Raw genomic sequence first — 72,089 nt, 5'->3', positions numbered from 1 at the left:
CAAACTCTAAAGATAGAGAGGTGCTTTGGAATGGAAGAAATAATCCAACACTCACAAGTATCAACCGTAAGCTTTCAATGCCTTAGGAAAGTACAAGTCAAAGAATGCTATAAATTGATATTTCTCTTCCCAATGTGTGTTGCTAATAGTCTTGGGAAATTGCAAACTCTAAAGATAGAGAGGTGCTTTGGAATGGAAGAAATAATCCAACACTCACAAGTATCAACCACAAACTTCCAATGCCTTACGGAAGTACAAGTCATTGAATGCAATAATTTGAAATTTCTCTTCCCAATGTGTGTTGCTAATAGTCTTGGGAAATTGCAAACTCTGAAGATAGAGTGGTGCTTTAGAATTGAAGAAATAATCCAACACTCACAAGTATCAACCATAAAATTCCAATGCCTAAGGGAAGTACAAGTCACGGAATGCAATAATTTGAAATATCTCTTCCCAATGTGTGTTGCTAATAGTCTTGAGCAATTGCAAATTCTGAAGATAGAGAGCTGTTCCCAATTGCAAGAAATTATCCAAGGACCAGAAGTGTTAATCTCAATGGCTCAAGGTCTTATACGACTGAAAGAAGTTGAGTTGACTAATTTGCCTCAATTGAAAGGAAGGGATAGAAACCACATTGTGCTGACATCGCCATCTTTGCACGTGTTAAAAGTGAGAGATTGTCCTCAACTGACGCCTTTTATCGTTTCACCTAATATACAAGTAAGACCTTATATATATTATTTATTAAAATTTTCACCTTTTGGTTTTTTTATAAAATAAGTAAATGCTTGTATAACTCTTTAAAAATAATTTTCATTTTAGAATTTTGGTCTAAAACTAATTTAAATAAACCTTTAAGTAGTTTAGTTAATTACAATACCAATTAGTAACATAAATAACATTTCAATTGAATACTTTTATTTATATATTATTTATAAAGAATAAATTGTTAAGACATTTTAGTTTCTTATATATATAATTGGAGATTTTTTTTGTAATTTATGATTATTTGAGTTGAAGACTAAACTTTTAAAAATTTGAATTCTTTGAACATAAAAGATTGAAAAAGAAATCTTGTGCTTATTCTTAAAGGAGAGAATCTAGTTTTGAACATTAGTGTTCAAAACTTAAAGAATCTATTAACTAAAATAAATTAAACCTTAATTTTAATAAAAGAAATTCTTAAAATAAAAAGTTCCATAGGAAAATGAATTAATAAAATGATAGGTGTGAAGTCAATGACTTCCAACACTTTGAAATTCATGATTGATGATATGTTTACAGGTATTGGAGTTCTCGGAGATGACAGAAATGAAGCAAATAAGCAACGTGACAGTCCCTGAAAGGGGAGGAGGAACACCAACATGTACGGAATATTTAACAATTTCCAATTTTGAAGAGTTATTTGAATATTCTGGATATAATCTTTCAAGTCTGGAGATCCTACGCTTGTACAAACTAACTGAATTGCGGGTGATATGGAGTGGTCCCATCCAAGTTAAATACTTTCAAGATCTCACTCAATTGGTAGTCCACAGTTGCAGAAGGTTAAGATACATCTTCTCACCTACCATCGCTCGAAATTTGCCACAATTGTGGATTTTGGATATATCTGACTGTGAGGAATTGGAGCAAATAATTGAGAAGGATCAAACTCCATCACAACATCATCTCCAACCTATTTGCTTCCCTAATTTGAGTTGGATTATAATAAGGAATTGTGAAAACTTGAAATGTTTGTTCCCAATTACTCTTGCTCATGGCGGCCTTCCAGACCTAGAACAATTATACCTTGAAAGGGTCACCAAATTAGAGCAGGTGTTTGAAGGAGATGAGGGAAATGTGAGTAAGGACGAAGAGACAGTGATACACCTACCTCGATTAACCGACTTAGTGCTTGGTAGGCTGCCAAACCTCGTGAGCTTCAGCCCTGTGGGTTATCATTTTGTTTTCCCATCTTTAACGAATTTACAAGTAAAAGGTTGTCCCAACATAACCACAAGATTTAGTGTTGATTCAGAGAAATCAGTGCATGCCAAAACACAGGTACACTACTTAAAACAGAAATTCATCCATTCAATTATTTTCTCATGTATTCTCCCAAACTCTTTATTTACTAAGCTTTAATTTCTATGCATTAACACAATATTTTTATTTTGGCTGTCTGAGAGATTCTTTTTTTATGCTTTAAATGACTAAATGAAATTGCATCAACTGTGATTGGTTTCTGCTGGCTGTCAATATTTCTTTCTATATATCCTTGTTACATTGTTATTTTCAATTCACAGTTCCTGTTCTTAATATGTCATCCTTTGTCCAATTTTGGGATACTGGCTTTGCTTTCTTCATCATCAATCATCAAAGGTTTAATTTGCTTTGCAGGCAAGCCAATCAGTTGATGAAATTATAGTGGAAGAATCTGCTACAGCTCAAGAAACTGCATTGCCAATTGGTTATATATGCTGGACCAAAGAGGAAGATGAAAGTGATTTTGAATATGAAGATGAAAGTGATGAAGTGACTTTGAATATGAAGATGAAAGTGATTTTGAATATGAAGGTGAAAGCACAGGTACACTACTCTTCCAAACTCAATAATAAGCTTTAAAACAAAAGTTCATCCATTGAATTTCTTTCTCTATGTATTCTCCCAATACTAAGCTTTAATTTCTATGCATTAATGCAATATTTTTATTTTGGCTGCCTGAGAGAAATTCTTTTTTTTTTATGCTTTAAATGACTAAATGAAATTGCATCAACTGTAATCGGTTTCTGTTGGCTGTCAATACTTCTTTCTAGATATCATTGTCGCATTATTAATTTCAATTCACAGTTCTTATTCTTAATATGTCATCCTTTGTCCAATTTTGGAGAATTGGCTTTGCTTTCTTCATCATCAATCATCAAAAGCAAACAGTAATAAGTTAAGTTTTAATTTGCTTTGCAGGCAAGCCAATCAGTTGATGAAATTAGAGTGGAAGAATCTGCTACAGCTCAAGAAACTGCATTGCCAATTGGTTATATATGCTGGACCAAAGAGGAAGATGAAAGTGATTTTGAATATGAAGATGAAAGTGATTTTGAATATGAAGATGAACAGGTACACTACTCTTCCAAACTCAATAATAAGCTTTAAAACAAAAGTTCATACATTGAATTATTTTCTCTATGTATTCTCCCAATACTAAGCTTTAATTTCTATGCATTAACACAATATTTTTATTTTGGCTGTCTGAGAGATTCTTTTTTTATGCTTTAAATGACTAAACTGTAATTGGTTTCTGCTGGCTGTCAATATTTGTTTCTAGATATCATTGTTGCATTATTAATATCAATTCACAGTTCTTGTTCTTAATATGTCATCCTTTGTCCAATTTTGGAAAACTGGCTTTGCTTTCTTCATCATCAATCATCAAAAGCAAACACTAATAAGTGAAGATTTAATTTGCTTTCCAGGCAAGCCAATCAGTTGATGAAATTATAGTGGATGAATCTGCTACAGCTTAAGAAACTGCATGGCCAATTGGTAGTGATATAGAAGGGTGGACTAAAGAGGAAGACGAAAGACATTTTGAATTTTAAAATGAATGGAGCAGTAAATGAAGTAATTTATATTTAAGGAGTTGATTTGAAAATTACGCATTGTGAATGTTTAAATTGAATGCCATTTATTCGTTAAATTGAAGACAGATTTATTGAGCTATAAGCGAGGAATGAGCTGGTGTTTGAAAGAAAATGGCCTAAAATGTCTAGTTTGGTATTTCTTTCAAATATTCGGGCATTGATGTGGGTTAGATCAGTATATGATGAATTGAAAGTGGATGAGAGAATTTGGTGGGTCTGCCCTATTAGAAGTTGGAGTGATGTCAAGAAATCTGGGTTGAGTGGTAGGTTTTGGTGTCCTCCATGTTTTGGTTGTGTTGAAGTTGGCCAGCATGTGGCACAAGAACCAGCAAGCAGCAGGCCATACAGCCCAAGCCAAGCAGATGCAGTTGAGGAAACTGTTTCTTTTAGTTCATTTTGTTACACTAAGTTGTGTAATTTAGTTTATTTTCAACTTGTTGCTTATGCATTTGATGTAATTAGGTAGTATTGAGCTGATAAATCAGCTTGTCAAAGTGTACAAGAAATGTTTTAACAAGTTTCAATGTTGTTTAGTGGTGTTAGGTGGATGTTTAGGTGAAATTTGTCTATTTTGACCAGCTTATGTCTGGTATATGTAATGGCTTTTATGCCAAAGTTCTTTTTTAATGAAAATTTATCAGATTTTTCATTCATATATACTCAATTATTTTTCTTGTTTTTCGATTCTGTTCTTGTTTCTAAGAAAATTTTTGCTTGTTTCTTCCACAAGCCACGAGCCTTGTTGCTCAAGACTCAGGTTTGGCTAAGTTGCTTTGTTTCTTAAACCCCAACAATTGGTATCTAGAGCCTTTGTCTTAGTGGACCTGTTGTAACTGAATCTCAAAGTTATGGCTTCATCAAGCTTTTCTCCTACAGCACCACCAGAATTCAATAGAGAAGGCTTTCATATATGGGTGGTTAAGATGAAGACTTATCTGCAGGCCTTTGATCTGCGGGAAGTTGTAAACACGGATATTGAGCCAGCTCCACTCAGAGCCAACCCCACAGTGGCTCAGATCAGGCAGCACGCAGATAAGAGGACCAAGAGGCACAAAGCCATGTCCTGCATTCAGAACTATGTATCAGATGTCATGTCCACAAGGATTATAGCCTGTGAAACACCAAAGTAGGCTTGAGACAAGCTTAAGGAGGAGTTTCAAGGCACTGAAAGGACAAGGCAGTAGCAGCTGTTAAACCTGAGGAGAGATTTTGAGAATTTGAAGATGAATGAGGAAGAAACAGTAAAACAGTACTCAGACAGAATTATAGCTGTGGTAAACAGCATAAGGCTCCTTGGAGAGCAACTTAGTGAAGCAAGGATAGTGGAGAAAGTGATCTCAACCTTACGTAAAAGGTATGAGGCAAAAATATCATCCCTCGAAGACTCAAGGGACCTAACTAGCATCTCATTGACAGAGCTGGTCAATGCTCTCTATACACAAAAGCAAAAAAGAGCTAGTAGACTGGAGGAGCACCAAAAGGGTGCCTTCCAATCCAAAACCAAGCCTGCCTCGAGCACCATTACCTACAAAGGCAAGAAGACTTGAAGAGACAAGCCTAAGTCAGTTGCCCTAAAAAGATGGGATAGACCCTACAGGCATTGCAAAAGGCCTAGTCATCTAGAAGCAAATTGCTGGTTTAGACCAGATATGCAGTGCCAATACTGTAGGAAAATGGGCCATCTTGAAAAGGTCTGCAAAAACAAAGGCAAACCAAGACAAGGTCAGCCACAATAGCCAAAGGCTGAGGCTCGAGTAGCTGAAGAAGGCAGTGACCATGAGGAGCAGGTCTTTGCAGTCTCCTGTTCAGCTGCTCAAGAGAAAATCTCAAATAGATGGCTCCTAGACAGTGGCTGTACTAACCATATGTCACCAGATGCTGCCATTTTTAAGTCATTAGACAGAAGCTGCAAAACCAAAGTAAAGGTTGGCAATGGGCACTTTATCAAGGGAGAAGTTAAAGGGGATGTGTTGATATGCACTCCCACAGGTAACAAGCTAATTCCAAATGTGTTGTTTGTGCTTGAAATTGACAGAAACTTACTTAGCATAGCTCAGTTGCTTAAGAAGGGTTATACTATTGTGTTTAAAGGCAAGCGGTGCCAAATTAGTGATCCAAGTGGATTTATGCTCATGTCAGTCACTATGGCTGATAAAAGTTTTGTTGTTGACTGGAATCAAGCTTCAATCTCAGCTTATACAGCTTCTCTTGATGAATCCAAGCTTTGGCATCAAAGACTTGGTCATGCCAACTATAGATCGATGGGCTAGCTAACTAAACAGGATCTAGTTGAAAACTTTATCAACTTAGTTGAGAAGGAGGATGTTTGTGAGGTGTGTCAGCTAGGAAAATAAGCCAGGCTTCCATTTCTATCAAACAAGCCCTGGAGGGCCTCAGAAAATCTACAACTTGTGCACATAGATGTGTGTGGCCCCATGAAGACTCAGTCACTAAATGGCAAGAGGTATTTCATCTTTTTTATTGATGATCATTCAAGATTTTGCTGGATTTACTTCTTGAAGCACAAATCAGAAGTGGCCTCAGTGTTCTGGAAGTTCAAAGCTGCTATTGAGACTGAGACAGGCTGCAAGTTTAAGACTATAAGGCCTAATAATGGAACTGAGTATACCTCAGCTCAGTTTCAAGCCTTCTGTGATGAAGCAGGTATCAAACACCAACTCACCAACACTTATACACCTCAACAGAATGATGTAAGTGAAAGAAAGAACAGGAGCTTGATGGATATGGCTAGGTGCTTACTGTTTGAGAAGAATTTAGCCAAAACCTTGTGGGTTGAGGCAGTCAACACTACTGTACATTTACAGAATAGGCTTCCAACTAAGGCTTTGGCTCACAAAACACCATTTGAGGCCTGGTTCGGGTTCAAGCCATCATTGGCTCGTTTGAAGGTCTTTGGTTGCATTGCTATGCACTAGTACCAGCTGTAAAAAGAGGCAAGCTGGATAAGAAATCTCAAACAGACATTTTAGTAGACTATAACACAGCCAAGAAGGGCTATAGGATCTTGGATCCTTCAACAAACAAAGTGCTAGTGAGCAGAGATGTTGTGTTCAATGAAAAGGAAAGCTGGAATTAGGAGAAGAATGAGCCAAAGGCAGTTTCTAAAGACCTTGTGGCTGATTAGACCGAGCCTGATGAAAATGGTCCTAAAGAGGACATTGATGATGAACCAGTCAGGGGCACTAGACCGTTGACTGATATTTATGAAAGGGCTCAAGTAGCCATAGTTGAACCAAGCTACTTTGAAGAGGCTGAGAGTCATGAAGCCTGGAAACAGGCAATGGCTGATGAAATCAGCATGATTGAAAAGAACCAGACTTAGGAATTGGTTGAAAAACCAGCCAACAAGAAGATTATTGGTGTAAAATGGGTCTATCGAGCTAAACAGAATACTGATGGTAGCTTGAACAAACTAAAAGCTAGGCTTGTAGTGAAGGAGTTTAGCCAAAAGTATGGCTTGGACTATCTGGAGACCTTTACACCAATGGTCAGGCTTGACACCATCAGGCTACTAGTTGCCTTAAAAGCACAAATACAGTGGAAAATCCACCAACTTAATGTGAAGTCAGCATTTTTAAATGGACTCCTTGAAGAAGAGATTTATGTTGAGCAACCTCAAGGCTTCAAAGTGGCAGATAAAGAAGATATGGTGTACAGACTGAAGAAAGCCTTATATGGCTTAAAACAGGTACCAAGGGCCTGGTATAGCAGGATCGGCAGATACTTGGTCAGTTTGAGATTTGAAAGGAGTACTAGTGAGCCAACATTGTATGCTAAAAAGCAAGGAGTTGAGACTCAGCTCATTGTATCCCTATATGTTGATGATCTATTGGTGACAGGAGGAGACCAAGCAGTGTTGGCTGATTTTAAAGCCAAAATGGAGCTACAGTTTGAGATGTCTGATCTTGGAAGAATGACCTATTTTCTTGGTATAGAGGTGTTGTAGCACCCCAAACCCGGCCCAGAAGTTATGGCCGGATCCGGCATGCCACATCAAAAACGTTAAAAAAAAAATTTCCATTCTAAGTCCAGAAAATTGTACTTGATGTTCAAAAGATTAATTCATTAAGGATTAAAGTGAATGGAAGTCATGCACCGGTAGGAAACCGAAAAGAGGTGGTGAGTCCATCGGATTGCTAAGTACCAAGCTCCTTCGGATCCAATCCTAGACATGCATACCGCCATTGCCACACCTTAACGTCATGGATATTTCTAGGAAACCGATTTGATTAAGTCATTTTTAGGAAAAGTGATTAATTTTGGAAAATACTTTCATTCGGAAGCTTTGCTTGTTGTCGTGTTATTTTGAAATCAAGCTGTTGTTTTTGAAAAGCGCGCCTAAAGCCATCCAATTTCAACAGTTAAAATAAGTATTACCTATCTTAGTAATACATATTAAAAACCATCAAAAATAAATAAGCGGCCTTATTACATTTAAAAGCCCAAAACCTCAAACGTAATTAAAAGGATGTCCAGTTCACGGAAGAAAATCAAACTTTCGAGCGGGTGGCCACTCCGAATTCCCTCACGACTCCAAGCCCACTATGGTTGGGGATTTCTGCGTGGATGAAAATAAAAGGGTGAGTTTGGGAAACTCCGTGTGTAAGGAAAACCCATTCAAAGCCCAAGTCACTCAAGCCTATTGGGCCTAAGCCCATTCAAGTAAAAGTGATCTTGGGCGAGCCATTTCAGATTACAATAAACGGGCCTTAGCCCTTATTCAGATAATGATATGGCCCATAGGCCCATTTCAAAATACATGTAACATCAGTAAACATATGCAAGCCCATTTGGGTAGCAGTGGTCTTGGGCGAGCCCTTTTGATTACAATAAACCGGGTCCTAGCCCCTTATTCAGATAACAGTATGGCCCATAGGCCCATTTCAAAATACATGCAACATCAGTAAACATATGCAAGCCCATTTGGGGAGACTACTCAATCCACCAACCACTACACTCCACCCGTACCAGCCATACACTCCATGTGGGGAATAGCTCAACCCACCCATTAACACTCACGATTTTGACCTTGTCGCTCAGTTATCAAAGAATTGAGGCAAAGCCTCCAAGACGTGGACAAACCACTTTCAGTACTTCCTCCGTCAATATCCCAGTCCCATGCATCAGATAATAACAAGATGGCATGCAGTAAATAACAACAGTCAAACATGCATTTAGGTCAATTTAACCCTAGGGGTATTTCGGTAATTTATCTCCTAAGGGTAAAACTGTAAATTTTCTATTTTTAAAGATATTTCAGTAATTTATCTATTTTAGGGTTTTTCATGCATATTCCTACCTTTCACGTACTAACAGAATCACTACCGAGGGTTCTTACTGAATTGGGCCCATTGGCCCATCATTCCAATTTTGACCCATTAAGCCCAAAAATATCAAGGGCACAGAAATCATGCACTTTGCAATCCAAATTTTGCAGTTTACCAAAAACATTAATCGATTTACCTCACGAGCATTCGCACACTCACAAATCTACAAAATACCGGTTTTCGGTATTTTGGCTTTTCGACTTTTGCCGATCCAGACTAAGAAAGAGGGTGTTAGTTACACACCTGTTTGCGACGATATGCTGACGAAATCCACACACGAACCGCCTACAATTGGATTACTAACACGTTAATCTAACTATTCAAATACAAACTACGTATTAACCCCTAACAATATTCAGCCAACCACACCTACAGATCATAGTAAGCTTATAAGAAATCAATAAGCAACTCATTAACAAATTCTTGTCAATGTTTACCACATAATCATAATTTCACTGCAAGCTGTCTTCCTGAGCAACAGTCACTAAATCATTTATAACTGGAGCTACGGAACTCCAAATCAAGTGCTGTTAATTTTCCCTGAAAATAGACTCATATATCTTCTATCCATAAAATTTTCAGAATTTTTGGTTTAGCCAATCAATACCAGATTTTTCTCAAAGTTTCCCATGTTTCACTGTTTGACTAATCTGACCACTCTTCATTACTAATCAAATTTCTCATTGTACAGAATTCAAAATATGTTCTTGTTTATTTCATTAGAAGCTAGACTCAATAAGCTTTAATGACATAATTTATTCAGCTTCTAATTCATCTCCCACAATTTATGGTGATTTTCCAAAGTCACGTTACTGCTGCTGTCCCAAGCAGATTTATTACCAAATCACTCTTTCACACCTAACTTGCATGCTTGTTATTTAAACATGCATATCACCAATCAATCATCACATATCTATGATTTTACTTAAGTATAATCTCTATTTCATCATTTTAAAGCACAACATGATAGCTGATTTTTCCCTTTAACATCTAAGGCACATGCATGTTCATTTGTTTGGCTCAACTTCACCTATCTTCCATTTTTCATCAAAAGAACACCAAACAACAACCATTTCCTTCATTTTAATTCATGACCAAATGCTCACAACACAACCAAAAACCAAAATATGCTTCAAGAGTTAAGATAGAATCAAGAAGAACTCATGAACATCAAGATAGAAGCAAACTACCATGAACTTACCTTCAATTTTCTTCCCCAAGTTACCGAACATTTAAGAGCTTTCTCCTCTCCTTTCTCTTCTCTAACTTTAGGCTAGGATGAACAAAGATGGACAAAACTTTGTTCTTTTCACCCCTTTTTCTTTTAATAAAACTTCATATTTCATCCATTTAATTCTTTAATACAAAAGACATGAAATTCTTATCATGAAACATTTACCTAACCCATTATCATGAAACATTTACCTAACCCATTATCATGGAACATTTACCTAACCTATTATCATGGAACATTTACCTAACCTATTATCATGAAACATTTACCTAACTTATTATCAATTTGTATCAATTTGTACTATAAATTATGAATATCAAGTGTACATTTTGTCTACAACAACATGATGGCTGGCCACTTCATGTAAAATGGGAGGTTTGTCATGCAAATCCTCCTATTTTGCACTCATATTTATTTGGCCATTTCAATTTAGCCTATAGCATTTTCAAACATTTTCACATAGGTCCTATTTCATAATTTCACCCCCTTTTTCTTATGGAACAAAAATTAACTAAAATTGTCGGGTTCTATCTTAAGCTTAGGCTTTATAGAGGCCCACTAACATAATTAAACCTATGCCAACATTCACAGGATTCCCAAAAATTGGGGCGTTACAGGTGTCACAAACTAAAAATGGAATATTCCTAATCTAGAAAACCTTTGCCTCCAAAATTCTAACCAAGTTCACCATGAAAAACAGTAAAGCAACAAGCACTCCTATTGCTATGGGAGAAAAGCTATCAAGCCAAGTCATTTCTAAACAAGTTAGTGAATCAGTATATAGGAGCCTAGTTGGTTGTTTGCTATACCTGACTGCCACTAGGCTAGACATCATTTTTGTGTAAGCTTACTCTCGAAGTTTATGCATTGTTGCACTAAAAAGCATTTTCAAGTAGCAAAAAGGGTGCTCAGGTACATCAAAGGTACCCTGAGTTATGGAATGCTGTATAGCAAGGCTGAAAGCCTTAGATTGGTTGGCTATACTGACAGTAACTAGGCTGGTTCGATGGATGACATGAAGAGCACTTCAGGATATGTTTTTACCCTTGGCTCAGCCATCTTTTGTTGGAGTTCGAAGAAACAAAATGTAGTTTCTTAGTCAACTGCTAAGGCAGAGTATGTTGTAGTTGCTGAAGCTGTTAACCAAGCTGTATGGCTAAGAAAAATCTTGGCTGATCTGAATCTACATCAAGAGGAAGCAACAGAGATAAAATGTGACAACAAATCTGCTGTTGCAATTTCAAAGAATCCGATTTTTCATGGAAGAACTAAGCACTTCAGTATTAAGCTTCATGTTGTTAGAGAAATGGAGCAAGCTCAAGAGATAGAACTAGTTCATTGCAATTCAGAAGATCAAATTGCTGACATCTTGACAAAACCCCCCAGTTTGGCAAGGTTCATCAAGTTAAGAAGGCAAATGGGAGTATGCAACATGCTAGCCAAGGAGGAGTGCTGAAGTTGGCCAGCATGTGGCACAAGAACCAGCAAGCAGCAGGCCATACAGTTCGAGCCAAGCAGATACAGTTGAGGAAACTGTTTCTTTTAGTTCATTTTGTTACACTTAACTTGTTGCTAATGCATTTGATGTAGTTAGGTAGTATTGAGCTGATAAATCAGCTTGTCAAAGTGTACAAGAAATGTTTTAACAAGTTTCAATGTTGTTTAGTGGTGTTAGGTGGATGTTTAGGTGAAATTTGTCTATTTTGACCAGCTTATGTCTGGTATATGTAATGACTTTTATGCCAAAGTTCTTTTTTAATGAAAATTTATCAGATTTTTCATTCACATACGCTCCATTATTTTTCTTGTTTTTCTATTCTGTTCTTGTTTCTAAACAAGTTTCTGCTTCTTTCTTTCACAAGCCACAAGCCTTGTTGCTCAAGACTCAGGTTCATCTAAGTTGCTTTGTTTCTTAAACCCCAATAGGTTGGGTTAAATTTAAGGTGTGTTGTGTGAAGATTGAGGGTGAAGCAGGGTGTGGAGGGGTGTTAAGAAATTTAGAAGGGGTGGCAAGGACAGTGTTTTCAGGTCCATGTGTAGTGAAAGATTCATATGCCGCAGAGGTGGGGGCGATTAACTTAGCTTTGGATGTGTTTCTAGAGATGAGATGGAAGGGTAGGTGTTCTTTAATTATCGAGGTTGGTTCCACGGAGGTGTTTAGCTGGGTTGTGAACAAAGGTTCGAGACCGTGGTCGCTATTCTCTTTCTTTAAGGAAGTTGATTTCAGGTTGTCTAGTATTGGGAATGTATCCTTTTCAAGAGTGGACAAACACGGTAATGCGATGGCCTTTGCACTGGCGGTTATTGGTTTGAAAAGGTAGGGTATGTTTAATGCATGGTGGTGATCTTAGTGTGTTGCTCTAGGGTGTTTGCAGGTGTAATTGCTGGCTGTTTTGTGGTTGTATGGGGTGTTTTGTGCAGGTTTTTTTCTGTTTTGTGGTCCGTTTATCAGAGATGGTTTTTTTTGTTTGGTTGTGGGGGGTTTGTTTGCTGTGCTGTGACTGTGTTTCGGATTATGTTCTTTGGCGGGGTTTGTTTTGTTCTTGCTGTATGTTTTGCTTTACTTCAGCTTTGATTGCTGTTGGTTTTGATCAAGCAAAAAGAAAATTGTTTTAGTTATACCCTTAACCACTTGTCTAGAAATTAATATCAACTTTATTAAAAGCATTCTTCATTTGTTTACATGAGTTTTTAAATTATTTTTGGGTAACACGGTTTGTATTTATGCCAAACAGTTATTCGATACAATATATTAATCTTCTTACTATATGTATCTATGAGTTAAAACATAAGTGTCATTTATTAATTTATCATCTTACCCTTAACATATTTTTTATATAGTCTAAAATAAAATATAAAATATTAGTATTTATAAAATATTTACATTAAAATATAATAAAATAACAAAATAAAAATATTATAACAATTAATTTTATAAAATATTAAAACAATAAAATAAAATTATTATTGTTTAAAAATAATATAATAATATTATTACTTTTTAAAAATAATAAAATAAAAATATTAAAAATTAGTTTTTATATTAATATTAATATATTAATGTAAATAATAAAAATTATCGATTTTAAAACTTTTTTATTTTAGAAAATAAACTTAGTCTATTTTCAAAAAGACATATGAGTTAATAAAATTGATTTATTTTAACATATTTCATGTAAGGGTGTCCATCTTAATAAAAATTGATTTATTTTTAACATATTTCATGTAAGGGTGTCCATCTTAGTTAATTTATTATCTTTCCAAAACTTATTTTCAACTTTAACCGTGAAAAGTTATATTAATGTAATTTAATAAAAACCATGCTTCATACATAATTAAATAAAATCCATATTCTAATAGCCTAAATGATTTAAATGTCGGGCATGCCTAAGTAAAATCGTAAGCTAAGTCTACTAACACAATTCAAAATAAAATATTACAGTCTTTAAAAAATAATAATATATCAAATAGTAACTTAAGAATATTTAATAAAATCGAGCCAAACACCTCCAAATGCCAAGTCTGTGTCCTAACCTTGCAGGTTATCTAAAAAGATGCGAATAAAAAGGGAGTGAGCTATGAAGCTCAGTGTGAGTTCTATCACAAGACAAATCGGTGCAAACTGTAGACACATCATACAGAAAATCAATTCATAAATTAAATCACATTTACTTAGTCAAATTGAATATTGGTAATTCATATTGGGTGAGCGTTCGATCGAATCGAATCGAATCGAATAAAAAATTTTGAGTTAATCGAGTTGACGAATAATATTTTATCATCCTAATTTGATTTGAAATTTTCTCGAATCGAGTCGAGTGAGATGAAATTCGAATCGAATCGAATCGAATATATTTATTCTTGTTAAATTTTAAAAATAATTTTTGGTCCTTGTAACCACTATAACCCACCGTAATAAAATTTGTTCATCGTAATCAATTTTTTTATTAACTTTCATCAACTCATAATTTATTTATTATTCTTTTATATACAAGTTAGCTTCTTTGCTTACTTAGCTATTTCAATTATCTTCAGAGTCTTGTCCTATGTATTTTGGAATTAAAAATATATTAAAAGTAAAAATGTGATTTTTTAATAAAAGTTACTTTAAAGATAAAATGTGAAATTAATACCAATATAAAATTTTAACACGAATGTTTTATGACATCATTAATAATTCAATTTTAATATAAATATTCAATATGACTAAACAATTCAATAATATAAATAATATAAATGTAAATTTAATTTAAAATATAAATAGTAGATATAAATAAAATTATTACTATTTATATTTAGGGATTTTGTTTGGATAATTTTTATTTTTATTTTGGGAATAAAGGGTGAGAGGTAAAAGTTTAAAAGGAAAATAAAAAGTTTTGGGGAGTAAAAATTTGAGGGAAAGTAAATAGGAGAGAGTAAAATTTTGGAGGGAAAATATTAATAAAAAAATTAGGGAAGGGGGATGAATTTGGGGTAGATGAGGATCAGAGGGAAGTAAAAGTTTTAGGGTAAAATGGAAGGGAGTAAAAAATATGGGGAAAAATAAAAAGTTTTGAGGGTTTTTGGGAGTAAAATTTTGAAGAAAAGTAAATGGGAGAGTAAAATTTTGGTGGGAAATGGATTTTGGGTAGATGGCGGGTTAGGATGGGAAGGGAGTAAAAGTTTTGGGGGGAAAGTGGGAAGGAGTAAAAGTTTTGGAGGGAAAGTGGGAAGAAGTAAAAGTTTTGAGGGAAAAGTAAAAAGGTTTGGAAGTTTGGGGTAAAAATGTAAAATATTATAGTTTGATATTTGATTTATTCGAATTATTCGAGTTATTCGAATTCGAAAATTCAACTCAATTCGAACTCAAAATTCAAAAAAAAAATAATTCGAGTTGACTCGAACAACTCGATTCGTTTAACTCAAAATTCAAATTTTTTTCAATTTTTTCGAGTTGAATCGAGTTTTGCTCACCCCTAATTCATAATACTAATCAACAGAACAATTCAATGTTCATAGCCATGTAATTGCTTATGAATGCAATGCAAGTTCGGTTTAATAGGCGATTGCCAACTAGAATACGTTGTGGAACTCCTCTACCTTCACACCACGTTGTGGATAAACCACTTATCATTGCGGGTAATTGCTAACGATAAGATGTTAGTGGATGAACCATCCGTCGATGCAGATAAAAGTTGCTAGTACATTATGGATGAACCACTGGTCGAGTAGGCAATTACCGACTAGAATACGTTGTAGATAAATCAATGGTCGAACAGATAAACTGTCGACTACTTCCTCTATTCAAATCGTCCCACCCATGCAATGCATCAAGACATGTTATACAGTTCAATATGGTAGCGAATAGTTTGCTTTTAACAAATCAATTCAATGGCAAAAGTCATGCTTACTAAGCGTTCAATTTAACGGTAGCATAAGGCATGCTTATAACATATTGAAATAGAAACGGTTAACATACTTATAATAGCTCCAATATAGCAACAATATTTATGTTCTCAACTAATCGATGCAGTAGCCAAACATATACTTTTCATAAAGAATCCAATCTAGCTGTATCTTAAAACATATTATATGAACATTAACAAATACAGATTCAATCAACACAATTATACACAATTTATGCAAGTATAAATTAATAAAAAAATAATTCAATCAATTCGGGCGTGTATTCTAGCATTATTTATATTATCAAGGGCTTAATTGAATAAATTAAACACTAAAAACAATTTGGGAACCAATTAAGGACTAATTTGTACAGTTTCTAAAATTTTCGGTTAAAACTGTAAAATTAGGTTCCAGGGGACACACGACTGTGTGGGTCACATGGTCATGTGGTCATGCCATGTGGTTTAGGTTGGGTTCAATTTTGCCCTGATTTTCTCATAAAAAAACACAATTTGATTTCTGGGGAAACGATTTATTAAGGTGGTGTTGAAGGTGGAGTTGTGTGCATGGGAAACAATTCATTCAGTAAGGTAATCAATATTGGTATTGTTAAAATTATGATACGCGATAGGATGATTAGGACATTCTCAGATGTCAGGTATGTACCTGATTTACGAAAGAATCTCATCTCCTTGAGTATTTTAGACTCAAAAGGTTGTAGAATAAACATTGAGTCAAGTGACATTACGATGTCTCGTGGGGCTCTCGTTTTATTAAAAGGTAAAAGGACCAACAGTCTTTATATTCTACAAGGTTCTACAGTGAGCAATGAAACCAGGCATCCTTCGATCATTATGGAGTCAAAGTCAACTCATTTGGAGTGGAGAAAAGTTGGTCAAATAAGGTAAAAATGTATGATCGTTTCATTGAAGAGAGATTCTGTTTTGGGTGCAAGTTTTGAAAAGTTAGGTCACTGTTTTCGTGAAAATCAAATATGTGTTAGTTTTGATTTGGTAGTGAACAAGTCGAAGGCTAGAAGTCTTTCAGCTTCTAAGCACATATTCGACTCAGTTAATTCCCTGCATAGTTTAAAATAAGCCCGCGGTAGGTTTTGGAAAAGATAACGTTATGGAAATACGAGTTAAGGTGGAGATTTATTGCCAAAGTTGGTTGTAATATCATTGGATATTTCTTCTGGACATCTTCTAGACAGCTTTTTTTTTCATAAAGTATGGAGTTTTGATGTTTGCTTTGGCATGCGAATTGGAAAATTTGTAACTTGGCGAATCCCAAGATCTTTGAGAATCAAGAAGTCTGTAGATGCATGGGAGCAACTATTTGAAGATGTAGAATCTGTTGTACTGAATGATGTGGTGGGTCACCCAAACCTTGTTCCAAGCTTAGACTTGGGATTTAGAAAGTTGACTTCTCTAGATCTTTACTTGTGCGACTCTATGCAATGCCTAAGTGATGCATCAAAGCAATAGGTGCCAATGATTGCATTCTCTAATTTGAGAAAGTTATCATTAAGTCTTATGTTTGATTTGAAAGAGATGTGCAATGTTCCCCAGCTGCAAGGTTTTTTACAAAAGCTTGAAGAGGTTTAAGTTGAAAGTTGTTATAATATGCAAGTTTTATTTCCGATTGTTGAATTGAGGAGCATAGAACAAGAAGGGCACAGTCGTCATTTAAGCCTCAAAAGTCTGAAGATTGTTGAAATAGAGAGATGAAATAATTTGAAATATATGTTCCCAATGTTTGTTGCTAACAGCCTTGGGCAATTGCATACTTTGAAAATAAAGAGTTGCTCGCAATTAAAAGAAATAATCCAAGACTCACAAGTGCCAAAAATAAGACTCCAAAGTCTAAAAGAAGTAAAAGTTGAAAAATGCGATAAGTTAAAGTATCTCTTTCGTCTTTCTGTTGATAATGGTCTTGGACAATTGCATACTTTGGAGATAAAGAGTTGCTCGCAATTGGAAGACATAATCCAAGGCCCACAACTGCCATATGTAAGCCTCCAAAGTTTATGGGAAGTAAAAGTTGAAAAATGTGATAACTTAAAGTATCTCTTTCCACTATCTGTTGCTAATAGTCTTAGACAATTGCATACTTAGAAGATAAAAAGTTGCTCTCAATTGGAAAACATAATCCAAGACTTGCAAGTGTCATACATAAGCCTCCAAAGTTTAAGGGAAATAAAGGTTGAAAAATGTGATAATTTAAAATATCTCTTCCCACTATCTACTACTAATACCCTTGGGCAATTGCATACTTTGAAAATAAAGAGTTGCTCGCAATTGGAAGATGTAATCCAAGACCCACAAGTGCCATACATATGTCTACTCCAAAGTCTAGGGGAAGTATGTGTATCTCATTGCAATAACTTGACATCTCTTTTCCTTATTGACCTATGGTGAAAGATTGAGAAATTTGATTGTGCTTTTCATTTCAGGTTTCATTGATTGATTTGCCTCAATTGAAAGGAAGGGATGTGAATGATATCATGCTCACACAATTGTCTTTGCGGAAGTTAGAAGTGAACAATTGTCTTCAATTGACACTTTTTATTATTTAGACTCAGATACAAGTAAGATTTATTTTTGTTATATATTATTTATTTATTAATTTATTTCTTTTTTCTTTAATAATTCGTTGTCTGAAATCAGAAAACCATTGTATAGTTGTTTAAATGAAAAATTTTATTTTATAATTTTGTTCTGAAACTATCTACATAATCTTTTAAACAACTTAGTTTACTATAATACCATTTAATAAGATAAATAAAATTTCAATGAAAAAATATTAAACAAACTTTATGTTTTAGATATGTTGCAAATTCTTTATCAAATATTAAATAAACTATATAAAATTGTATTTAAGTTTTTCTTATTTAAGAGTGAAAAATAATTATGGGTAGTTTTATTTAATTTAATTTTTTAAAAAGGTAACTTTTACGTAGGTGGTTTTTTAAATATATATATATATATATATTAAAAATAAAAGACACAAATAAGGTGATAATATTATTAATTAATTTATAAAAATGAGTTTAAATAAATTCCCAATTGAGTTGCTAGAGCTGTCAAATAATTTATATATGTTTAGATTATGTGATATTATTTATGTCTTATTTTTACCATATTTTTGTAGTATATCTCCATTTAAGGCAAAATTTTGTTAAAATAAAATTTATATAAGGAAATTAATTAATAAAATGATAAGTTTGAACATTTGAAATTGGAAATTGATGATATGTTTATAGAAATTGGTGCTCGGGAGGATGACATATAAGCAGTTGAGCAATATATGTAAATATGAGGAATTGGAGCAGAATCAAACGTCATCACATCATCCCTTACCTATTTGCTCCCCAAATTTGGCTGTAATGGTTATCTTGGAATGTGAAAGTTTGAAATTTCTCTTTCCAATTACTATTGCTCATGCCGACCCTAAAATGCTAAATGTGCCCAATTTACAAACGCTAAAGATAGAGAAGTGCTTTGGATTTGAAGAAATAATCCAAGACCCTCAAATATCAATTATAAGCTTTCAGTGCTTAAGGAAGTACAAGTTACAGAATGTAATAATTTGAAATATCTCTTTCCAATGTCTGCTTCTAATAACCTTAGGCAATTACAAACCCTGAAGATAGAGTGGTGCTTTGGATTGAAAGAAATAATCTAAGACTCACAAATATCAAACATAAGCTTTCAATGCTTAAGAGAAGTACAAGTTACTGTAATAATTTGAAATATCTCTTCTCAATGTGTGTTGTTAATAGTCTTGGACAATTGCAGACTCCAAAAAGAGAGGTGCTCCCTATTGCAAGAAATAATCCAAGGACCAGAAGTGTCAATCTCAATGGCTCAAGGCCTACCACTATTGAATGAAGTTGCGTTGGATAATTTGCCTCAATTGAAAGGAGGGAATAGAAACGACATTGTGCTCGCATCACCATCTTTGCACAAGTTAAAAGTGATGGGTTGTCCTCAATTGACACATTTTATCATTTCAACTAATATACATGTAAGACATTCTTATATATATATATATATATATATATATATATATATATATTATTTATTTAATTCTTCATCTTTTTGATAATTTGTTGTTTAAAATAAGTAAATGCTTGTAAAACTCTTTAAAAGATAGTTTTCATTTTAGAATTTTGGTTTAGAATTATGGATATAATCTTTCAAGTCTGAAGATCTTAAACTTGTCCAGACTAATTGAATTGCAAGTGATATGGAGTGGTCCCATCCAAGTTGGAAACTATCAAAATCTCACTGAATTGGATGTCAAAGATTGCAAAAGGTTAAGATACATCTTCCCACTTACCATGGCTCGAAATTTGCCACAATTATGGAGGTTGGATATATCTGACTGCGAGGAATTGGAGCAAATAATCGAGTAGGATCGAACTTCATCACAACCTCATCTCCAAGCTGTTTGCTTTCCAAATCTGATTTGGATTACAATTAGGAACTGTGAAAATTTGAAATGTCTCTTCCCAATTACTCTTGGTCATAGCGGCCTTCAAAAACTGGAAAATATAATCTTTGGGAGGGTTTCCAAATTAGAACCGGTGTTTGAAGGAGATGAGCCAAATGTGAGTAAGGAGGAAGAGAAAGTGATACACCTACTTCGATTAACCGACTTACAGCTTGATGGGCTACCAAACCTCGTGAGCTTCGGCCCTGTGGGTTATCATTTTGTTTTCCAATCTTTGTTGATTTTGCGAGTAGTAGATTGTCCCAACATAACCACAAGATTTAGTTTTGATTCGGAGAAATCAGTGCATGCCAAAACACAGGTACACTACTCTTCCAAACTCAATAATAAGCTTTAAAACAAAATTGATTTATGTTGGCTGACAATATTTTCAGTTTTGGAAAAGTGTCTTTGCTTTCTTCATCATCAATCATCAGAAGCAAACAGTAATAAATCAAGGTTTAATTTGTTTTGCAGGCATGCCACTTAGTTGATGAAATTATAGTGGAGGAATCTGCTACAGCCCAAGAAACTAGATGGCCAATTGGTAGTGATATACATTGGTTGAAACATATTTAAAGATGGTGGAATGAAAAAGTCACTGCTCTAGTAGAGCTTTCTGAATAGGAAAATGAATGGAGAAGTAAATGAAGTCAGTTCTATTTAAGGAGTTAATTTCAAAACTCATCATTGTGAATGTTTAAATTGAATGCCATTTATTGGTTAAGTCATACATACCTCCTACTTTTTCTTTTTCTTGTGAGAGAAGACAAAATTATTGAGCTGTAAGAAAAGAACAAAGTGATGCATATGTGAATTCTGCTAATTAATCTGAAATTTATTGACCTGTAAGAAAAGAACAAAGTGACGCATATGTCTTACCCTTCAGCATATGAATAATATATACTTATCTAGAAATAAATATCAACTTTAATAAAAGCAGTACAAAAATGGTAGCCATATAAACTCTTATCATATAATTTTAATTTATGAAACTCCTTGATTTTGATATTAAAATAAAATTAATTTTAAATTTTAAGTTAATTTACATTTTATGCAAAGGTGAATTCGGAGGAAATAGTTTAAATATAGATGAACTTTCCATCCCACCGATAGCCATTGTCTTTACAAAACAATTGCCCCACCCCACTAACCCAACGTTGGATGGGACCTCAGCAATCTCCGTAAACTCCAGGGGCGTATTAGGGTTTCCGCGTTATTTAAATTGGAGAATTTTCTATTTAGTTGTTTTAAAATTTTAAAATTTTAAATTAATAAAAATAAAATATATTTTTTATTTTTAAAATAATTAAATTTTAATTTAACTCTTTAAAATTTATAAAAATATAAATTATTTAAATAATAAAATTATATTTTTATTATTATAAAATTATAATTTAATTTCAACCTTCTAAAAATTTTCTGACTTTATCGATCATAAAGTCAATTGTCGATCTCTGCAAGTTTCTCAGTTTTTTATAAAATTGATGCAATTGCAGTGAGAGATAGCTTCTCAAATTTCAAGAATAAAACTATTCAGATCGTGAATGATAATTTTGTAACTTAGCTTTTTAAAAGTGATGCATTAATTATATATTATATATATTAACTGATAACTAAATAATAATAGTTAACATATTTTCAACTTTTGTTAAAGCTCAATTTTGTTGAAGATGTCCAAATCCACAATTTCAACATTGGAATTTTTGAACTAAGGTATACTCAGTTCATTTATATTCACGAACAAATTTATTTATTGATTTGTTTATAAGCTTGTTTATTCAATCGTTTAATTATTAATGATATTTTCTTATAAAAATATAAAGTTAAAATGAACAAAGCATTCGATGAACATGTTTGTGTATATGTGTTTGTATTTATTATTTGTTTGTTTGTTTGTTTGCTTGTTTATTATTTATTAACATTGTTCGTTCAATTATATGCTAACGAACATGTTTGTTTAATGTTTGTGAACATGTTTGATTAAATTAAATGAACATGTTTGTGAATATTAAACAAATGAACATGAACACATATACTTTTAAATAAATGAACATAAACAAAAATTTGAAATTCTTAACGAGCACAAATTACAAATTTAAAATAAACAAACGAACATGAACAGAGATTTGTTCGTTTAAACACGGTTCATTTACAACCCTAATTGGAAACAGTTTCCAATGAAAGAAATCAATTATTGAAATTTGAAGGAAAATATGAGAGCATAGATTTAATATTTTCCAATTGTGCTTAAAAGCTGGAGAAAAAATATAACCCAAAGACTTTCATTTTTTTTGTAAAAAAGGAAAAAGCATGGGGACATTTTGTCAAAAAGGAAAAAGCATGGGGACATTTTTTTAAAAGGGAAAAAGCTGTAACACCCCAAACCCTGCCTAAACGTTATGGCCAAGTCTGGCGATGTCACAAGGATGAGATTTTGAAAATAAAACTAACTCGATAAAAACCTTAAGCTTATAAACCCTTAATTGCTTTCATTTATTTCAAAACTTTTCAATAGTCGTCTTGCCTTAAAACGTATCATTTTAGTAGAAGCTTAGGAAAATCATCATGTTTAAGGAAGACAGTTCGCATTTTTAGAAAATCTTTTTTTTTAGGTAAAACCATCATAGTAATAAGCAAGTTAAATCCAAAAACCTAAAACCAAAACCAAACAGTTTAAAAGAGTCCAGAGAGTCCTAGAAAATACACCCTTTCAAATCTCAATGTCAAAACTTAAATAAAACCATAAAACAAAATAAAACCGTAATAACGAGTGGTCACCGTCGAGTCCTCTACTGCACCGATCCACCTAACTCTGTGGATTACTTGTTCAGAACAAACAGAAAAAGGGTGAGTTTACGAAACTCAGTAAGTAACCCAGCAGAATTAGACATACAGTCATACAAATTATCAAACATCAGATAGATGCAAATTAGGGCCCACGCCCATCTCAGATACAGATATAGATGTGCAAATTAGAATCAGAAATAAAAAATCCTACCCCCATCCTCTATACACCATCTCCGACCATCCCTACACACCATGTGGAGTTAAAAACACCCACCCAGGCCTACACACCATATAGTACCGATGTGGCCCATAACAGATATAATGCAGCCATGCTGCCAGATATTAGGCACAAATTGACTTTCAAAATACTTCATCTAGTCCCCAATATTAGGTACAGAAAGATACAATTACAGATAAATAGAATAACATACTTAGATGCTTACATATAAGCGTATATAGATAACAAATATGCGGATAATAATGCAAGAAAACATGCATCAATCTCCTAATCAGATCACAATGTCAAACGATTAGATCATACAATTTAATGTTTATTTAGACCTTACCGATCCAACAGTAGACCCACAGTCGTTTGGGACTACCCGTGTAACCCTAAGGAAAAACTCATATTAATGGGCCAACACGTCCAAATTGGCCTGGCCCGTGTGGATCACACGGCCTGGCCCATAAATCCACATACCCCTGTGGACTGCCCGTATGGGCTCACACGCCCATGTGTCCCACATGGCTCAATTTGGTCAAGTCCATGTGGCTCACACGGCTATACCTCGGCCACCACACGGTCGTGTCTAGCGCACGACCTCACCTTTATCAACCACATGGCCTGCCACATGCCCGTGTGATGTCGACAGTGGCCTTTTCAGCTTTCATTGAAACTCATTTTCTATATTTCGAGTACACACCTGGTATTGTTTTGCAGCGAAAGCACTCCTGAGCTTCCCAAAACCTAAAACCAGAATATCCAATTTCGATTTAGCAATTGATTAATGGATTTCGACAATAATAAGTTAACAGAAACCCAACTTACCACCGACGAAAAACCTTCGTTAACACTTGTTAAACCAAAGAAATGAATTTTTCTACTCGAAACCTTCTCCTACACTATCAATTGCAGTAAAAATCATATTCTTAATTACTTATTACACAACTATGACGAACTGAAATAGAAAACTTACCGAACCCGTACAAGTGTAATTTTCGTTGTTAAAAGAAAAAACGAATTAGGGAAACAAAAGGAAAAGGAAGAGGGAAAGTTCCAAGAGAATTTTGGCAGAGTGATGGGGGAAACCGAACGTCAGAAAGAGAGGGATTTTTGAAAAAGAAAAAAAATACCCCAGACATGTTAACAAAACCCAAATCCCTTAGATTTCTCCCCACTAACCCACTAACACCCAACTTATCAGAATTCACATTCCACCGAAACACTGACACAAAATCAAGCAAAAAAATATCACTCACGCTCGTGCAGGGATTCGAACACAGGACTTCCAATACACAGACTCCCTTACCACTCGAACCAGCAGGCTCATTCTGACATGGTTTTGAAAATTAAATATAAGCGTACTGAACAAGGATAGGTCTTAAGTCAGAAAAATACCAAAATTCACCAAAGGTAAGGCAAGGCTTAAACTTGGGACCACTCACACACACTCAGAACACTTAACCACTGAAGCGGATACATATTTGTATGAAATATTCACAGGTACAGAAACATAAAACTTGAGGCGTTACAAACTTTACCTCCTAAAAGAAATTTCGACCTCAAAATTTACCTATTTAGAATAGATGAGGATACTGCTGCAGCATCGAATCCTCCAATTCCCACGTGGCTTTCTCGGTGCCATGATTCTGCCATAGAACCTTCACTAAAAGTATGGACTTCCTCCTCAGAATCCTAACATCTCAATCCAGAATTTGAACCAGTTTCTTCTCAAAAGTCAAATCCAATCTAACTTCGATCTCCCCAACAGACACAACATGAGATAGGTCAGACCGGTATTGCCTCAGCATTGATACGTGGAACACATCGTGAATACGGTCTATCTCGAGAGGTAGCTCCAACTGGTAAACAACTGGCCTTACTCGCTTCAAAATTCAATATAGTCCAATAAACCTAGGGCTTAACTTGCACTTACGACTTAACCTCAGAACTTTCTTCCATGGAGAGTCCTTAAGGAATACAAAATCCTCTACAGAGTACTCAATCTCACATCTCTTCAGATCTACATATGATTTTTGCCTATCAGAAGCCACTTTTAGACGATCCTGAATCAGTCAAACGTTATCCTCTGTCTTAGAAACTAGTTCAGGACCCAAAATTCGACGTTCACCCAACTCAATCCAACATAGTGGAGTACAATACTTACGACCATATAGAGCCTTATAAGGTGCCATCTGGATGCTAGGCTGAAAATTATTATTGTAGGAGAACTCAGCTAGCGGCAGATAATCCTCTCAACTACCTCAGAAATCGATCACACAACTCCGAAGCATATCCTCCAGTATCTGAATCACCCTCTCAGATTGATCATCAGCATGAGGATGAAACGCAGAACTGAAGTCCAATCTCAACCCCAGAGCTTTAGGTAACTTCCTCCAGAACCGAAATGTAAAACGAGGATTTCTATTAGAAATAATCGACATTGGAACCCTATGCAGTCTAACTATCTTGGTGATATACAACTTCGCCAACTTCTAAAGAGAAAATTCCATTAGAACCGGAATGAATTGAGCAGACTTGGTCAATCTATCCACGATGACCCAAACAGAATCCTTCTTAGTGGGTGTTAAAGGTAACCCACTAACGAAATCCATCGTTACTTGCTCCTATTTCCATAAAAAAATCTTAACTGGCTGCAACAAACCCAAAGGCAACTGATGCTCAGCCTTAACCTGCTCACAAGTCAAACAACGAGTAACAAAATCGGTAACCTCACGCTTCACTCCCGGCTACCAGTACAATTCAAGAAGATTGTGGTACATCTTATTACCACTGGGATGCATAGCATAAGAGCTACTATGCGCCTCCCTTAGAATAGACAGCCTCAGATCAAAATCGTTGGGTACACAGATCCATCCTGGAAAACATAACACACCATCATTGTTTATCCCAAAATCAATAGTAGTACTATTCTCAATCTGTTGAAACTACAAGATCAGAGACTTATCCCTCAACTGCTTATCCTGAATCTGATCAATTCAAGTTAGCTTAACTTGTAACTTAGCTAACAGACTCCCATCATCAAACAGACTAAGGCGAGCAAACATCGCCCTCAAATTAGTCATCACTTTACGACTAAGAGCTCGGCCACCACATTGGCCTTACCGGGATGATACTTAATAGTGCAGTCATAATTTTTAAGCAACTCAATCTATTGCCACTGCCTAAGATTCAACTCCTTCTGAGTAAAGAGATATTTTGAGGCTTTTGTGATTGATGTAGATGATACACCTCTCACCATATATATAATGCATCCAGATTTTCAACACAAAGACCACGACAACCAAATTGAGATCATGCATCGAATAGGTCCCTTCATGTGTCTTAAGCTGATGGATACATAAGCCACAACTTTACCATCCTGTATCAGAACGTAACCCAACCCAACGTGTAAAGCATCACTATAGACCACAAACTCCTTACCAGATTCAGGTTGTACCAAAATAGGAACCTAACTCAGAATAGACTAGAGCTTCTTAAAATTCTCTTACCGTGATCAGTCTAGACAAAAGGGACACTTTTAAGCAAAAGCTTAGTAAGAGGAGCTATAATCAAAGAGAACCCTTCGACAAACCGCTGATTATATTTCGCCAAACCCAGAAAGCTACGGATCTCAGATACATTATTAAGTTGTTTCCAATCTAACACAACCTCAATCTTTCGAGTATCAACACGAATCCCCTCAGCAGAAACCACGTGCCCTAGAAAAGTTACTTCACGTAACCAGAACTCACACTTGCTTAACTTAGCGTAAAGCTGCTTCTCATGCAAAATCTGAGGCACTACTCTAAGATGCTCATCATGCTCATCCTCAGTCTTAGAGTAAACAAGAATATCATCGATGAAGACTACAACAAATCGATCCAAATAAGGCTGAAACACTTGGTTCATCAGATCTATAAATACAGTCGGAGCATTCGTCAGACCAAAAGGCATAACTAGGAACTCGTAATGTCCATAACGTGTCTTAAATGCAATCTTATGAACATCAGCCTTCTTAACCCTCAACTGATGATACCTAGATCGAAGATCAATCTTAGAGAACACAGAAGCCCCTTGAAACTGATAAAACAGGTCGTCGATCTTCAGAAGCGGATACTTATTCTCAACAGTCAGCTTATTCAGCTGCTAATAATCAATGCACATTCTCATGGTCTCATCTTTCTTCTTAACAAACAAAACTGGTGCTCTCTACGGAGACACACTACGACGGATGAAACCATGATCCAAAAGCTCTTGCAATTGAACCTTAAGCTCAGTAAGCTCTTTTGGTGCCATACTGTAGGGAGCGGTGGATACTAGAGCTGTACCCGAAAGAAGCTCAATCCTAAACTCAACCTCCTGATTAAGAGATAAACCTGATAACTTCTCGGGAAAACATCTAAAAAATCTTTTACAGTTCTGATATTCCTAACAGAAGAGTTTTCAGAATAAAAAAAACACTGACGTAAGCCAAGTACGCCTCACACCCTTTCCGAACCAGTTTCTTAGCCATAAGAGTGGAAATCACATTAGACAGGTAATCTTGACGCTCGCCAATTACAACCACTTCTCTATTATCCTTAGTCCTTAGAACGGTCTTCTTAGTTACGTAGTCCAAACTAACTCGGTACTTAACCAACCAATCCATGTCCAGGATTAAGTCGAACTCCCTAAACAAAAGCTCCATCAAATTTGCCAGAAATATCTCCCCTTGCACCTCTAACGGGACATCCTTATACAGTTTACTAACCAGAATAGACTGGCCTAACGGACTTATCACAGTAACCTCACTAGAAGTACTCTCAACGAAAATCCTCAAGTTTTCAGAAAATAAACTGGCTATATAGGAATGAGTAAATCCTATGTTTATCAGAGCAATGTAAGGTACATCAAATATAAAGAACGTACCAGTGATGACGTCAAGAGCATCTCTGTCCTCTTGGCGACGTACAACATAAACTAAAGCAAGCTGCCTTGCCTCTGTCTAACTAGCACCTCTGCCAGGTGCTTTCTGTCCTCAGCCCATACTATTACCACCCCTAGCCAGACCACGACTCCTAGGTGGTTGCTGAACTACTTTCTGCGACTGCACGAGACCTGATTCTAGAGCTTGCACCTGATTATCCCTTAATGGAAACTCCCTAATGCAGTACTCTAATGATCCACACCTCAAACAAGCCCAATCCTCCTCCAACACTCACCCAAATGGCATCTCCCATAACCTCCACAAGGCAGTATCCTAGTAGAAGCAACAGGGGCTCCCACTCTAACTAGCCTATCAGATCTGGCATTTTTCTTTGGCTTCTACATAGAACTCGAGGGTTCCGGATTTCTCTTGTTCTTACCTCTCTCCCTATCTCTATTCTGGCACTCCATCTTTAGCGATCTTTTCCTTTTCGACCAAAACAAAAAACTCGCGCTCCCTCTGTGGAACTATCAAAACTCTCAGATTATCCCCCAGCCCATCCTCAAAATGAACACACCTCTCATATTCCGATGCCACTATACCTTGAGCATAGCGGCTTAGCTTTAGAAATTCAGCCTTATACTTGGCCACAGATCGGTCACCTTGCGTGAGGTTCAAGAACTCACACCTGCGAGCATCAACGTATCTAGCTCCCACATACTTGCTCTAAAATGTAGTCTTAAAGAATTCCCAAGTCAGATGATCAGGCTGGGTGCCCTAGCTAACCGTCAACCACTATTGGTAAGCCTCATCGTGAAGCAAGGAGATTGTACCCTTCAATTTCTGCTCGGATGTACAATCCAGATCATCTATAATTCTCTCAGTGGCCTCTAACCAGTACTCGGCCACTTTAGGAGTGACTCCTATAACACCCCTAAATAACTCAGCTCTATTAGATCAAAGTCATTCAATTACTGACCCTTGGCCCTTAGATCCAGTATTGAGCCCAACGACCCTCTCTAATATCCTCAGCATGGCTTGAGATAGTGTGTCATCCTCAGCCGAACGACTCTGAGACCTAGTCTCAATAGTAGGTAACACAAGTGTCTCACTAGTGTCCAAATTTGGTATGCTGCCCAGAGATAAAGACTCAGCTCGAGCCTCCTATGGCCTCTACATCGGCCTCGAGTACCATGTCCACAAATACCTCATACACTCATTGTAATTTTGAAGTTTTATCTATATTAAGAATTTTATGCATCAATTTCAATTTTTATTAACAAATGTTTTATGCAGAAAGTTTTAGAAGTTCAGAGTTATTCGGATGTTTCAGTCTCTAAATGTTTCACTACAGTTTCAGAGAGTACTAACTAATAGTGTTTTCAAAGTAACTATTTATAGTATTTCAGAGTAATCTATCTAAGTTTTAGAAAACTTACAGAATCGGCACCGGAGACTCGATGTACCACATACTTAATCAGAGTGTTTAAAATCATTTGAAAACCAATTCTTTCAAACCAAATTTTGGAACCCAAAATTCACAACCGTGTTTTGCAACCTAGTTTTGATAGCACTAAATGTAATACCCTAAACTCAACCTAGACGTTATGGCCGAATCTAGCGATGTCACATGGAAAGAATTTTGAAAACGGAGCTAACTTGATAAAAACCTTAAGCTTATAAACCCTTAATTGCTTTCATTTATTTCAAAATATATATTCAATAGTCATCTTGCCTTAAAATGTATAATTTTAGCGGAAGCTTAGGAAAATCGTCGTGTTTAAGGAAGACAGTTCGCATTTTTGGAAAATCTGTTTTTAGGTAAAACCATCATAGTAATAAACAAGTTAAATTTAAAAACCCAAAACCAAAGCCAAACAGTTTGAAAGAGTCCAGAGAGTCCCAGAAAATACAACCTCTCGAATCTCAATGCCAAAACTTAAATAAAACCATAAAACAAAATAAAATAGTAATAGCGAGTGGTCACTGTCAAGTCCTCCGCTGCACTGATCCGCCTAACTCTATGGATAACCTGTTCAAAACAAATATAAAATGGGTGAGTTTACGTAACTCGGTGTGTAACTCAGCAGAATTAAACATGCAATCATACAAATTATCAAACATCAGTCATATACAAATTAGGGCCCATGCCCATCTCAGATACAAATACAGATGTGCAAATTAGAATCAGAAATAAAAAATCCTACCCCCATCCTCTACACACCATCTCTGATCATCTCTACACACCATGTGGGGTTAAAAACACCCACCCAGCCCTGCACACCATATAGCACTGATGCGGCACAAAACATATATAATGCAGCCATGCTGCCAGATATTAGGCACAAATTGCCTTTTAGAACACTTTTTCCAATATACATCATCCCATCCCCAATATCAGGTACAGAAAGATACAATTACAGATAAACAGACTAACATGTTCAAATACTTTCATATAAGCGTATATAGATAACAGATATGTAGATAATAGTGCAAGTAAACATGCATCAATCTCCTAATGAGATCAAAATATCAAACGATTAGATCATATAGTTTAGGGTTTATTTAGCCCTTACCGACCCTATAGTAGGCCCATTGTCGTTTGGGATGACCCGTGCAACCCTAGGGAAAACTCAAATAAATGGGCCCATACACCCGTGTGGACTGCCCATGTAGGCTCACACGCCCAATATGGCCCATACGCCCGATTTGGTCAAGCTCGTGTGGCTCACATGACTACATCCTAGCCACTACATGGCCGTGTCTAGCGCACGACCTCACCTTTATCGACCACACGGCCTTGTCTCACACACGGCCTGCTACACACCTATGTGACATCGATAGTGGCCTTTTTCGTCTTTTACTGGAACTTATTTTTCTACATTTCGGGTACATACTTGGTATTGTTTTGTAACGAAAACACTCCCGAGCTTCCCAAAACCTAAAACCAGAATATCCAACGTTGATTTAGCAATTGATTAACAGATTTCGACAATAATAAGCTAACAGAAACCAGACTTACCACCGAAGAAGAACCTTCATTAACACTTGTTAACCAAAGAAACGAATTTCACTACTCGAAACATTCACCTACACTATCAATTGCAATAGAAATTAGATTCTTAATCGCTTATTACACAATTATGACGAACCGAAATAGAAAACTTACCAAACATGCACAAGTGTAATTTCTGTTGCTAAAAGAAAAGATGAATTAGGGAAACAAAAGGAAAAGGAAGAGGGAAAGTTCCAAAGGAATTTCGGCAGAGTAATGGGGGATACCGAGCGTCAAAAGGAGATGGATTTTCAAAAAAGAAAATAAAATAGAAAATACCCTAGACATGTTGACAACCCCCAAATCCCTTAGATTTCTCCCCACTAACCCACTAACACTTAACTTCTCAGAATTTACATTCCATTGAAACACAAAACTGAGCAAAAAATATCACCCATGCTCGCGCAATGATTCGAACATAGGACCTCCAACACACAAACTCCCTTACGACTCGAACCAACAGGCTCATTCTGACATGGTTTTGCAAAATTAAGTATAAGCCCACTAAGCAAGGGTAGGACTTAAGTCAGAAAAATACCAAAATTTACCAAAGATAAGGCTTGAACTTGATACCTCACACACACACCCAAAACACTGAATCACTACAGCAGATACATATTTGTATTAAGTATTCACAGGTACAAAAACATAAAACTTGAGGAGTTACAAAAGCATGGGGTGATTGGCAAATTAATCAGCACCAACTTGTTGCAAAGGAAGATTCCCTTTTTCTTTCCAATCCACTAAAACAAAGACTTATATAATAATTTAGATCCAATGTTGCAATAATCTCATAATTGAAGCACCAATTCCACTCACGCAATTATTGCAATAATAGATTTATTATTTTTTAATGGGTTAATTGTAACACCCCCTAACCCTTATCTGTCCTTGGAATAGGATTATAGGGCATTACCAGTCAATACAATTTAATTACGGACATTTATTAAAATAATTGTTTACACTTATCCTATATTTAACATATTGTCCCTTTAATGGACCCTCGAAGTCCAATATGAACAGTAAAATCAATTCGAGACTAATTTAAAATCACAACGAATTTTTCTCAATATTTCAAAATTTTCCTATCAAACAGTATCCATACGCCAATGTGTCTCCATAACACGCCCGTGTGGGCACACTTTGTGGCTCACATGGCCTGAACACACCCGTGTCCTCTACTCGTAGAGCTCTTTGAATTGTTACTCATGAACTAATTGATTTCACAAGGCCAAGTCACACGTCCGTGTGCTTAGCCCGTGTGGGTTTATTTTCAATTCGAATCTAGTGCAGTTTTCAGACGGCCCTATCGCACGCCCATGTCCAAGACCTTGTCTTCCAGACGACTGAGACATACGGTCATGTATCTGCCCATGTAGTAGTACCTGAGCATTCTGTTTGCAATACTTCAGATGCAGGGGACATAAAGCCTAACAACACGTCCGTGTGCAAGTCGTGTGTCTCACACGGTCTGGTTACACGTCCGTGTGTTAGGCTATGTGGACTCAAAATGAGCCTTGCAAATCTAGTTTACCAACCCTGCAAATCTAGAACCCTAATCAACACAATTTTTAATCTCTTAACTTATTCAAATTACGATCTAATACATTTAAAGCATATTAATTTGACCAAAATAAACATCCAACCAATGACCCTCATTGGTACCAGAATTTATTTCAACCATCATTGCAATAAAATACTAATTGAACTTATTTATGCTTATACCCGAATTTACATCTTTCATACCAAACTTAATTAAGTTATAGACTCAATCATTATCATTTATAACATCATTTACAATAACTTTCCAAAATGACCACTTTTGACATCCTAGGTACATGCCATTACCAATAATAAACATACTTCTCCACTTACAGTTTGGGATCAGCCTGGGATGCTGATTCAACGATCTGATTTTAACTTATCCTGCGCACGGAAACAAACCGTATGCTGAGTATGAACTCAGTGGTATTTCTATAATCTGAACACTTAATAACATAACATACACTTAAAATCATATATTGATCTTGAATATTCAATTATTCATTTCATGGATAAATTCTTTATAACTCATTCAATCTTCATCATCTATTAACCCGATTAGCTTTTCAAAATAAATTCACAAATAATTTAAAACAATAATATTTTCCATTCATATGTCTCACTTATACTTCTATTCATTATTCAATTTCAGTAAATAATATTTAACTATTACATTTCATTCAGTAACCCGTATAATCCAAGCTCAATATCAGTTAATATTTTTCAGTGTCACTCAATTTATCAATTTCATTTAGTAACATTCAATCATTCAGTAGCAATTAGTTATTCAGTAACAATCATTTGCTCAGTAGCAATCAGTTATTCAGTAACGATCAATTATTCAGTAACAGTCAGTCGTTCAGTATTTTTATTTACCCCTATTAACATGACTCGGACACTAATGGATACACGGATCCAACCATCACACCAGTACAATACGGCACATAGTGCCTCATCGGCCAAGCCGAAGTAAATAGTAACAGTAACAGTACGATACAGAGTACCTCATCGGAATTAATCCGGAACAGTAACAGTACGACATTTATAATACCTCATCGACTCAAGGTCGAAGTATCCCTGAACGCTTCCAATCCTATGGCATGCCAACTATATCCAACTTAGCCCGAATACTGTTAATAGGGTTTTCAATTCACTTGCAATTTTTCAACCAATACACATTTCAATTAATCACATATATTTTCAATTCAATACAATTCACTTTACTTTTCAATAAAAAATATTCAAATTTCACAATAATCGCATATTCATATCAATTCAATTCAATAACAATTACTAATACTTACCATAACATTTAATCAAAATAAAACAATTAATAATTAAATTCACCTTTCAATTCCAACCAATGCTCCCTCCAATTCAAATAATCATCTCAATGCACTTAGCATACATCTTAAATAATAATTTCAACAATTATATATTAAGTTCAGATTTTAGAAATACAAACCGTAATTTTCGAGCTAACCCTCGTTGTCTTTGCCTTGTTCTTTCTTGGCTGAGGTTTCTGGCACAATATTAGCTACGGAAATTAAAATAATTATACCATTAATTACAACACTCATTATAACAAATAATTGAATTTCTATTCAGTTTATACCTTATTTTCAATTAAATCCTAACTAACTCATTCACTTTACTAACTTAATTCATACTTCATTCTTATTCAAATTCCTATCAAATTCAACTTAACTATCAAGTGTTCGTAATAAAATCTTAATTTAAAACTTCGTTCAATTTAATCCCTACTATGTAAAACTTATAACTTACTTTACAATTCAATCCCCTTTTTCAATTCTATCTTGAAATTCATTCAATTAAACCCCTAATTTATTATTTTGTTCAACATGAACTATGTTCAAAAACTTAAGAACTTTCAAAATCTCAACTTAATTTCTACAAAACTTTGTTCTAAAACTTCTAAAACATCAAAATTAAAATAAAAGAACTTAATTAATTTACCTATTAAAGCTTAAAGCTTCCAAACCCTGGTTTTTCCTTTTCTTTGTTTTCTTATTTTTCCCTGGTACTTTCGAATAGCCTATTCTATTTTTATTTCCTTCTTTGTTTTATTTTCTTTTATTTTATGCTTTATTTGTTTAATAATAATATTATATCTTAATAAATATGTATTTAATAATCAATATATTTATTATAAGTTTAATATTACTTATATTTACACATGTACTATATCATCATCATTATACATTTGTCATGTTTTAATTTATTTATCACATAAAAATCTTATAATATAATTATTTAATTAATAAATATTTTTACTTAATAATAAATAATAAATATCTATTTACTTAAATTAAATGTAATTAAATAAATATATCACAATTGTACAAATATAATTATTACACATGTATATTTTTATTACCATACATTTGTCTTTACTTTAATTTATTTTATAATTTAATATCAATTTAATAAAATAATATTAATAAATATCAAATATAAAACCATAATAAATAATAATAATAATTTAATATACATATTTATGCATAAAAATCAAAGATTTTTATGCATTTGTCGCTCACTTAGGACAAATGGTATAGTTACCATTTTGATCCTTTTATTTCCTTTTAATCTACAATTAAACTTTCACACTTTATTCAATTTAGTCTTTCTTCCTATTTACTCTTAATTAAGCTAAATTCACTTAATTAAAGCCTAATTAACCACTCGATTAACTTCATAAATATTTTTAATAAATATTTACGAATCTATTTTTCAGAAACAGAGACTTGAAAATACATTTTCGATAACTATAAAATTCGGTCGTTATATTAATTGCATCAAATGATCCTCATTCTAAATTAATTCATAAATTTTAAATCATTTTAATACATCTCTAAACTAAATAGGTTATATCAATTAAGTTTTTCTGTTACTAAAACCATTAATTTAATGATAAAATATCTCTATAATCTTTCTCAATTTTGGAATTAAACAAATTAGTCCCTATAAAAAAATTGGAGCAATTTAATCACTATCAATTCTGAAAATAAGTAACGAAGGACAATTAGTCACGATGTTAATGTCTTTCGTCAATTGTGCATAATTTTTATTGGCATAATAACAAATTTAGCCTCGATGTTTACGTATTTTGTTATTTTGGTCTTGATTATAAAAAAAACAACAAATTTAGTCTCAACATTTACAAAAATATTGCGAGCTAAATTTGTTAAATCATCATCAAATCAATAGTATGTGTAAATTAGACGAGCTAAATTTATTATTATACCGGTCAAATTTATGTAAAATTAATGAAAAACATTAACGTTGTGATTAATTATCTTTAATTGCTCACTTTCAAAATTGACAAAATTAAATTGCTTTGACTTTTTTAGAGGGATCAATTTGCTCAACATCAAAATTGAGAGGGACTAGAGAGGTCATTTTACCCAGTTTAATCATTAAATAGCATGTTACATCTAATGTAAAGTAATTTAAAATGAAAATTCTAAAATGAATATTATAATTGACGTCCTTTTTTTATAATTTCAGTTTTACTTAATTTTTGTTTTTAATTTCAGTTTTACTTAATTTTAAACATGATTCTATTTCTTTAAAATTTTCATTTTAAATTTAGCAATATAAGATTTGATGTGCCATTTAACGATTGTAATAACAAAAGGACCCGATTGATATAGTATCAATAAACTGAGGGTGTATTTAGAATAATTTGAAGTTTTGGGACCAATTTAAAATGATGGTAATAGTTGAGGGATGCTTGATGGAATTAACTCTTTTCAGATGGTGCTAATTATTAAGTCTGCTTTAGGACAAAGTGAAAAAGTGGAAAGCCGAGTAAAAAGATGAACCAAAGACTCACCTTTTTCTAAGTCCTCTGACATGCCTTGTTGGTCTTTTTTGCAAACCAATCAGCACCAACTTCATTAATTTAGATCCCAATATTGCTGTAATCTCATAACACAAATCCTCTGGCTACAAGAAAACTCAGTTTTTAGTGGCGAAGCATCGTAGAAATTCATGGGTCATACTAAAATAGTAAAATTTTCCGAGCGGTTGAATTTTCCAGGCGGATGAACTTCAATTTCTACTTTGTTTTCTTCCGCCTTCCTTCAAGTTCCTTTCTTTTTGTGTTCAGTTTACTTACTTTTGCTAAAAAAAAAAAAAAACCAACCTTGAAATCCCTTTTGATTGTTTTGTAGTAAGAATCTTCTGAGCACTACGAGTAGTTTGATTTTAAAGTTCCCAAGTGAGGTAAATCTATTTATATTTGCTTCATTTCTTTTATTTCTGTTTTTTTTTTATATATAAATTGAAGTTGTTCTATCTTTTTTTGATCTCATCTCATCTTTTTATGTTTTTATTGAAGCAAATCAGAGCTATAAGACTGTTTGGATTTTGAAGTGGTAAGTGGATATATTTATTATATTTCCCAGCATTATATGTATAATATTATTAGTGTGAGGGTACAAATATTTTGAATTATTATTTTTATAAGTAATTAACTGTCTTTTTTATTTATAATTATATGACATTACACTCGTATATGATTTTATTTTGTGTTGTGTCTTCAGCTGGACTGAGTTGAAAGAACAGCCCATTGATTCTCATAGTTTGAGTTGTCTTTCACCTTCCTTGGTATGTATAAGTAGTGTCCTAATCTTCAAAACACTTTTTGATTCTTTAATATTTTTTAATGGTAATTACTTATAATTCACTGCAGTGTTTGAGCTTGGAACATCATATTCTTCAATTTGAGCTTGTCAAGCATGGGTTGTGGGTTTTGTGGGGCTGCTCTTCCTAACATCTTTGCAACACTGGTTGTGGACTGTGTGTTGAAGCCGGTAGTACGTCAATTTGATTATGTCCGTCGCTTTCATGACAATGTTGAAAAGCTCCGAGAGAAAAAGCGTGAACTCGCAGATGCACGAGATCGTCTACTACATAAGATTGAGGATGCTAAAAACCGGCTTCTACTAATTGAAAATGATGTACAGAACTTGCAATCAAGGGCAGACGAAACACTGTCGGATATGGGAACTCTGGAGGAGGAAATCCAACTGAATAAGAGGTGTCTTAACTGGTGTCCTAATTGGAGTTGGAGATATCAATTAAGCAAGAAAGCAATGAAGAAAATCCAGGATATCTCTGAACTTTTGGACAAATTTCGTCTCCTACTGCCCTTCCCACTATAGACTTCCTATGTTCTAAGGATTTTGTGTTTTCGAAATCTTCAGAGACTACTTTCTATCAAATCATTGAAGCCTTAAAAGATGAGAATATCAACATGAGAATATCAACATGATTGGGTTGTGGGGGATGGGAGGGGTGGGCAAGACCACCCTGGCTCGTGAAGTTGGAAGTCAAGCTCAAAAACTGAATTTGTTTGAGAAAGTTGTGATTACGGTTGTGTCTCAAAAGCCAAATTTTGAGAGAATTCAAGATCAAATTGCACAATACATAGGCTTTGATATGAAGAATAAACAAGGAAGAAGATCCGAGCAAGAATTATGGTTAAGGCTGAAGAATGAACCGAGGATTCTTATCATCCTTGATGATATTTGGGAATCTATCAACTTAAAGGAGAAGATAGGAATTCCAATTGGGGATGATCATAAAGGCTGCAAAGTTCTTTTAACAACACGCCGTAAACGAGTATGTCAAATTATGGAGTGTCGACGGGTGGTAGAACTTGACTGTTTGGATGATGATGAAGCTTGGACTCTGTTTGAAAAGAAAGCAGGTCTAGATGACTTTTCTGATGATTCTATTAAAACCCCAGCAAAGAAAATTGTCAAAAAATGTGGGGGTTTGCCTATAGCTATAGTTCCGCTGGCAAGTGCCTTGAAAGGCAAAACAAATTGTCATGAGTGGCAAGCTGCATACCGGAGACTCGAAGGTCGTAGATTGACTGAAATAGAGGATGTTGATGAAAGAAATGCCTATGTAATTCTTGAGACGAGCTTCGATTACTTGAAGGATATGATGACCAAGACATGTTTCTTGTTGTGCTCTTTATTTCCCGAAGATCATGAGATTTATGTGGACGACTTGGTAGGATATGCATGGGGACTGGAGTTGTATAAAGGCATGGACTCAATTAAAGATGTTAGAAGCGAAGTGCTTGCATCGATTGAGATCCTCAAGAACTCTGGTTTGTTGCTAGATTCCGGAGAAATGCATGTCAAAATGCATGATGTGGTTCGCCAATTTGCTTTGTGGATAGCATCTTCAAGAAAGGAGATTTCTTTTGGGACTGTTGAAACACTCCCGATGGATGAAAGTTTCAAGCATTACACAGCAATCTCCTTCGAAACTGATCAAACAGATGAACTTCCTAAAGGAGTCGGTTTTCCATACCTCAAACTTCTTTTACATGGTGGCAATCGTTTCGTGGAAACTTCAAGCGAATTCTTTGAGGGTATGAAGGCATTACAAGTTTGTGCTTTGAAATATCAATTGATATCTCTAGCTGCATTTAAGTTTAATATGAACCTTCGAACTTTCTGTTTGATTAATTGTGAACTCTCTGACATCTCGATGCTTGGGAAGCTGAAGACACTTCATATTCTCTCTTTAAGTCAATCTGATATCACTGAATTGCCGACTGAAGCTGGTGATTTGGAAAATCTAAGACTGTTGGATTTATCGTATTGCGATGATCTACGAAGAATTGCTCCTAATTTAATACAAAGATTGTCCAATTTAGAAGAACTATACTTGCATGGTTGTAGTTCATTAAAATGGGCGACTGAGAATTCAACTAAAAAGGAAAGCTATTCTAGCCTATCGGAGTTGAATTCATTGCCAAAGTTGGTTGTAATATCATTGGATATTTCTTCTGAACATCTTCCAGATGGCTTTGTGTTTCGTAGATTATGGAGCTTTGATTTTTGCATTGGCATAAAAAGACCCAAGTGGTACAAAAAGAGCGAAACTTGTCCAATCTCAAGATCTTTGAGAATCAAGAAATCTGTAGATGCATGCAAGCAACTACTTGAAAATGTAGAATTTCTTCAATTGAATGATGTGGAGGGTCACCCAAACCTTATTCCGAGCTTGGACTTGGGATTTAGTAAGTTGACTTCTCTAGATCTTCGTCTGTGCCACTTTATGCAATGCCTAATTGATGCACCAAAGCAGCAAGTGCCAATCACGACACTCTCTAATTTGAGGAAGTTATCATTAAGTTGTATGTTTGATTTGGAAGAGATGTGCAATGCTCCCCAGCCGCAAGGTTTTTTACAAAAGCTTGAAGAGGTTATAGTTTCAGATTGTGATAAGATGCAAGTCTTATTCCCTAATGTTGAATTGAAGAGCATAGAACTAGAAGGGCCCAGTAGTCATTTATGCCTCCAAAGTCCGAAGATTGTTAAAATAAAGAGATGCAATAATTTGAAATATATCTTCCCAATGTCAGTTGCTAATAGCCTTGGACAATTGCATACTTTGAAGATAAAGAGTTGCTCGCAATTGGAAGATATAATCCAAGACCGACAAGCTGCATACAAATGTCTACTCCAAAGTCTAAGGGAAGTATGTGTATCTCATTGCAATAACTTGACATCTCTTTTCCTTATTGCCTTATGGTCAAAGATTGGGAAATTTGATTATGCTTTTCATTTCAGGTTTCGTTGATTGATTTACCTCAATTGAAAGGAAGGGATGTGAATGACATTATGCTCACACAATTGTCTTTGCAGAAGTTAAAAGTGCACAATTGTCCTCAATTGACACATTTTATTATTTCGACTACTATACGAGTAAGATTTTTCTTTTGTTTTATATTATATATTTATTTATTAATTCGTTTCTTTTTTTCTTTAATAATTTTTGTTTGAATAGTTGTTTAAAAGATAGAATTTATTTTATAACTTTGGTCTAAAACTAATCTAAGTAACCTTTTAAAACAAATTAGTTGATTATAATACTAAATTATACAAACTATATGTTTTAGATATGTTGCAAACTATTTATCTAATACTAAATTATATTATACCTATTAAGTGGGTAAACAAAATAAGTTACATAAAATTATATATAAGTTTTAGTTCGGTTGGTATCGATATTGTTGTATGAATAGGAGGATGTGGGTTTGGCGCACTTAAGAACGTTTATCTTTCTATTTAAACGTGGGAAGGAATTATGAATGATTTTAGAATTTGTATAAAAAATATACTAAAAAATATATATTTAAATTTTTTTTAAAATGTAGTCTTTAACACGGTGATTTTTTGTTTTTGTATTAATATATGAAAACGAGTTTAAGTAATTTCCAATTGCGTTGTTACACCTATCTAATAATTTATATATGTAAAGATTATGTGATATTATTTATGACTGTTTTGCACCACATTTTTGGAGTATAATATTGATTTAAGTTAAAATAAATTTTTGTAAGGAAATTAATTGATGAAATGATAAGTTAGTTGTTGACATCTTTGAATATTTTGAAATTGAAAATTGATGATATGTTTATAGGAATTGGTGTTTGGGAAGATGACAAATCAACAATTGAGCAATTTGCATTCATGTAAATATGAGGAGCTAGAGCAAGATCAAACGTCATCACCACATCATCCCCTACCTATTTGCTTTCCAAATCTGATTCGAATTGATATCTTAGAATGTGAAAGCTTGAAATCTCTCTTTCCAATTATTGTTGCTCAAGGTAGGTCTAAAAAACTAAATGCTCCCAATTTGCAAACCCTGAAGATAAAGAGGTGCTTTGTAATGGAAGAAATAATCCAAGACTCACAAGTATCAACCATAAGCTTCCAATGCCTAAAGGAAGTACAAGTCACAGAATGCAATAATTTGAAATTTCTCTTCCCAATGTGTGTTGCTGGTAATCTTGGGCAATTGCAAACTCTGAAGATAGAGAGCTGTTCGCAATTGCAAGAAATAATCCAAGGACCAGAAGTGCTAATTTCAATGGCTCAAAGTCTTGCACAATTGAATGAAGTTGAGTTAACTGATTTGCCTCAATTGAAAGGAAATGATACAAATGACATCGTGCTGACATCGCCATCTTTGCACGTGTTACATGTGAGAAATTGTCCTCAATTGACACCTTTTATCGTGTCACCCAATATACAAGTGAGACCTTATATATTATTTATTAAAATTTTCACCTTTTGATTTTTTTTTGTATAAAATAAATAAATGCTTGTATAACTCTTTAAAAATAGTTTTCATTTTAGAATTTTGGTCTAAAAACAAATCTAAATAAACCTTTAAGTAGTTTAGTTAATTACAATACCAATTAGTAGTAAATACTTTTATCATCTATATGAGAAATATATATATTATTTATGTTTCTTTTATTTATATATATATATATATTTTGCAAACACTATCTAGTACTTCGTAATATTATTTATGTTGTGTTTTTATAGGTATTGGTGTTGTCGAAGATGACAGAAAAGCAGTTATTTGAATATTCTAGATATAATGTTTCAAGTCTGAAGTACCTTAGTTTGTACAAACTAACTGAATTGCGGGTGATATGGAGTGCTCCCATCCAAGTTGAATACTTTCCAAATCTCACTGAATTGGTAGTCCACAGTTGCAGAAGGTTAATATACATCTTCTCACCTACCATCGCTCGAAATTTCCCACAATTGCGCAGGTTGGATATATATGTGTGTGAGGAATTGGAGCAAATAATTGAGAAGGATCAAACTCCATCACAACATCATTAGCTGTGTAAACTTGAGATGTCTCTTCCCGATTACTCTTGCTCATGGCGGCCTTCCAAAACTATATCGATTAGAACTTGAAGATATCCCCCTATTAGAGCAGGTGTTTGAAGAAGATGAGTCAAATGTGAGTAAGGACGAAGAGGAAGTGATACACCTACCTCGATTAACCCACTTAAAGCTTGATTGGCTACCATACCTCATGAGCTTCAGCCCTCTGGGTTCTCATTTTATTTTCCCATCTTTGACGGATTTACGGGTAAAAGATTGTCCCAACATATACACAAGATTTAGTGTTGATTCAAAGGATTCAGTGCATGCCAAAACACAGGTACACTACTCTTCCAAACTCAATAATAAGCTTTAAAACAAAAGTTTATCCACTGAATTATTTTCTCTATGTATTCTTCCAAGCTCTTTATTTACTAAGCTTTAATTTCTATGCATTAATGCAATATTTTTATTTTGGCTGTCTGAGAGAAATTCTTTTTTTTTTTAATGCTTTAAATGACTAAATGAAATTGCATCGACTGTAAATGGTTTCTGTTGGCTGTCAATATTTCTTTCTAGATATCATTGTTGCATTATTAATTTCAATTCACAGTTCTTGTTCTTAAAATGTCATCCTTTGTCCAATTTTGGAAAACTGGCTTTGCTTTCTTCATCATCAATCATCAAAAGCAAACAGTAATAAGTGAAGGTTTAATTTGCTTTGCAGGTAAGCCAATCAGTTGATGAAATTATAGTGGAAGAATCTGCTACGGCTCAAGAAATTGCATGGCCAATTGGTAGTGATATCTATTGGTGGAACGGGGAAGGTGGGGAAGATGAAAGTGATTTTGAATATTAAAAAGAATGGAGCAGTAAATGAAGTAATTTCTATTTGAAAATTAAGCATTGTGAATGTTGAAATTGAATGCCATGTATTCGTTATTATGTACCACTTATTTTTTCAACTAATTCTAACATTACATAAGGTAATTTAAAAACATCAATAATGTTTGTAGAAACCTTATTTTTTTGAAAAGGCGTTGACTTTAATTTAAAAACGAAAATGGGGGTCACCACCGATTTTTTAAGGTGTGATCAGATCACCTAGTAATTTAGTCGTTTTAATGAAATATTTTAATTTATTAAAACAGCGATTTTGGTTTACGAAATTTGAGAAAATGGGTTCGGGAGTTGGTTACGTGCGAGGAAGGATTAATACTCTTGTCACGCCCAAAATTAGTACTTAATTGATTAATTAATGTCTCAATGTTGAATGTTAAAAATTTTGAAAAGATTTTAAAACACGATTCTTTTTTATTAATGTTCATTTTAAAAATGCTTGAACAAATGAAACGAAATGCTAAAGACTCTCTCGTCTCGAGGTAATAAAATATCACATCCCGTAAGTCACACTACATTTTGAACCCTTGAGAATAATATTGCCTTTAAATTTTATTGAAATTTCATCTATTTTGAAATTTAAAAGAATATTTGTCTATTTAGGTTTAACAAGAAAATGGAAACCCCATAAGTTAGGGTACGATTTCTTGAATTTCCAAAACGCGAAATATTGCTTTATTTTGAATTTTTTTGTTTTTGAATAATAACGAGTACTACATTTACGATGTGTGTTTATTTTGTTCAGAGTAAAACCAAAATGGTCAATATTGGATAAATGTATTGGAGCCTAATGCACAACGTGATTTAAACGAGATAAAAGAAAAAGGCAACATAGAGCATGGAATAATAATACTAATTAGATGTTATGTTAATGAATGTCGACAATATGAAAATATTAATAAATAATTCCTAGAATATATAATGGCAATATTGACATAATACATCATTTTAATACCAAAATTAACAATTGAAGTAAACAAAACAAAATAACATATAAAACAATTTGAAGTAAATAGTATAAAACAATTTAAAATGAATAATATGTAAAACAAATATTAAAATAAATAATATATAAAGCAATTCAAAATAAATAATTTACAAAACACTTTAAAAGAACATATAAAAGAGTTTAAGATAGATAATATGTAAAAAGAAATTTAAAATAAGTAATATACAAAGCAGTTTTTTAAAATTAAAATAAAAATAAAAATAAAATAAAAGATATATATATATAATAGTTCAAAACAAATAATATATATAATAATTTAAAATAAATAAATAATAAAAGGGTTTAAAATAAGTAATACAGTGAAAACTTAAAATATATAATAATAAAATAGTTTAAAATGATAATATAAGAAAAGACTTAAAATAAATAATAATAATAAAACAATTTTCTTTTGAAAAAGAAAAAAATTAAATTAAATAGACCAAGGACGAGATTGAAATCGAACTGAAATTCAGGGTATAAATTGTAAATAAAAAAACGCTAACAAGAAGCAAAATAAGACAGGCTCAAACAAACGAGGACCAAATGAAAAAATAGCCCAATCTTTGGACACGCATCCTGTCTCCAAGAGCTCAGCGTGTCCAGAATTAAATTGAACCACGCGAGAAATGTATGCCTAAATTTATAAAATAAAGAAAAAGGTAAATAAAAGGGCAAGATTACAGTGCACTGCAAAAGCGAAGAGACTCCGCGTGCAAATAGACCATAAGTCAAAAAGGCGCGGACCTTCTCCTAGTATGGGTCGGGTCGTGCGGGTTAGAAGCCCAAAACAACGTCGTTTTGTCCTCTAAACTGAATGATCAAAATAGCGCCATTCTATGACTTTATTTAAACCCAATTTTTTTTTAAATTTTTTTTAGTGGTTCTTAAAAAAAAACTTCAAAGAAACCCAATTCTCTCAACCCTCTTTTGGCCGGCATGGGTTCCATCGTTGATACACCCTACCGCCGCCGTGGCCGGTGGCCAATGATGCGGAAAACGGGCTTTTTAGCCTTGCTTTGAAGCACCTTTGAAGGCCAAGCCACCAAAATCCAAAGAGCCGAAAGGAGATCACTCTCTGGCCCTTTTTGGGTTTGACTTCGAAAACGGAGAATGGCCTCCTGACGTCGCAACCGCGGGAAAATCAGGTGAGCCACACCCTTTCCGTTTTTATATTTTCGTATATATATATAAAATAAGATAAAATAAACTTAATATTAAAATCAAAGAAATATTAAATGAAAATCACCTTTCTTCAATAGATTTCTATTCTTTTTGTTCGAAAGTTCTTTTATATTTTCTTTTGTTTTTGTGCGTGTGTAAAAAAAATTACAAAGGAATCATCTTGGCTTTTATAGCCGACGCTAAGATCCATTTTTGTTTGTTTTTGTTTTGTTTCTGCTGCCATTTTGTCTTTTTCCTTGTTGTTTCTCGTACTACTTGAGTGTTGGTTTTGTTTTGCTGGTGTCAGAAGCGTGGTGATGGCTTGCAGCTATGATGGCGCGCTGAGGAGGAGCGGCAGTTGAAGCTCTTAGGGGGCTAGGGTTTTTCTTCTTCTTGTTTTGGCTGAAAGTGTTTAGTTTTGTGGGCTAGGGTTTAGTTGGAGTTAATTTGGGTTTATGGTTTGGGCTTGTAAAATTGGGTTTGTTGGGCTTTGGGTTTTGAATTTTGTAAAAGAGACTGGACTGTTAAAATTTTTGGACTTTTATTATTATTATTGTGTTTGGATTTTCTGACGGGATGGGCAAATTTGGGCCCGTACAATGTTGATATGAAAAACATTATAGAACGTAAATATAAAGATTTTTGTTTCTTTACAGGCCCTTCCAAAAGATAACAAAGTCTTTACCGATTTTCTCAGCGAATATGGAGTCTTCCCGGCATTAGAAGAAGGCTTGGTTAATGATGATTTCAAACTTTTGTCTAGCTTTCGTTTAGCTTTTGGATTCTTCCAAGCTACCTTCATGTTTCTCCAATTTTTTTTTCCTGTTGGTCATGCCGAAACAACTCAAACATAAATACATGTGATGATATTTCAACCATATAAAAAAATCCCGACACACACGGGAAAGGACACGTGATATGTGTTCGATGAAGTGGTAGAGCCAAGGGTGCTTATTAATGGAAAAAAATTATTTAGGCCCTTTATAATTTATAAAATTTTTATAATTTATAAAATTTTAAATTAATAATTGTAAAATTACACCTTAATCCTAAAAAGATAAAATTTAATTTAATCCTTTAAAAAGGATAAAGATATAGACTATTAAAATGGTAAAATTGTATTCTTACTATCCTAAAATATACAATTAAATTTTGAACCCCAAAAATATTTTCTGGCTCCACCCTAGTTAAATCCATATGTGAATTAATAACACATTAGCCCAAATAAATGTGAATGAATCCATATGTTTAAAAACGATAAGGGTAAATTACACTATTAATGCCTCAATTATGTGTCATTTAGTTAAAAGAGTTACAATTTGGATACTAATGTTTTCAAAATTATTTTTTCACCCAACTATTAAATAGCTAACAATCACACTTTTTTAGTTAGTATAATGACAATTTTAATTCTTAGATTTTATACTTTCTTTCAATTTAACCCTAATTCTTTATAAAAATTATTTTAAAAACTCAATATATTATTTTAAAAATAAAAATTCTATATAAAAATTATGGTTTCTGCAACAACAAAATATTCAGCATTGCCATAAATCATGAAAATGGATTAAAAAAAAGAGATCAATTTCAATCTCTTAATATAATATTCATTTTGTGCAAAGTTTGAATGTGATTAAAAACTAATGTTCATTCAAGAAAAACTTAATATTATACTGCAGTAAAGCTCAAGATTGTTCAATATTGAGACATAAGAAAGAAAAAGATTATTCAATAGAATCCAATAACAAATTTAAAACAAAATAGGACCAAATTAGTAATACCTTCGAGTCGAGTTCCGCTCTATTGAAGAACTTCTTTCAAACTAATCTCACTAAGACTTGTGAAATTGACTTTGATGCCGTTCTTTTAGTAAAAAATACAAAATATACCATAAAATATTCTTTTGTTGATCTAAAACAGTTGCTAAGTAATAAGCAAAGTATAAGCAGAAGTGACTACAAAAGTGTGTACTTCTGCAAGCACTGTGATAAGCAAAAATAAAATAGGAAACATCAAAGTTTGTTTACGCAGCTCAATTTCCATGCATTTGTGAAGGCTTGCTCAGTGAGAAGAATCACTATATTTAAACAATTACAACTAGTGAACCTAAATGTATCACACTCCAATGATGATTCCTCACTCTTGTACCTTCGAAGACTAGATCACTCACTACTAAATTCTCCCTTAGAGAACTTAGTTTGCAAAACCACAATACAGAATTTTACAATCACGAACGCACTCTTGCAAAATAATGTTCCTCACTTGAACATATAAATGCTCTTAATTAAGAATTTGTGCATCAACCTATACAAGTCTCTTAATTACATAGAGATTTCGAGACTTGCTAACATAATGAAAATCTATCAATCCTTACTAAACAACAACTAAAATAGCTAAATACAATATAATATTAACAACCACAATAAACATTGACAGTTGGCAGCTAACTCTTCACTTTTTTGATCTGATCCAACTTCCTTTATCCATAGGACTTGATATAAGCGATCCAATCCAACCCGATCCAATCTTCTAAATAAGTTTCTCCAAGTGATATGATATTTATTGATGAGCTTGATTCATCCCACAATATCAACTTAGCCCAAAGATACGGATCAATAAATTGCCAATCTTCCAAATATAGCAAGTTGTTTTGTCATAGTAGTTGGGGTAGTGGGCAATTCCCATAATACATTGCAACAACTTCAAATATTTCAACATTTTTCAAAATTCAAACCGAAAAAACAAATCTTTTTTCTCATTCTTTTTAGATGATGAAAAATAATTTCCCTAATTTTCTCTCACTTATCTATTTTTTTAAATTTTTATCTATTTTTATTAATTTTCAAATTTATGTATTTTTAAGATTTTCTAATTTTAAAAAAACTCAATTTTTATTGAATCAAGGGCAAATTAATAGTCTAGACACGTTTGGTAGGCTTGATGTAAAAGAGGAGTGTTATGTTAAATAACACTCAACTCTAAAAATGATGGATAAAAGATCAATGCTACTACGTCAAATTGTTTGGTTGTTGAAAATTGTGATATATATATTACTTTTCTTACCATGTGTTTTTTGATACAATATTAAGGGTAGGAGATGGGGGTAAGACGGTTTTCACTTGTGCCCAACAGGTGTTCGATACAATATATTAATCTTCTTACCATGTGTTTTCTATAAGTTAAAACATAAGTGTTGTTTATTAATTCATCATCTTACCCTTAGCATCTTTTTTATATAGTCTAAAATAAAATATAAAATATAGTATTTACAAAATATTTACATTAAAATATAATAAAATAACAAAATAAAAATATTATAACAATTAATTTTATAAAATATTAAAACAATAAAATAAAATTATTATTGTTTAAAAATAATATATTATTATTACTTTTGAAAAAATAATAAAAATATTTGTATATTAATTTATATAAATAAAAATATTAAAATATATGCTTTTATAATAATATTAATATATTAATGTAAATATTAAAATGAATAATTTTAATATTAGTTTAATAAACCGAACATGAACATAAAACAGACATAGAGAATAACAAAAATAAAATAAAATATTTATATAATTTTATATTAAATATATAAAATAATAAGACATACTTTTTAAAAATAACTAGATTTTCTAAAAGGAAAAATAACTAGTTTTAACCTCTGCTTGGGGTTTCTAATTTTCTTTATAAAATTTTAGTTAGTTAATGTAAAAATTAATTGTAAATTAAATTTTATTAATTATAAAAATTAAAATTTTCTCAGATCAAGTATAAATATAAGTTAATGCGAGTTAACTTGTAGATCAATCACTTTAAATAAATTATTTAAATATAAAAAACTCCTTACATGTTTATATATATATATATATATTGAATATTCACTTGTTGAATATCAATTCCTTGAACAGATGTAACTAATATTAGGTTGTTGCCCGACGTTTGTTTGAAACAAGGATCAGTGGCTGGCAGTAGAGCTGATAGAATCTTTGCAAAATTATGTCTCCTTAACTCTCGAAGCTAATAGTTTTCTTTGTTCTGCAATATACGTTAGTCCGCATCCAATATGTTGAGATGTAAGTTGTGGAGTTTTTTTTGGAGAACTTGGCAAAGTCGGTTGTCGAACCTTGGGTTTTAGCTTGCGACTTTTATGCGATCTTGGATGGCTCAGAAAGGATCAAGGGTAGTCCATCTTCGTGAGCGGGTTGCAAACAGTTTCAGTCGTTCATTTTTTAAAGTGGGCTGCGCAATTTGGGATTTAGTGCCCACAATTTACTTGGAGTAGAGGAAATTTATCACAGCGTTTGGATAGGGCTATTTGTAATTTGGCTTGGGATTCGTTTCTGCCTAGTTCTTTGATGCGTAAATCTTCACTATTTGAAGTCGGATCATCGTTCGATTCTGCTTTCGCTTTGTCCTACGCAAAACAAAGGTAATAGGCCATTAAGATGTATAGCAAGTTCGATGTTACATGCTGAATTCAAGTCTCTTGCCAGAGATTGTTGGAAAAATGAGTAGGTGGGGTTGAACTTAGAGCGATTCCAGGAGGTGGTTTAGGTATGGATGATAACATCTTTGTGCAGAATAGGAAGCTAGTGTCAGAACTAGAGTGGGTGCAAAGAGTATTGGATTTGGGACCTTCATTGAGAATCCGAGCTTGTGAATTAGAATTGCGCCATGTAACCTTCCCAACTCAGCTTAGACGTTAGACCCGAATTTAGAAGATTACATTGGCCACTGAGATGGCCTAAACAGAGTTATTGGAGTTTTAAAATGGTCAATTTTAAAACTTTTGTTTATTTTAGAAGAAAAATTAGTTTATTTTCGGAAAGCCATATGAGTTAGTAATAACTGATTTTTTTAATGTATTTCATGTAACGGTGTCCATCTTAGTTAATTTATTATCTTTCCAAAACTTATTTTCAACTTTAATAGCGAAAAAGTTATATTAACGTAATTTTAATAAAAATCATGCTTCATACATAATTAAATAAAAATTCATATTCTAATAGCTTAAATGGTTTATATGTCATGCATGCCTAAGTAAAAATCATAAACTAAGTCTCGTGCCACAATTCAAAATAAAATATTACAGTCTTTAAATAATAATAAATTTTCAAATATAAACTTAAAAATATTTATTAAAATCAAGTTGGGCACCTCCAAATGTCGAGTCTACGTCCTAACCTTGCAGGCTATCTAAAAAGATAGGAATAAAAAGGGAGTGAGCTATGAAGCTTAATGTGATTTCCATCACAAGAAAAATTGATGCAAACCATAGACAAATCTACAGAAAATTAATTCATTAATTACATGACATTTACTTAGTCAGATAGAATATCGATAATTCAGAATACCAATCAACATAACAACTCAATGTTTGTAGCCATGTAATTGCTTATGAATGAAACGCAAGTTCGGTTTAATAGTAAAAAGGTCTTACCTTACCATTATACACCAAAATAGGAGTTCCCTAGAACTTCTCTACCTTCACACCACATTGTGGATAAACCATTGATCATTGCAGATAATTGCTAATGATAAGATATTAGTGGATGAACCATCCGTCGGTGCAGAAAAAAGCTGCTAGTACGTTGTAGATGAACCACTAGTCGTGCAAGTGACTACCGACTAGGATACATTGTTGATAAACCACTAGTCAAACAGATAAATTGTCGACTACTTCCTTGTTCAAATCATCTCACCCCATACAATGCATCAAGACACATGTTATACAATTCAATATGGTAGCAAATAGTTTGCTTTTAACAAATCAATTCAATCACAAAACTCATGCTTACTAAGCTTTTGATTTAATAGTAGCATAAGGTATGCTTAAAACGGATTGAAAACCGATATGGCAGCAATATTTATGTTCTCAACTAATCGATACGGTGGCCAAACATATACTTTTCAAAAAGAATCCAATCTAACGATATCTTAAAACATGTTATACAAATATCAACAAATACAGATTCAATCAACACAATTATACACAATTTATGCAAGTATAAATTAATAAACAAATAATTCAGTCAATTAGGGCATGTATTATAGCATTATTTATGTTATTAAGGGCTTAATTGAATAAATTAAACACTAAAAATAATTTGGGAACCAATTAAGGACTAAATTGTGCAGTTTGAAAAAAGTTTGGGTTAAAATTGTAAGGATATATTATAGGGGACACACGGTCGTATGGGTCACATGGGCGTGTGGTCTGGGCTGGGTTCGATTTTGCCCCAATTTTCTAACAAAAGAACACACATATAACTTTTGAGGTCTCGTACGATGATCCTTATGTCCAAAATTGGTCTGGGATACCTACAATGAGTCTTTCAATCGACGAAAATGTAATAATTACTATTGATGTTTAAGATTTATTGAGTTTTAACAAGATTTCAGGAAAACCCATCAAAGATTCAGAATTGATTTTAGAAAAATTATCAAGAACGATATTATACTAGATTTCTAGGGTTCTACAAAATTAAAAATAGGAATTCTTACTGATCTTGGCACGTTAGAAACAGATTTTGATGGCTTTACACTAAAACATTATGAAGAACAGATTGAACGACGTTGATTTTGTGTACAGGATTTGAATATAACATTTTCAACAAAAGATGATGAACATTTTTTATGAAAAAGAGAAGAAGTAATAAAAAAAAGATGTATTTAAAAAGGAGGGAAAAAGAAATTCTAATTAGGTTTGAAAAGATAGCCAAAATCCTAATATAACTAGGAAATGACTTAAAAGGCTAAGTTATGCAAATTTTAGGGGCTGTTTTGGCAAATAAACCTTCATGTTGAAATTTAAAACAAAAGGAAGGGAATTGGCATGGATAGAACTTAAGACTTTAAAGAGGATGGGGTAATGCTTAGCCATTGGTCTATTGCACATTTCTTAAATATTTTCTACCACATTTATTTTTTATACTAACTTAGTTTTCATCCTTAATTGCTGAAAAATAAAAAGGAAAAATGCAAAAGGTAGGTTAGTGAAACCTAAAGGGGTCATATTGTGATTTTTGAGTTAAGATTAGGAAATTATGCTATGTAATTTGTTCTAGTTAAGTGGTTAAGGGTTGTGCTTGTGTGAGGAAGGTTCTAGGTTTGAATCCTTCCGTTTCTATTTTTGTAAATTTTGTCTAAATCCCTAGTTTTTGGTATTTGGTTTAAGAAATATTTGGGTGCATCTATTAACAAGAATGAGTCTATTGGTTCAATGGTAAGGTGTTAGCTTACCTTTTGGTCTTGTGTTTAAATCCATTCATGCTTTTTTTCTCTCTTCTTTTTTTTTTCTTTTGTTAATTTGTGTATCATTCGTCCTTTGTGCTATCAGTTTTAGTCATTAAGGGTAAGGTTGCTTCATTCTCCATTTTTCTAGTCATGTATTGAAATTATTTCACTTGGCGTTTGAGGTTTCAGAGCTTTAGTAGTGTGGTATTAATATGTGTTTTGTGTACTTAATGAGTTTGATGCATTTTTAGAAGAAGAACGAGAGGTGTTGAGTGTTCCTTCGACAACTTAGATATTGTTGTTGTTTTCTTTATGGTAGGTGCTTTAATGTTATGTTAGTGAGTCAATCTTGATTTAGTGTTGCATTTTGTTACTAATTAGATACATTTGGTATATTGCTTTTAGGTTCTGGTGTGTTTTTTCGTGAATCTACATCAAAATCAGCAATCAGGCGTGCGATCTAACTCGAAAAACTCGTCGAAAATGCAAAAAAATGCAAAACAAGATCGATTGAAATGCTTCAATTCCACTAGTACTGAAAAATGATACCTTTGTTGACGAAAGCGTAACCGAAATCGAACAAGGAGTATTAAAACAGTAGCGAACGTAACACGAAATTGGTGTCAAGAGAACTGATTTTCAGAAGCAATCGTTCAATTTTGAAAATTAGAAGAAAGAAAACAAGATTGTCTAGTCAAAAGAAAGAAGAGAAAAGAAAACAAAAATAGAAAACTTGGGATGGGGAAAAAAACAAAGCGTGCAACATTTGGGGGAATTTTTCTTTCCAACACAAAATTAAAATAATAATAAAACTAAAAATAATAACTATTTTAATACTCAAAAACAAAAATTACTTCCTTAAAACACATATGAGGATTCAAACCCAAAACCCAGAGGTAAATCAACACATAACCAACTACTGAACCAACAGGCTCATTCTAACATTAAAACGCGACTACAAACTCAACTACTCAGCCTACTCACTGACCCTACTACAAACCCCAAAACTTCTAACCCCAAATTTTGGGATGTTACAGTTAAACCGCAATATATATTTGGCAGCTCAGCTGTACTATTATGAGTGGCATACCACCACGATCTGGTGTGATTTGGATGAATGGACTATTGAAGTCCTAATTGGTGTGATTAGTTGGACGGAGTTGGTATGTAGCAAATAGAGGTAAGATTTGTGTCTGCACTTGTTCTGATTTGGTATGACATATGTACTTATGAAAACATGACATTCTGGTATGATATATTTGTATATTAAATTAAGATATTCAAAACCAAAATATGTTCCAGTTATATGATATTATGATCTAAAATATATATGTTTCTGGTAATACAACATTCTGATATGTTATTGATACATTAAAGTAAAATTTTGTGATCACATTTATGTATGTGCTTGTTAAATAAAATTATAATTGTGGGTTGAGGTACACATTATGCTCCTAGCTCATTTGTATGTTTAATATGTTTCAGGTTAACTTCTAACTCAGGACCTTACGGCGTGCGGGAGCTCGGATTGGTTACCAAATAAAATATTTGTGGGTTTATGATTTAATTAATTTTGGACTGTAATATGTTTTTGGTTTTCGTTTTATTCGTCGACATTTAATATTTTTGAGCATTAAACTGCAAATCACACGAGTTAACAAGTTAGATTTTGGTTTTCAAAACTAAAACAAACTTTGAAAATATTCCGCTGCAAGGTTAAGTAATCATTTAAATATTTTTTGAAAATAAAATATATGGTTTGTAACGAATAATTTTTTTAATACTGGAAATGATCACCTCATGTTAGTACTTTCAAAACGTGCGATTTTGAATGTGAATTATGGGTTTTAAATAAGTGTTTTCGAACACAGTTTTTCTAACCATCTATCGGTGTTTTGTCAAAATTTTATGTTTTCGAAGCATGCATTGAGTTTGATTTGAACCGAAGCTTTGAACGAGTTGATGTAATCCCTTAGTATCTAGTCATAACTTCTACGCCGGGTTTTGAGTGTTACAACCCAAGCATGTTGTTCTTTTTAGACTTCAGTTGAATCCCTATCAAGCCCACCAAAATTTCTTCTTAACCAACTCATATCTATCTAGGCTCCAAAATCGTCTCTAGAACCCTTCTTAAAAGTTCCTCGCGTACGTCTCTCCAATCGACTGCTTGAACTGACACAGTCACTTCCAGCCCATCCACCGGTAACCTAAGCTATAATTTCATGTCCTCCAAAGTGATAGTACACACACTGCATGGAAGGTGAAATGTGTGCGTCTTTAGTCTCCATCTTTTCACCAACGCGTTTACGAGTGTCAGGTCCAACTTACACCCCTTACCTACAAGCGCCACGTGCAAAAACCGACGTCTCCAAAATTTGATATTCTTCCTATTGAGGTAAAAATATACAAAATATTAAATTCAAATATAATAACAAAATAGTAAAATTAAACAACATTGAAATATAATAAAAAATATTCTTACCATTTACAATCGGTCGACCAAAATGTGGTTGTCATCAAAACGAATTAGAGATTTTGTTATTGCTAATTTCAAAAACACTAAATAATTTGTAATAGAAAAATAATTTATGAAAATATTAAGATAATTTTAATAAAAAGTAAAGTTGAGAGAGAAATAATTTTTGAGTGGGAATTGAAGAGGGAATTTAGAAAAATTTGAGAGAGATTTAAGAATGTGAGAGAGAGTTGAGATTGAATTGGAAGAAAAATGAAATGTGGAGGGGTTATATAAGAAATAAAATGGGACCGTAAGGGGTGATTGGGGGGTCCAATGGCTAATTAAATAGTTGTTGGAGAAAGTAATCATTGGAGTTATCGTTGGGAGAAAACACTTCTAGCTAGAAGCTTTTTCAGTTGATTTGGAAGAAAGCACTCTCAGTTGGAAGTGTTTTTCGGGCAACACATTGAAAATGTTTCGAACTAGAAGCGCTTTTCTGTAAATTAGCTAAAAACACTTATAGCTGGGATTGTTTTTGTAAAATTGACCTACTCCTATAATTTTTACAAAGACGGCCTATTCAAGTAATTTTGCTTTTAGGCATTTTTGGATAATTTAGTCCAAATCCATAATTTTGACATTGGAATTTTTGAAAGTCTATGGTATGAGTTTGAAATTTCAAAAACTCTATTGTTATTTATAGTGAATTTTGAGGAAAAGAACTTTCTATATAATAAAAAAAATTAACAAGTATACTTATGTTTGTCTCTAAAATTTGCAAACAAATAAATAATAGAAAATACACCTTAAATGTATAAAAATGAATAAAGAAAAACCATTTTCATTTCTAATAACAAATGAAAATTAAGAACAAGAAACTGAAGAAAAGTAGATATTTTAAATGTAGTGAAAATCATCATATAAATAATTAAAACAAATCAATTATTGAAACTTGATGGAAAATATATGACACAAAGACTTTCACTTTTTTCTAAGTCGTCCTCTATCATTTCATGTCATGTGGCTGTTAATTCCCAAACAAATGCATGGGTCATTGGCAAACCAATTAGCACCAACTTGTTGCAAAGGAAGATTCGCCTTTCCTTTTCAATCCACTAAAATACAATTGAGAAAAAAAATCCTCATAATTTAGATCCAATACTGCACTAATCTCATAACACAAATCCTTTGGCTAATAAACAAAGAAAACCCAGTTGTGTTAGAGTTTATGCTTTCCAAATGGTTGAATCTTCCAGGCAGATAAACTTCCATTTCTGTCTGAAAGTTTCTCCTTATTTTAGTTCAACCTTGATTTCTATTTTGTTTCTTTTTCTTCTTCTTTTTTTTTTAAGTTCCCTTTCTTCAAGTTCCTTTCTTTTTGTATTAAGTTCTACTTACTTTTGCTCAAAAAAAAGAAAAAAAAAACCCAACCTTCAAATCCCTTTTGATTAATTTGAAGTAGTAAGAATCTTCTCAAGACTAAGTGTAGTTTGATTAATTCTGAAGTTCCCAATTGAGGTAAATCTATTTACATTTGTGTTTATAGGGTTTAGGGTTAATTTCGAGGAATGAAAATTTGAACTCACTTTGTATAAACTATGAAATTTTGATCTTATTTATTGTTAATTTCGAGGAATGGAAATTTTAACATTTCTAAAAACAAATGAAAATTAAGAAAAAATATATCATACAAATAATTGAAACACCTCTTCAAATAATTACCAAATCCACTAAAGCAATCACCAAAACTTCAAGGAAAATGTGAGAGCATAGATTTGTTCTTTTGTACCATATAATCCTAATAACTCTCATTCTAAATTGATGGATTAACTTTAAATCATTTTATTATATTTTTAAATCAACGAGGTTATATCAATTAAGTTTTTCTTACTAAAATTATTAATTTAATGGTAAATTTTTTTCCAATTTCTCTCAAATTTGAATTTGAGTAAATTAGTCTCATTAGAAAAAATTGGAGTAACTTAATCCCTTTACAATTTTGAATTTGAACAAATTAGTCTATCTCAAAAAAGAAATTGGAGCAACTTAATCATTATCAATTTTGAAAGTGAGTAACTAAGGACAATTAATCTCACTGTTAATATTTTTCATCAATTATGCATAATTTTGATTGGTATAATAACAAATTTAGCAATTGGTGTTTACATATTTTGTTAGTTTGGTCTTGATTGTAAAAAGACCAACAAATTCAGTCTCAACATTTACACATTTACAAATATAGGGGTTAAATTTGTTAAATCATAATTAAATTGATAGAATGCTTTAGTTCCTCACTTTCTAAATTGATTCAATTTTTAAGAGAGACCAATTTGCTCGATATCAAAATTGATAGGGACTAGAGAGGTCATCTTACCCAGTTTAATCATTAAATGATATGTTACATCTAATATGACATAATTTAAAATGAAAATTAAAAGAATGAATTTTGTAAAAGTAGATGTTTTAAAACCTTAGTTTTCAAGTTTTGAAATTTTTACAGAAGCATTATCATTCATTTTTTTAAAAGTTTAGTTTTACTTAATTTTTTAATGTTAAAAGTTAAATAACGTTTAACTACATAAGATCTAATGCGTCATTTAAAGATTGAAATAACAAAAATGACCTGAATGATATAATATCGATAATTTAGATCCCAACTTTAACAATGCCTTGTTAAAAGTTAAGTAACAAGCCTTGTTGGTCTTTTTTGCAAACCAATCAGTACCAACTTCAACAATTTAGATCCCAATATTGCAGTAATTTCAGAACACGAATCCTTCGGCTACAAGAAAACTCAGTTTTTAGTGGCGGAGCATTGTAGAAATTCAGGGGTCATACTGAAATAGTAAAATTTTCCGAGCAGTTGAATTTTCCAGGCAGATAAACTTCAATTTCTACTTGTTTATTTTTCCCCCTTTCTTCGAGTTCCTTTCTTTTTGTATTCAGTTTTACTTACTTTTGCTATATAAAAAAAAAACCAACCTTCAAATCCCTTATGATTGTTTTGAAGTAAGAATCTTCTGAGCACTAAGTGTATTTTGATTTTAAAAGTTCCCAAGTGAGGTAAATCTATTTATATATGCTTCATTTCTGTTTTTTATATATAAATTGTTCTCATCTTTTTATATTTTTGTTCAAGCAAGTAAGAGCTAAAAGACTGTTTGGATTTTGAAATGGTAAGTGGATATGTTTATTATATTTTCCAGCATTATATGTATAATATTATTAGTTTGAGGGTACAAATATTTTGATTTATTATTTTTATAAGTAATTAACTGTCTTTTTAGTTATAATTATATGACATTACACTCCTATATGATTTTATTTGTTTATTAAATTTCTCATTGTGTTTTCAGCTGGACTGAGTTGAAAAACAGCACATTTTGTGTTGTGCTTTCAGTTAGAATGAGTTGAAAGAACAGCCCATTGATTCTCATAGTTTGAGTTGTCTTTCACCTTCCTTGGTATGTATAAGAAGTAGTATCTTAATCTTCAAAATACTTTTTGATTCTTTAATTTTTTTTTAATGGTAATTACTTGTGATTCACTGCAGTGTTTGAACTTGGAACATCATCATATTCTTCAATTTGAGCTTGTCAAGCATGGGTTGCGAATTTTGTGGGGCTGCTCTTCCTAACATCTTTGCAACACTAGTTGTGGATTGTGTGGTGAAGCCGCTAGTACGTTAATTTGATTATGTCCGTCACTTTCATGACAATGTTGAAAAGCTCCGAGAGAAAAAGCATGAACTTGCAGATGCACGAGCTCGTCTACTACATAAGATTGAGGATGCTAAAAGCCAGCTTCTACAAATTGAAAATGATGTACAAAACTTGCAATCAAGGGCAGATGAAACACTGTCGAATATGGGAACTCTGGAAGAGGAAATCCAACTGAATAAGAGGTGTCTCAATTGGTGTCCTAATTGTAGTTGGAGATATCAATTAAGCAAGAAAGCAATAAAGAAAATCCAGGATATCTCTGAGCTTTTGAACAAATTTGGTCAACTTGGACCAGTCAGTTACCGTGCTTCTCTGCCCTTCCCACTGTAGGCTTCCTGTGTTCTAAGGAATTTGTGGTTTCGAAATCTTCGAAGGTTGCTTTCGATCAAATCATTGAAGCCTTAAAAGATGAGAATATCGACATGATTGGGTTGTGGGGGATGGGAAGGTGTTGAAGCTGATCTCCATGCAGCTGGTATGAAGAATGTGTAGCTGGAATTTGGCCATGCAAGCTCGTGACAAGCATGCAGCAACTTTGGTTTCTTGTTGCTGTTGGACTTGAACTAATGTTTTGTTATTTTGTAATCTAGTTTGTATCTTCAACTTAGTTGGTAATTTTTTGATGTAATCCATTGATTGATTGATTGATTGAAATTTCAGCAATACAACTTGGACGATAAACTTAGCTATTTTCAATGTAATAGAGTGGGGTTAGGTATGTAATTTGGTAGTCTTTTTGACTTGTACACTTCATCTTTAGTTTTTCATATGTAATGGCAATATGCTGATGATGTATTATGTAATTACACATCTTTTTCATCAAGTTTTCTCAACTAATTCCATTGCTTCTTCTTATGTTTTCTTTCTTTTCTTTTTTTTTTGCTCGAATTCTTCTTGCTTGGTTAGCAAGAATCTTGACTTGCTGCTAAAGCTATAGCTGGACCAGTTGCTTGCACGCTCATTGACACCAACAATTGGTATCTAGAGCCTTTGTCTTAGAAGACCTGTGGTGTGTAAACCATAACTCAAATGGCTTCCTCAAGTTTTTCTCCTGCAGCTCCACCAGTCTTTAGTGGTGAAGGCTTCCATATTTGGCTGGCCAAGATGAAAACATACCTTCAGGCGTTTGATCTATGGGAAGTGGTGAAATCAGATGCTGAGCCTACTCCACTGAGGGCCAATCTCACTGTGGCTCAGATGAGGCAACATGTAGATGAGAGGACCAAGAGGCACAAGGCCATGTCCTGTATTCAGAACTCTGTTTTTGATGTGATCTTCACCAGGATCATGACATGTGAGACCCCGAAGCAGGCTTGGGACAAGTTGAAGGAGGAATTCCAAGGCACTGAGAGGACTAGGCAGCAGCGGCTTCTAAATTTGAGAAGGGATTTCGAGAATTTGAAAATGAAAGAAGAGGAAACTGTCAACTAATACTCTGACAGGATAATGGCTGTTGTAAACAGTATAAGGCTCCTTGGTGAGCAGTTTGATGAAGTAAGGATAGTTGAGAAGGTTCTCTCTACTTTACCAGAGAGATATGAAGCAAAGATATCCTCCTTAGAGGACTCGAGGGACTTGACAAGGATCTCCTTGACTGAGCTTATCAATGCTCTCTATGCTCAAGAGCAAAGAAAAGCCAGTAGGATAGAAGAGCATCAGGAGGGTGCATTTCAGGCCAAAGTCAAGCCTAACTCGAGTAATGCTGCCTACAAAGGCAAGAAGAATTGGAGGGATAGGTCCAAAACAGATGCTCCAAGAAAATGGGATAGACCGTGCAGGCATTGCAAGAAGCCTGGTCATCTAGAGGCAAAATGCTGGTTCAAGCCAGATGCCATATGTCAACATTGCAAGAAAAGAGGCCATGTTGAAAAGGTGTGCAAAGAAAAAGATAGACCTGGTCAGAATCAACCACAACACAAGGCTGCTGAGGCTCGTGTAGCTGAACAAGGCAGTGATAGTGAAGAACAAGTGTTTGCAGTCTCATGCTTAGCTAAAAAATGGAAGGTTACAAAAGGGTGGCTCCTTGACAGTGGCTGCACCAACCACATGTCACCAGATGCATCAATCTTCAAATCTTTAGACAGAAGCTGTAAGACTAGAGTAAAAATTGGAAATGAACAATGTATTCAGGCAGAGGGCAAAGGTAATGTGATGATATGCACTCCATCAGGTAACAAACTCATCTCAGATGTATTGCTTGTACCTGAAATCGATAGAAATTTGTTGAGCATAGCTCAACTACTTGAGAGAAGATATACAGTGCTCTTTAAAGGAAATAAGTGCCAGATTAGTGACCAAAAAGGGTCCATACTCATGACAGTAGCCATGACTGACAAGATTTTTGTTGTGGACTGGAACAAGGGGCTAGATAGCGTCTATGCTGCTTCCATAAAAGAATCCAAGCTTTGGCATCAAAGGCTTGGTTATGCCAACTTTAAATCAATGGCTCGAATGATCAGCAAGGATATGGCTGAAAATTTCATCAAATCAGTCCAAAATGAAGATGTTTGTGAAGTTTGTCAGTTGGGAAAGCAAGCCAGGCTTCCATTTCCTACAAGAACAGCTTGGAGAGCCTCAGAGAAGCTTCAATTAGTGCACACTAATGTGTGTGGCCCCATGAAGATCGAGTCACTCAATGGCAATAGGTACTTCATTCTTTTCATTGATGATAGTACCAGATACTGCTGGATTTACTTCTTAAAGAATAAGTCTGAAGTAGTTCAAGCCTTCCTGAAGTTCAAAACAGCAGCTGAGACAGAGACTGGCTGTACATTAAGGTCAATAAGATCAGGCAATGGGACTGAATATACTTCAGCTCAGTTCCAAGACATTTGTGCAAGAGCTGGCATCAAACATCAACTAACAAATGTGTACACACCTCAACAAAATGGGGTAAGTGAAAGAAAAAATAGAAGCCTGCTAGATATGGCCAAATGCATGATATTTGAGAAGAATTTGCCCAAAAACTTATGGGCTAAGGCAGTTAACACTGTTGTTTATGTTCAAAATAGACTTCCAACCAAAGCCTTAGAGCAAAATACTCCATTTGAGGCCTGGTTTGGATTCAAGCCATCACTGGCTCACTTAAGAATCTTTGGTTGTTTATGTTTTTCACAAATACCAGCTGTTAAAATAAGTAAGTTAGACAAAAGAGCACAAGCAAGCATCTTGGTAGGTTATAACTCAGAGAAAAAGGGCTATAGGATTTTGGATCCTTCAACGAACAAGGTTTTTGCAAGTAGAGATGTTGTGTTCAATGAAAGAGCAAGCTGGAATTGGGACAAGAATGAACCTGAGGCTGTCTCTGAAGATCTTGTGTTTGATCAGACTGAGCCAGAACAAAATGATCCAGATATGGATTTTGATGATGTACCAATCAGAGGTACCCGATCTTTGGCTGAAATCTATGAGAGGGCACATGTAGCCTTAGTAGAGCCAACCTGTTTTGAAGAGGCTGCAATGCATGAATGCTAGAAACAGGCAATGGCAAATGAAATTGCCATGATCAAGAAGAACCAAACTTGGGAGCTGGTTGAGAAGCCTGCTAACAGGAAAATTATTGGAGTGAGATGGGTTTACAAGGCAAAGCAGAATGCTGATGGAAGTTTGAATAAACTGAAGGCTAGTGTAACACCCCTAGCCCAAGTCCGATCGCCGGTTTAGGCTATGAGGTATTACCAAGCTAAACATTTAATTTCAGGCACATAATCTATCAACAAAAGCATAAATCAAACTGAATACATACAGATTTAAAAGTTATAAATGCCAATTTCATATGGCCAAAATATTTACAATACAAAACATAACTATCACCGGCCTAACCTATACATATTTATTTACAATGAATTCAATTCACATAACATTTCAAAATTTTGGTTCATTTACTCATTGAATGGTGATATGCCATGCACCAACTATATAACTTTTTGCTATAAGCTTGAAGCATAATTTATTCGTCATACAGCTATTTTCAAAAGAATCAATTAAGCATAGTACAGTTATTATTCACATATCAAGACATTATCAAGATGTACTAAATGTGACTATCTGAACTTACCTCGGTATATTGGGACGGTTGTGGATTGACTACTCTATAGCTTTCTCTTTTCCCTTATCCAACTTTGATCCCCCTTGCTTTTGAGCTTAATAAATACAAATAGAGGTGTTTAATATTTTGACCAATTCTGTTTACTTATTATTCACATTCGGCAATCACATATCAAACTCATTATGTATTATATTTTGTAAATATGCCATAGTTCAATTTTATATATATATCCATGACCGAAAATGGCAAGAATTTATCAGGCCATGAAAGTCACTTATAACTCAAACTCAAAATGACCATATGACATTAATAAACGATTATTCAACTTATACCAATTTCACATTCACAAGCCAAACTCACATAGCCTATCTTTTTCTTTTTTTATACACTAGTTTAACTACTACAATATTACCAAATAAATCACATATATGCAGCACTATACAATTCACATATACATCGACTATCAAAATTTTCACTCCTTAGCTAATGCCGAAACATTTGTTTAAAGAGGACCTAGCCGAACACCCTACTTAGTAAAAAGAATCATACAAAACACTAATAGCCAACTCAAATTCATCTTTAATAACTCTTCTTTAATCAAGCACATATTCGGCAAGAACATTGGTAATTTAGCAAATTTTAATTTAACACCTAATTCTTTATAACACATTTTAAGCACCCCTTTTTACTCCATCAATTTTAAGCATATACATTACTCAAACATAACCAAATTCACATTCGGTCATAGCACATAACAAGATAGCCGATTCTTTTCCCTTAGCATCTAATGCTCCCATATGATCATTTGTATAGTTCAAACACTCATCTACCATTATTCATCTAAATTTACATGAAACAACAATCATAACCCTTATTAACTACTATGGCTGAAAGCTCTAATCATTCCCAAAATCAAAAATTCAACATGGGTTACAAAAAGAACTTGGTATCTAACTCAAGATTAACCAAAATTTCAAGAATTAACATAAACTTCTCACCTTAATGTAGACCTAAGATGACCGAATGGCTTTTCTCCCCTCTTCCTCTTTACATTCGGCCAAGAAGAACAAAGATGAAGCTTTGTTTTCATCACCCATTTTCCTTATTATTATTATTATTATTATTATTATTATTATTATTATTATTATTCCTTTATTTTATATAAAGTATAAAACCATTTAACTAAAAATTAATACATATTTTAATATAAAATCATCATCATGGCTGGCCACTATTAACAAAAAAGGGTATTTGACATGCAAGTCCAAGTTTTTATAACATGCATTAATGGACCACTTTTAAAATTACCTATCACATTTCACAATTGTCTCACATAAGTCCTATTAAATAAATTCACATTCAAATGAATAAATTAAAGATTGGAACTTTCACACATGCATGTTCACGCACAATAAGTATAGAAAATAACGGTTAATTATTTTTATGACTCCGTTTTGTGGTCCCGAAACCACTTTCTGACTAGGGTCAATTTAGGGTTGTCACAACTCTCCCCCACATAAGAAATTTTCGTCCCCGAAAATCTTACTAGTGAATAAGTTAGGATATCGTTCTTTCATAGAGTTCTCGGGTTCCCAAGTAGCTTCTTCAATCCCGTGCTTGAGCCATAATACCTTTACTAACGGAACCTTTTTGTTTCGCAACTCTTTTACCTCGCGAGCTAGGATACGAATCGGTTCTTCTTCATAACTCAAATCAGATTGAATTTCAACCTCTGCTGGATTAATTATGTGCAATGGATCGGATCTATAACGTCAAAGCATCGAGACATGAAAAACATTGTGAATCTTTTCAAGTTCAGGGGGCAAAATCAATCTGTAAGCGACTGGCCCAATTCGTTCAGATATTTCTTACGGCCCGATGAACCTCAGACTCAATTTGCCTTTACGACCAAATCTGAGCACCTTTTTCCAAGGTGAAACTTTAAGAAACACTTTGTCTCCGACTTGAAATTCAATGTCTTTTCGTTTTAAATCCGCATATGATTTCTGACAATCTGAAGCTGCTTTCAGACTTTCACGGATTACTTTTACTTTCTGCTCATCATCTTTAATCAAATCAACCCCGAAGATTTTACTTTCACTAAGCTCGGTCCAAAACAACGGTGTACGGCATTTACGACCGTACAAAGCCTCGTTAGGTGCCATCTTAATGCTTGATTGAAAACTATTGTTGTAAGTGAATTCAATCAAAGACAAATATTGTTCCCATGGACCACTAAACTCAAGGATGCAACATCTCAACATATCCTCGAGTATCTGAATAATCCACTCGGATTGACCATCAGTCTGAGGATGAAAAGTGGTGCTAAAATGCAACTTGGTACCTAATGCTTCTTGTAACTTCTTCCAGAGTCACGATGTGAATCTCGAATCTCTATCTGACACAATAGAAATAGGTACCCCGTGTAACCTCACAATCTGAGAAACATACAACTCTGCTAGTTTGTCAAGTTAATAATTCGTACGTACGGGAATAAAATGAGCCGACTTTGTCAGTCTATCAACAATAACCCAAATCGTATCTTTCTTGCTTGACGGTAATGGCAACCCATATACAAAATCCATCGTGACTCGATCCTATTTCCATTTGGGTATCATGATCAGTTGAAGTAATCCTGAAGGCACTTGATGTTCCACTTTCACTTGTTGACATACCAAACACTTGGAAACAAAGTCAGAAATGTCTCATTTCATACCAGGCCACCAAAACTGACGTTTCAGATCGTTGTACATTTTCGTGTTACCAGGATGGATCGACATTCGGCTATCATGAGCTTTGTTCAAAATCATCGAAATAAGTTCTGAATTTCTTGGAACACACAATCGACTTCTGAACCTCAAACAATTGTTGTCGTCAATTTGAAACTCTGAATCCACATTCGAAACACATTCAGCTCGTTTAGCCACCAATTCATCATCGACTTTCTGAGTTTTACATATTTGATGAGTCAATAATGGTTTGACTTTTAATTCTGCTACTAACACATTATCGGACGAAACGGACAAGTGAACATTCATCGCTCTCAAAGCAAACAGTGATTTGCGACTCAAAGCATCGGCAACCACGTTAGCCTTTCCAGGGTGATAGTCAATAACAAGATCATAATCTTTCAACAATTCAAGCCAACGTCTTTGTCTCAGATTCAAATCTTTTTGAGTCATTAAATATTTGAGGCTTTTATGATCTGAATATACATGACATCTTTCACCGAACAAATAATGTCGCCATATTTTTAAAGCAAAAACTATGGCAGCTAATTCGAGATCATGAGTCGGATAGTTTTTCTCATGTGGCTTCAATTGCCTCGATGCGTAAGCTACAACTCGACCCTCTTGCATCAATACACAACCCAGCCCATGTAAGGATGCATCATTGTAAATATCAAACTCTTTACCGGATTCGGGCTGCACTAACACTAGAGCTTCTGTCAAAAGCATTTTCAGTTGGTCGAAACTTTTCTGGCACTTTTCTGACCATTCGGACTTAATATCTTTCTAAAGTAGCTTCGTCATTGGTGTAGCTATCATCGAGAAACCTTTTCCAAATTGTCTGTAGTATCCAGCAAGTCCCAAAAAGCTCCGAACTTCAGTAATATTTCTCTGGGGCTTCCAATCAAGTATGGCTGAAATTTTGCTCGGATCAACTCGAATACCCGATGTGGATACTACATGTCCCAAAAAGCTAACTTCTCTTAACCAGAACTCATATTTACTAAACTTAGCATATAACTGTTTATCCCGTAAAATCTGCAACACTAATCTCAGGTGCTCAGCATGTTCATTTTCATCTTGCGAATAGACCAAAATGTCGTCGATAAACACAACTATAAACCAATCTAAATATGGTCTAAAGATCCGATTCATCAAGTCCATAAATACCGCAGGGGCATTAGTGAGCCCAAACGGCATCACTAAGAACTCGTAGTGACCATATCTCGTTTTGAAAGCAGTTTTAGGTATGTTTGAGTCTCGAACTCGCAACTGATAATAACCCGATCTCAAATCTATCTTTGAAAACACTGAGGCTCCCTTCAGTTGATCAAACAAATCATCAATACGCGGTAACGGATATTTATTCTTTACTGTTACTTTATTCAACTGACGATAGTCAATGCACAATCTCATGGTTCCGTCCTTCTTTTTCACAAACAATACTGGTGCACCCCAAGGTGAGAAACTCGGTCGAGCAAAACCTCTATCCGCCAATTCTTGCAACTGGGTTTTCAATTCCTTCAACTTCGTTGGTGCCATACGATATGGAGCAATCGAAATTGGTGTGGTACCAGGTACTAGTTCGATGCCGAATTCTACCTTATGAACAGGTGGTAACCCTGGCAATTCCTCAGGAAAAACATCTGGATACTCGCAAACCACTGATACTGATTCAAGCTTCTTTTCTGATTCTCTACTATCAAGTACGTACGCAAGATACGCCTCACACCTCTTCTTGACATATTTCTGAGCCAACATCGAGGATATAACTACTAGTAACCCGTTCATATCAGTAGAATCAACTCGGATTATCTCATCATTTGCGCATCTCAAATCAATAGTCTTTCTTTTGCAATTCACAACTGCATCATGGACGGTCAACCAATCCATACCGAGAATAACATCAAATTCATTAAAAGGTAGAAGCATCAAGTCGGCCGAAAAATAGGAACCTCGGATTATCAGGGAACATTTCCTGCACACTTTGTCGACTAACACATATTGACCCAAGGGATTTGACCCTCGGATTACGAACTCAGTAGACTCAACAGGTAGAGTCTTACTGGATGCTAAAGTCTCACATACATATGAATGAGTAGAACCAGGGTCAATCAAAGCAATCACATCAGTATCAAAGAGAGCAAAAGTACCAGTAATAACATCAGGCGAAGAAGCATCCTCGCGTGCGCATATAGCATAAGCTCTAGCAGGAGCACGAGCCTCGGATCTGGTTGCAGCATCTCTAGACCCTCTCTGACCTCCACTAGTATTCCATGAATTCCTAGGTGGTCTACCTCGTGCTGTAATACTCGGTTTCCTACTCTGGTTCACATTTTGCTCGGATAATCTCGGGCAGTCTTTAATAAAATGGTCGACTGACCCGCATTTATAACAGGAGCGGTCATGAAATCTACAACTCCCCGAATGTCATTTACCACAATACTTGCACTCTGTCCTGTCTCGACGATCATTTCCAACACTGGCAACTGAAGTGGCTCGTGTACTCACAGGGGGTCAATCGTGGTCTCGTCTGGAAAAACCTGAAATATTCTTTGATCGGCCAGAATCATCTCAAAATTTCTTCGATGATTGCTGAAAAGACTTTCCTGAAGATCTTTTACGAAATTCTCCAGCTTCGACATCAGCTTTCCTTTTTTCTTTACTAAGCTCTTCGGCCTTGCAAGCTCGCTCGACAAGTATTACGAACTCTCGTATTTCAAGAATGCCAACAAACATCTTTATATCTTCACTCAGTCCATCTTCAAAACGTTTACACATAATAGCCTCAGACGATACACATTCCCGAGCATATCTACTGAGTCTGACAAACTTCCGTTCATAATTAGTAACTGACATGGAACCCTGTTTAAGCTAAAGAAATTCTTTTCGCTTCTGATCAATGAACCTCTGACTGATATATTTTTTTCGGAATTCAGTTTGGAAGAACTCCCACGTCACCCGTTCTCTGGGTACAATAGAAACCAATGTGTTCTACCAATAGTAAACAGAATCACGTAGCAAGGGTATAGCACATTTCAGGCATTCATCGGGTGTGCAAGATAGTTCATCAAGTACTCGAATAGTGTTGTCTAACCAAAATTCAGCTTGCTCGGCATCATCACTATCTATAGCTTTAAATTCAGTAGCCCCGTGCTTTTAGATTCTGTCAACGGAGGCTTATTTAACCTCGTTTGATCAGTTACCGGAGGTATCATAGGTGCAGGGGGTGTACTATTCAGGAGTGGGGGTTGTGGAACAGCCGTATTAGTCCGAATGTATTAGTTGAACCAATCATTCAATACACTATAGAAAGCCTGTCTAGCATCATCGTTCTGATTACTTGTAATAGGTTGAGAGTCCAACGGCACTGTCCCGTGCACGGGAGCAGGAGCTACACTCTCTACGTCATCAGCTGCCGCTCGATTGGGATCGGGATCCACTACTATACGAAAACACATTTTAACTGTCAGAATTTATCATACTATCGTATTAATACTATATGGCATGTATAGCTAGACTCAAACACTCTACGTTAGTCCTAGAATCGACAAAATCGTGGCTCTGATACCAATAAAATGTAACACCCCTAGCCAGAGTCCGATCGTCGGTTTAGGCTATAAGGTATTACCAAGCTAAAGATTTAATTTCAGGCACATAATCTATCAACAAAAGTAGAAATCGAACTGAATACATACAGATTTATAAGTTATAAATGCCAATTTCATATGGCCAAAATATTTATAATACAAAACATAACTATCACCGGCCTAACCTATACATATTTATTTACAATGAATTCAATTCACATAACATCTCAAAATTTTGGTTCATTTACTCATTCGAATAGTGATATGCCATGCACCAACTATATAACTTTTTGCTATAAGCTTGAAGCATAATTTATTCGTCATACAGCTATATTCAAAAGAATCAATTAAGCATAGTACAGTTATTATTCACATATCAAGACATTATCAAGATGTACTAAATGTGACTATCCGAACTTACCTCAGTATATTGGGACGGTTGTGGATTGACTACTCTATAGCTTATTCTTTTCCCTTATCCAACTTTGATCCCCCTTGCTCTTGAGCTTAATAAATACAAATAGAGGTGTTTAATATTTTGACCAATTCTGTTTACTTATTATTCACATTCGGCAATCACATATCAAACTCATTATGTATTTTATTTTGTAAATATGACATAGTTCAATTTCATATATATATTCATGACCGAAAATGGCAAGAATTTATCAGGCCATGAAAGTCACTTATAACTCAAACTCAAAATGACCATATGACATTAATAAACGATTATTCAACTTATACCAATTTCACATTCACAAGCCAAACTCACATAGCCTATCTTTTTCTTTTTTTTTATACACTAGTTTAACCACTACAATATTACCAAATAAATCACATATATGCAGCACTATACAATTCACATATACATCGACTATCAAAATTTTCACTCTTTAGCTAAGGCCGAAACATTTGTTTAAAGAGGACCTAGCCGAACACCCTACTTAGTAAAAAGAATCATACAAAACACTAATAGCCAACTCAAATTCATCTTTAATAACTCTTCTTTAATCAAGCACATACTCAGCAAGAACATTGGTAATTTAGCAAATTTTAATTTAACACCTAATTCTTTATAACACATTTTAAGCACCCCTTTTTACTCCATCAATTTTAAGCATATACATTACTCAAACATAACCAAATTCACATTCGGTCATAGCACATAACAAGATAGCCGATTCTTTTCCCTTAGCATCTAATGCTCCCATATGATCATTTGTATAGTTCAAACACTCATATACCATTATTCATCTAAATTTACATGAAACAACAACCATAACCTTTATTAACTACTATGGCCGAAAGCTCTAATAATTCCCAAAATCAAAAATTCAACATGGGTTACAAAAAGAACTTGGTATCTAACTCAAGATTAACCAAAATTTCAAGAATTAACATAAACTTCTCACCTTAATGTAGACCTAAGATGACCGAATGGCTTTTCTCCCCTCTTCCTCTTTACATTCGGCCAAGAAGAACAAAGATGAAGCTTTGTTTTCATCACCCATTTTCCTTATTATTATTATTATTATTATTATTATTATTATTCCTTTATTTTATATAAAGTATAAAACCATTTAAATAAAAATTAATACATATTTTAATATAAAATCATCATCATGGCTGGCCATTATTAACAAAAAGGGGTATTTGACATGCAAGTCCAAGTTTTTATAACATGCATTAATGGACCACTTTTAAAATTACCTATCACATTTCACAATTGTCTCACATAAGTCCTATTAAATAAATTCACATTCAAATGAATAAATTAAAGATTGGAACTTTCACACATGCATGTTCACGCACAATAAGTATAGAAAATAACGGTTAATTATTTTTATGACTCCGTTTTGTGGTCCCGAAACCACTTTCCGACTAGGGTCAATTTAGGGCTGTCACAGCTAGGCTGGTGGTAAAAGGATTCAGTCAAAAATATGGACTGGATTACTTTGAAACATATGCTCCTGTTGCCAGACTAGATACAATCAGGCTGATTGTTGGGTTTGCAGCTCAGATGAACTGGAACATACATCAACTTGATGTAAAATCAGCTTTTCTAAATGGAATCCTTGAAGAGGAGATCTATGTCGAGCAACCAAAGGGATTTAAAGTACCAGGGAAGGAAGACTTGGTTTACAGACTAAGGAAGGCCTTATATGGCCTAAAACAAGCCCCTAGAGCATAGTATACTTGAATTGACTCTTATCTGCTCAGTTTGAAGTTCGAAAGAAGTGCTAGTGAGCCAACATTGTATGTCAAGAAAAACAAAACTGAAACTCAGCTTGTGGTGTCATTGTATGTGGATGACTTATTGGCGACAAGAGGAGATGAAGTTGATTTGGCAGAATTCAAGACAAAGATGATGCAAATGTTCGAAATGACTAACCTGGGGCTGATGACATACTTTCTAGGAACGGAAGTAAGCCAGAAACAAGGAAGAATCTTCTTGAATCAGAAGTCATTTGCCTTGAAAGTGTTGACAAAGTTTTCAATGCTGAATTGCAAGCCAACTCCTACACCTATTGTAGCTGGGTTAAAATTATCAAGCCAAGAGGGTCATGAAGAAGGCTGTGAAACTACCTATAGAAGCTTGATTGGTTGTCTCTTATACTTGACTGCAACGAGACCAGAGATCATGTATGCAGTAAGTTTACTTTCTAGATTCATGCACTGCTGCAATGTACAACATTTTCAAGCTACAAAATGAGTACTAAGATACATTAAAGGTATTCTAAGTTATTCTCCTATTTAGCAAGGCTGAGGAACTGAAATTGAAAGGGTATACAGATAGTGATTGGGCTGGTTCCAAAAACGACATGAAAAGTACAGCGGGGTATGCCTTCACATTGGGGTCAGCAATGGTCTGTTAGAGTTCGAAAAAGCAGTCTTTAGTGGCTCAATCGATAGCTGAGGCTGAATATGTAGCTGCTGCTAGTGCAGTAAATCA

The 72,089-nt window shown here is 34.0% G+C and overlaps 2 protein-coding genes and 3 long non-coding RNA genes across 6 annotated transcripts in view; all 5 read left to right on the top strand.

The window, feature by feature from the left end:
- Window positions 1-4,276, top strand: part of LOC108451427 (uncharacterized) — a 9,384-nt gene extending 5,108 nt beyond the window's left edge. The window contains exons 6-10 of the mRNA XM_053028935.1: window positions 1-720; window positions 1,285-2,046; window positions 2,383-2,571; window positions 2,947-3,099; window positions 3,456-4,276. The exon at window positions 1-720 is cut by the window's left edge and continues 384 nt beyond it. Coding sequence (XP_052884895.1) covers window positions 1-720; window positions 1,285-2,046; window positions 2,383-2,571; window positions 2,947-3,099; window positions 3,456-3,506 — 1,875 coding nt within the window. The 3' untranslated portion in view covers window positions 3,507-4,276. The remainder of the gene's footprint in view (window positions 721-1,284; window positions 2,047-2,382; window positions 2,572-2,946; window positions 3,100-3,455) is intronic.
- Window positions 4,277-19,912: 15,636 nt separating this feature from the next.
- LOC128292761 (uncharacterized) lies at window positions 19,913-20,821 on the top strand. The gene is made up of 2 exons (XR_008282670.1): window positions 19,913-20,412; window positions 20,568-20,821. It is a non-coding gene; the product is annotated as an uncharacterized LOC128292761 (long non-coding RNA).
- A 15,608-nt stretch (window positions 20,822-36,429) lies between these two features.
- Window positions 36,430-43,311, top strand: LOC108452868 (probable disease resistance protein At4g27220). The gene is made up of 8 exons (XM_017750651.2): window positions 36,430-36,854; window positions 36,970-37,006; window positions 37,175-37,238; window positions 37,324-40,136; window positions 40,229-40,363; window positions 41,082-41,699; window positions 41,999-42,632; window positions 43,020-43,311. Exons 4-7 carry the CDS (start codon window positions 37,902-37,904, stop codon window positions 42,302-42,304), a joined length of 3,294 nt encoding a protein of 1,097 aa, XP_017606140.1. The 5' UTR covers window positions 36,430-36,854; window positions 36,970-37,006; window positions 37,175-37,238; window positions 37,324-37,901; the 3' UTR covers window positions 42,305-42,632; window positions 43,020-43,311.
- Window positions 43,312-45,065: 1,754 nt separating this feature from the next.
- On the top strand, window positions 45,066-45,891 carry LOC128292826 (uncharacterized). Its single transcript, XR_008282763.1, has 2 exons — window positions 45,066-45,328; window positions 45,652-45,891. It is a non-coding gene; the product is annotated as an uncharacterized LOC128292826 (long non-coding RNA).
- A 10,299-nt stretch (window positions 45,892-56,190) lies between these two features.
- LOC128292905 (uncharacterized) lies at window positions 56,191-59,606 on the top strand. 2 transcript variants are annotated; one of them, XR_008282891.1, is made up of 4 exons: window positions 56,192-56,565; window positions 58,187-58,223; window positions 58,404-58,511; window positions 58,601-59,606. It is a non-coding gene; the product is annotated as an uncharacterized LOC128292905 (long non-coding RNA). The 2 variants fall into 2 exon arrangements; XR_008282890.1 differs by having other exon boundaries at window positions 56,191-58,223.
- Window positions 59,607-72,089: the final 12,483 nt, after the last annotated feature.

Source organism: Gossypium arboreum, chromosome 5, assembly GCF_025698485.1.
Source record: "Gossypium arboreum isolate Shixiya-1 chromosome 5, ASM2569848v2, whole genome shotgun sequence".
Classification (NCBI taxonomy): Eukaryota; Viridiplantae; Streptophyta; class Magnoliopsida; order Malvales; family Malvaceae; genus Gossypium; species Gossypium arboreum.
The sequence above is the reverse complement of the archived record's forward strand: the minus strand, read 5'-3'. Positions and strand labels throughout refer to the sequence as shown.

Coding starts and splice junctions, on each gene's coding strand:
- LOC108452868 (XM_017750651.2), top strand. CDS start 37,902: ATGATTGGGTTGTGGGGGATGGGAGGGGTGGGCAAGACCACCCTGGCT. Junction 40,364..41,081: donor TTATTTCGACTACTATACGA/GTAAGATTTTTC, acceptor ATATGTTTATAG/GAATTGGTGTTTGGGAAGAT. Junction 41,700..41,998: donor TCGTGTCACCCAATATACAA/GTGAGACCTTAT, acceptor GTGTTTTTATAG/GTATTGGTGTTGTCGAAGAT.